Source organism: Phaethon aethereus (assembly GCF_964289735.1).
Source record: "Phaethon aethereus genome assembly, chromosome: 3".
NCBI classification, from domain to species: domain Eukaryota; kingdom Metazoa; phylum Chordata; class Aves; order Phaethontiformes; family Phaethontidae; genus Phaethon; species Phaethon aethereus.
Genome location: NC_138576.1, coordinates 3,730,584 through 3,791,531, shown reverse-complemented (window position 1 = coordinate 3,791,531; position 60,948 = coordinate 3,730,584). Strand labels below are relative to the sequence as shown.

Genomic DNA, 60,948 nt, shown 5'->3' with positions numbered 1-60,948 from the left:
GCATAGAGGAGCTGTGGCATCGAGTTTGTTAAGCACATGCTAGAGAAAGAGCAGTCAAGTATAGCAGTGATCCCTTTGGGAAAAGGGAATGAGTCAGTGAGCTCTCAGCATCTCTTCCAGCCCCATTTGCTAGGATTCCCTGGTTGCTGAGAGCCTTATGGGCAAGAAAAAGCATGAATCTTGTTTAATACTCGTGCATGAATGGAGTTATGCTTCTCTTGCAGGCAAGCAAGTCTGTGCACATGCTTGGTAAAGAAAACGGCTCCTGCCTAACCTCTGTTAGAGGCTGAAGCCTTTGCTTGTTGCAAAAGGTGAAATCCTAAAGGGTTAGATGTGTGAAATGGTCGTGAGCCAGCTGTTAGGGGGAAAGTGGGCACTTACAGTACAGTCAAAAATAAATGACAATCAGATTTCATCAATGACATCAAAACCAACAGAAAAGTATGCCAAATAATTAAATTAGCTATCTCGAAAGTGATGGCATAGCAGCAGTAGAAGCATCTTTCACTTGCTGTAGTCTTGAATAATCTCTAAGTCTGGTTTGTAGCTATCCATAAGGGAATTTTCTCCAGGATTTGATGACCAATGTGGGTGTCCTCTACTTGCTTCCAGAAGGTTCCTCCTTCCAAAATCTCCCTTTGACTTTGGACAGACCTTCTCCAGGCCCAGCCAACAACCTTTTGGAAACACAGTCCCATGATTTTGTAATGATAAATAGGAAAGGAGTTACTATTAAATACAGACATTCATTAGGTTTTCAGACCATCTAGGAAAATGAAAACGAAGCTCTAGATGTGTGAGCTGAGGATGTGTGGCAGGGGGGTCCCTTTTTTTTTCTCTGCCCTAGAGCATATCAAATCCACTAAAGCCACCACAGCGTATCTAGAGAAGTCTGTTCAACAAACTGTTCTGAAACTGGCTCCATTTGGTGGAAGATCACTGAATTTGGGTAATGAGAAGATGGTGGCATTTTCCTCTGGTCAGGAAGTAAATGACAGAAGTAAAAAAGTGTCTCTGCTCCACCATCGTCTGAGTCTTAAATGCCAGATGTTTTTAAATAAACAAAACTCAAGAACTGTGTCCATCTTTGTGTTTCTGGCTACTTCACAGAAGGTAGTGACAATCAAATAGAGAGGCTCATTTAAAGTGGAAAAAAAGGCTTCAAATCCATTAGTTACTTTGAGATTTGAGTCTTCTCTGTTCCTTTCATAAGAGCTCTCCTACACCTCAGATAAGTCCTCTTTACCTCTTTGCTGGATCATCTCACAAGGGGAGGGAACACAGGAGAGCAGGGGAGGTGGGAAACAACATTGACTTGATGATTACGTGGCATCTTCTTCATCACTCAAGCACATTAGCCTGAAGTCCATGAGTGGAAGAATTATGCAGTTATGATGTCCCCATGATTTTCAGCTAACACCAGGCTGTTCCAGGAGTCCTGTTTGGAGCTGGTTTGTGGAGACTGGCTGATAGCTGACTGGTAAGCCTGTGGTGAAAGCTTCAGGGCTGAAATCGCAGGGTGAATAGATGATCCATGTCCGGACATGGCAGGGACTGAGAATGCCTATGGAAAAAGGAAAATCCTGTGAACAAAGCTTCAAGCCATAGAGGACCATATGAATCCCTTTATGGGGGGCTGGTGCTATTGTAATAACGTCTGTGGATTTGCTGTAGAGCTCCAGATTGCAGCTCATGCGTCATACTTTGGACAGGCTCCTTCCTTCTTGTTCCAGACCCTGTTCTTTCATATTACTGCATATGGGGCATCTTGTTATCTTCTAAATGTCATAAAATATTGTTTTACCTCCCATTGCTTGAGATTTCATTAGCCTTGGGCTCTCCTAGCTTTCAAAAGGCCTCCTGTGGATTACAGAGCACATAACAGTGCTGCCAAGTGCTGCAGGTGCAGGACGAGTCCAGCACGACACTCAACCACATATTTTTTTCTCCAGGGAGAAAACTGGAGTTCCCTGTGTGAACCCAAATGGACTGCAAGTATCGTATACCTCTGCCTCTTAATCGTGCTGTGCTGTGGGGATCCTCAACCAGGGCACAGTTACTAAACCTGCAGACATTCACACAGATCAGCTTCCAGATCCGGGTGTTGCTCAGCAGGATACACACCTTGCATGGATGCAGTGCTGGTTCCAAGACATTTAGTTATGGATATGGTACAGAGCACACCACTTACCCTGCAGCACTCTGCCGTCATGCTGGCTTGCTTTACCTTTGCAGGGACTCAACTCAGTTAGATTTGGACTGTGGGAGTTTATTCTCCCCACACTGCATTTCTGATATTGCTCAACACACAGGCAGCCAGTGCAGAGAAAGTGGGATGATGTTACCAAGTTTTTCCTTGCCCAAGACAAATGAAATCAAATCACAAAAGGGGAACAGACATTTTCGTGCTATGTGACCTATGTAGCTGCCCAGCTAGAAGGAATTTCATGTTTTCAAGAAAGCTGTTACTTCTTACTGTCTATTCAGGACTGCCACACATCATTAAAAACCTATATTGTGCTGTAGACATGGTGACAAGTGTGAAATATGTTCATCTGATTCGTGTGATGAAGTGTAATCTTCTGTACTTTTACGGATTTCTCCTGCACCATAAAAAGGAGTATTTTACAGGAGAAAGTTAAACTACTTTGCTGGTATATCAGCTCAAACCAGTTTGACCACTGACCACATAGTATTGTGTAAAGAAAGTGCATTCATAAGGTTTGGAGTCATCCTGGGGGCACGCCGAGGAAGATTCGAGAAGACTCTAGCAGGAGAAGAGGGCATGCACTGAAGAAGACACGCCTGTTCATTAATATGTATTAGAAGACACGCCTGTTCATGAATATGTATTAGTGAACAGGATCACGCTGAGGAAGATTCGAGAAGATTCTAGAAGGAGAAGAGGGCATGCGCCAAAGAAGACACGCCTGTTCATGAATATGTATTAACGGACAGGATATAAACCAGGAACAGGAACTGTACCGCATGCGTCTTGGTGGAGCAGAGACTCCTGGCGCACCCAGCGCTGTTTGCTTGCCTCTATTCGCTTAATAAATTGTAAATTTGAATTGGAATCCTGTTTGGGACTAAATCATTTATAACACAAGAATGTGGCGTTTTGCCCTATCGCAGAGGATTGATCTCTTACTGTGAACTCCTAGACCCCTGGTTTGAAAAGAGGCAGCCTTTTTCCACAGAGATTTCGAGGATGTTGTTCTCACCATGTCTACCATCCTAGTTCCCATCTTCGTCCCACTGCCAGCATCTCCCCTCTGTACCTGAGAAATTGGGCTGGGGTGGCCGTAATGAGATGAGAGCCCAGGTTCTGTTTTTATGGGGCGCATTTCCTCAGTGGTCGTGGTGCTGCTGCTGCTGCTGGTGGAGCTGGTGGTCGGGGTAAGACTCTCACTGCTGGATGGACCTGTGAGAAAGCAGATGGTAAACAAGGCTCTCCCCAAAGACCTTTCAGTACAGAGCTGTACCCACCCACCCGAAGTTAGTGTGGGTAAAAATAAAAAAATAAATAGTGGGAAGGGTTTTGTTATTGCTGAAAGGCATTCAGACATCCCCCATTTTTGAAGATTCAGCTCATTTTGTGGCTGGGTGTCTGACTCACAGGACATGATGGTCAGAAACACAAGCGCACACACATATACACATACAATAAACTCTCTCATTCAACACTTACCTGCTGGCGTCTTCGTTTTGTTAAGGTTCTTTGGCTTGCGCTTCCTTGTCTGAATGCCCTCTTTTCTCATTGCTAAAGGCCTTGGAACCTACAACCCCAAATATAAAAGCACATTGGTTTCTGTATGTCCTTAGGGTCATCTAGAAGAACATGATTCCAGCACTATCTCATAGGCTTCATGAAAACCAGCTGCTTTAATTGAAAGAAACAACAAGATGGAGCCCAAAGTCAGCACTGCTGTGTGAAGACATATGTCAAAGCTATAAGGTGTGCTTCCAAACAATTGTTGATGCCCCATGCCTGTCAGTGTTTAAGGACATTTGGACAATGCCATTAATAATATGCTTTAATTTTTGGTGAGCCCTGAAGTGGTCAGATGGTTGGACTAGATGATCGTTGTAGGTTCCTTCCAATTAAAATATTCTAAGTCTATTCTGTTCTAGTCCAAATAGGAATAGGTAGGCTTTTCACACCATAGATATTGAGTGTTTTAAGGCCAGAAGGGATAAGCAGCTCATATGATTTACTTTTCTGTTTAACTCGGAGCAGAAGACATCCTTCTGGCTGATACCTGCTTTCTGGAAAGGTACCAAGCCTGTGCGGGGAGATCTCCCTTAGGAACTGATCCTACTGTGGTAGTCACCCTCATAGTCAGAAACACGTTGGGATTTCTAGGAAGAATTTGCTGGGTTAGGTAAGGTGTCCCCTCATCCACCTTGACTTCTAGCTTTGACCTGTCTCTCATGAATGCTCTTCCATCCACTCTGAAGCACTGGAAATCCTTGAGAGCATGGATGTGTATAAAAAAACCCTACAAGTAGCAACGAGAAGAGGAATTTGCTACTAAGCAGTTGCCAGGGTGTTGAAGGCCTCTGTCTCTGCCATGGGGGTGTCCCTGTTGCCACTGACTGGTGGGAGAAGGACTGGAGATTTGCATTTTGAAGTCCTGCTATGCCTTGGACTCCAACAGGATATATCAGACGTGACATGGATACATGAAACCCCCACTGACAGGAAGAGACTATCTGGACACCTGTGCAAGAAAAGTCATCAATTGCTCCCATGACAAGTCTACAACCAAGTCTTAGCTAGGATCTTGCAGCCCATATGAAAGGTCCAAGACTGCCTTTGTGCTTCTGACTCAAGTTTTTCACTAAAGTGCCTGAATTTAGGTGGAAAGAATCTGGGCCTACTTTTATTGGGTTTTAAGACTTGGATGCAAAGGGTAGAAAATTAGTATGTGATAAATGTCCTGCATCCATCACCCTTTGCCAGTATAAACATGGTGTAATGTTGTGAGGGACTAAGTCCCATAGGGACAGCAGGAAAAACAGCTCCAAGAGAGCACAGAGTTGTACAACGAAGCCAATCCCCAGCTTGGTGCTATCAATACCCTCCCCATAGAGAGTAAAGATCAATGAAGACATTACCCCATGGAGCTTCATGTAGAGTCCGCAGGCATTACAGACGGGCTCTCCCTCGGCATTTCTGCGCCAGAGTGTGGTTGTCGTTGTGTGGCAGTTGGCACAAGAGAGGCCGACGCGGCGGGAAGCAGACTGTGAGAAAATGCAGAGGAAGAAAACATATCAGCCCCCACAGGTACCACCAGCAGCATCTCAGATCCCAACAAGCTCACTCCAGCACGCCTCAGGTTTTCCACTCCTCTTGCCTCCCTTCTCATTTCTTTGCCTTTTTCCCTTCTCACCTTGGTGCAGTGGATAACACAACTTCTTTTTTCTTCCCCTCTTGCCTTTTAGCTTCTGCTCCACTGCCTTTCCACTGCCTCCTGCCTGCCAGCACTGCACAGACATCTCAGCTGTCCTGGGGCATCTCAGATGGTGCCAGAGACATCACCTGAATAGTGCCCCAGATCTCCAGCAGGTCTAGTAGCAGCTTAGAGACCCACTGCACCTGCACACATCTACACTAAGGTGTCTGGATCTCAGACTGTCCTGCCCTTTCAAGCTCCCAAGCCCTTCACCTTCCAAGCATCATGGCATATCCCAAGAAGACATTATCAATGCCATGAATGTTACATACTCCTTGCTGAGTTTGCGTGATGTTGTTCGTGTGGCTTGAGGGGGAGATAAGAAAAAGAGTGCTTCCAGCAGCATCGTCTTCCTAAAGATAAAGAAGGATAATTAATAGGAATCCCCACTAACAAAGCAGGGCAGGAAGCAGACCTTTTGAAATTCCCTGAGTGATCTAGTTTAGCCAGGCTCAGAAGGCCACAGAAGGAAGACAATGGGCTTGCAACCGTATAAAATACCAGTTGTGAGCATGGAAGAGGAGTGGGAGGTGAGGGAAGAAAAAGCCACATCCTCTACGCCTGCCTGACCCTTCCCAAGCATCCTTCAAAGCATGGGTCTTAAAAGGCTGAGGGTGGGCAAGGGTCAAATTCCCTCTTTGCTTGCTGATAAACTGGGGACTGAACAGACGTGCTAGAGCTGTGTGAAGACATCTGTTGTCATGGTGCCTCAAGAGGAGACTATAGGGAGGAAATTTGGTGCTCTGGGACATCTACCCAGTTCTGCAGACCTCAACAGCATAGCTGGCTGCTGTATATGAGGTGAAAGCCCAGGGAACAGGGACCTGGCTGCTAACAGGGATTTCCTCTGTGATCTTTGCCACAGCTTTCTTTCTGTGTCTTCTCCCTCATTATAAAACAGGATCAATTAATCTACAGCAGCAGGACGATAAAAATTGAAATTCAAGTACTTCTTAAGACTTCAAAAGCTGGAAGCCCCTTTGGTGCAGAGAAACCAAGCACTCCTTTCGTTGTAATCTCACCATGTATTAGCTTCAATCATTGGCTTTTTAAGTAGACTGAGAGCTTAAAAACAGGCTTGCAGCAAAGGCAAAGACCTCCCCTTTCAGGGCTCCCTGGCTTATCTCAGTCTCCAAAAAAAGGGGTTACACAGTGAGAGATTAAACCCGATCACTTATACTGAGTAGATTTATTCAGGCAGACCAATTGCCACTACTTTAACCACACCCTTACATTGCATTCCTAGACATATCCTCCCTTTCATCACGGAAATTCTCCTTCAGAAGAAAAAGCAGGAATTTGGTAATTTTTGCAAGTTTTCCAGATTGCCAAGTGGCAAGAACACACGTACGGATCTGCACAGCCCATGCATTTATATTTCTCATGAGTTTTTCCAAGCCTTCCCCCAAGCCTATGTAGAGTTAACAGCATGCATTGTTACTTGCTGTAAACAACCAAGCCTGGTAGCCAATGGGCCATTCCTTGACTACACAGATGTGCCCAAGGATAACATAGAATCACAGAAGGGTTTGGGTTGAAAGGGATCTTTAAAGGTCATCTAATCCAACCCCCTGCAGTGAGCAGGGACATCTTCAACCAGAGCAGGTTGCTCAGAGCCCCGTCCAACCTGACCTGGGGTGTTTCCAGGGATGGGGCATCCACCACCTCTCTGGGCAACCTGGGACAGGGGTTCACCACCCTCATTGTCAAAAATTTCTTCTATCGAGTCTAAACCTGCACTCTTTTAGTTTAAAACCGTCACCCCTTGTCCTGTCGCTACAGGCCCTGCTAAACAGTCTGTCCCCATCTTTCTCCTCGGCCCCTCCAAGCCCTGGCAGCTGCACTAAGGTCTCCCCGGAGCCTTCTCTGCTCCAGGCTGAGCCCCCCCAGCTCTCCCAGCCTGTCCTCCCAGCAGAGCTGTTCCAGCCCTCGGAGCATCGCTGGGGCCTCCTCTGGCCCCGCTCCAGCAGGTCCATGTCTCTCCTGTGCCAAGGGCTCCAGAGCTGGACGCAGCCCTGCAGGGGGGTCTCCCCAGAGCGGGGCAGAGGGTAACACGTAGACCAGTAAATGTAAGGGAGCCAGGCCCCGGGTGCCGGGGTGCAGAGGCTGCCTGGCTCAGTCAATGCCGTGTCATGGAAGGGATTTCACAAGAGGGCGCTGGGTGGCTGTGGCTGGTGACCAGCGCTCAAGCTGCCAGTGTCATTTTTGACACTTGCAGGGGACAGCTGGGTTTGAGCACAGACAGGTTTGGGCGATGCGGAGGGTGGGGCAGGTTGGGGATGGAGCCTCATGGAAGACAAGGAGTGGGGAAAGATGGCCCTGAGCGATGGCTTGCTGGCTCCTTTCTGCCTGAGGTCATGATGGACCCATGTCCCTGGGGCAGAGACCTTCCCAAAACCCCTCACTAAAACAGGTACGGACAGGCAAGTTATCAACGCCAAGATGTTCCTATCCCCCAGGTTCCCCATGCATTCTGCATCCTGACCCCACAGGCTTTGGGGTGTCCTGACCTGCCCCACAAGCTCTGCTTCGGCTTGCCCAAAGGAGCAGGATATCCAGGAAAGGTAGCCAGTTACCATGAAATGAGAGGGGTCACCCAGCAGTGACTGGACAATAAGGACCCTGAAGGTAAGAGAAGATGGGCTGGTGGTGTGGTGGAGCAGGAAGGGGTTTCCATTCATCCTAATATGCCCACAGGCATGCTAAAGCAAAAGCTGGCTTTGCTAAACCAACACCACAGTAGTGCCCCTGTGTCCTACAGTCCCTTCCACCACCTGGCTTGGGTGTCTGCACAACTGGTCTGGACCATACAAGGTCTTGGAGTGTAGCCAGCACAAGACGATCTGGCTTATTTTGGAAATCTGGACCAAAACCACCTAGGTTGGGCAGATGGGGACCCAAGGAGTTGAAACATGCCTGGCATCTCCACCTAGCCCGGGTCTTTTTGCCTCATCCTCACACACAGCCTTACCCCACATGCGTTGTGTGATCTTGACTTACCAGCCTCCTCTGAGGTTTGAACAAGGGCCGGTTGATGCCATTCATCTTGTGGTAGAGCCCACAGGCGTTGCAGAGGTAGTGCCCTGTGCCATCTCTCCTCCAGAGCGGGGTGGACATGGCCCCACAGTTGACACATTCTCGCCCCTCTGAATAATCATCAAAAAATTCTGCTGCCATGATGGGAGAGAAGGGAAAAGACATGGTTAATTAGCTGGCCGTACATTTAATTTCTGGTCTGGTTCTCAATATTTGAGTCCAGAAGCGACATTTCAAGAAATCACAAACATTCTGATTTTATAAGGTGCAAGAAACAGCTCTTCTTTCCTCAAGGAAGTCCCTGGGATTATTGGGAAGAGGAACCCCTCTCCCTGCCATACAGTATTGGCTGCAGGACTTCTGTGGCAGCAGGGATGTGCTGGGACACGGATACAAAGAGACAGAAATAGAAACCTTCCCTTCTGCTCTGACGTTATCCAATTTTCAGGATTGGACATAGCCAGGGCAAACAGATTGGGGCAGGCGAACAGCCGTGTTTACGATCAAGACAAGTTGCCTGCGACCACGGACAAACACAAGCCTGGACCCATGAAGTAGAACTGCCCAGAGATCGGACAGCTGCCCGAGCATCTCTCAGTGGGGCTCAGGCAAGTGTGGGCAGGGAAAGCTGTGCCTGTATGCCCCGCTACCGGGCAGGACTTCTCCTCACCCAGCCCATGCCAGCTCCCACCCCACCCCTCTGCAGAAAGCCAAGGGGGAGAGAGGTTCACGTGCCCTCGTGTTATTCTCTGCACGAAAAGCATCTCTTGAATGACAGGAATCCACGTGTACAACCCCAGCTCAGGCTGTCGGCTAACAGACACCACTGGGTGTTCACAGGTGTCAGACTCGGCTTTTCATGCAAATCTCCACCATGCTTGAGGTCGCTCTCCAGGGCTTGGTGCGTTCACCCACCATGTTCCTGGCTCACCCTCCACAGGGGCTCGGCTGCAACTGTGATGTGAGGGTGAGGACAAATGCCCTGGGCTGGGCCAGTCCAATCCCTCTGGCTATGGCAGGTCCTTATCTTCTGTAAGGCAGTGCAGAGGTCAACACAAAGCACCTCGACTGCATCATCAATTGGAAAGACACAGGTCAGCTCACCCTTGGATACAATGCCCTCGAAAAGCCAAGAACTTCTCCTAATAAAATGTAAGCATCAGCTATAGGCCTTGCTGAGATGTAAGTATAGCTGCATCCAGCTGGCACGGCCCTTGAAATTGTGTGTTCCTGATGGTGATCCTACCTGGAGAGTATCAGCTATTGAGTTCAGCTTGGAGACGTATTTCTTTTGTTACAAAACCATTCCTTTCTGCACATGGACGTGTTCTGTTGTGGGCACCAGAAAGGGAACACTAGATGATAAAATAATTAGTGAGAAGAAGAAAATGACAAATGGCAGCAAAGGGATCCGTTGCTTAGCATAGGCTGGGAATAAACCAGGCTGCTGAAAAAATTCCCAGCAGACTGCAGCGCACAGGAGGTGTTAGGAGGACAGCAAAAGCTTTGCAATCAGGACCTTCAGCCATTACAGACCAGTATAACATTAACTCTTAAAATGTTATTTTGCATCTTGCTATATTCTGTGCTTATCTGTCTGCTTGTTAACGAGTATCTCAGCTTTCCACTGGAAGGTAATAGCTCCCCAAGCAGCAAATCAACAAAATTTGGTTTCCTGTTGAGCTGTGTCTCAATCCCATGTGGATTCCCTGATATCTAATAAGGATTATGTTCAAACATCAGCCTTATTTTCTATTTTCTCCAGACTATTTTTAAAAAATCTGTAGGAAACTACATAACCATGAAACAGCCAAAGGATTAAAAAATTACTGAAGTCGCGCCAGTAAATAGAGACACAGAGAAAAAGATTCACGTAAGCCTAATTCCCCCTAGAAAACCAGGCTAAAAATGGCAAGAGATCACACTGTGTCCCCATGGCGAAGTGCTAGAAAACAGTAAATGAGTGTACTCAAGGAGCCCTGGAGCCAGAAACGAAGGAATCCAGTATCTTCTCAGCAGCTTAGGAAAATCTCATTACCTTTGAACAATTCTGGTGGTTTAGGAAAGATGAGAATCCCTCCAGGTGATCTTTGTACATGTAGATTCAGTGATACCGTAACCATAATGCCTCACTTTCCCCTTTAAATTCATGACTGAGTCACAGCCAAAATCTAGATCAAATAAACTTCCTTTGAAAAGAGAAGGGATTGGAACAGCTGGTCAGGAAAGAACTCATTTCCGTGAAAAATCTCAAGAAAGTAAAACATTTCACTATATTTTTCATCTTTGAAGTTGTTGAGTTTTTTGATTATCATTTTCCAAAGAAAAAGCTACATTATTTTCACAGTAATTTTTGTCCTGTAAGAAAATCCCTTCTTCACTGAAAATAATTCAGTACCAAGTTGTTGACATAATCCAGGGAGAGTTTAGCAGAGCAGAGGTAGTCCAAAGGTAACAGTTAAAATCCTTGGCTGATTTGAGTTGTGTCTGTGACTAATTACAAAATATCAACTTTCCTGGAGATTTTTCCACCAGAAAACCAAAATCTGAAAGTTTTTAATTAAAGAAAAAGGAGAAAATTCCTAACAGTCCCTCAGAAATGTTAAGAGTTGAACTATCTCTTGAATAAGAAGGTCCCTCAAAATGGGATAAGAAGGAATGTCAAGTATCGGTATACTTCTGGTTTTAGAAAAAAAACCCAGAGGTTGTGGAGTTGAAACCGGGTAAAGTGTAAGTCTCCCATTTTCTGGCAATAATCAAATTTGCTCCTGCATACTGAATGTTATTTCCTAAGACTTTGTGTGACACCCAGCTCCACTCTCCACATTATTTTCACTGTTGGTTTGTAATCAGATATCCAAAACATCAGTACAAAGCAGTCTTGAGACCTGCTCTCCTTTTTCATCCTTGTTTGTCTGAGCTATATTCTTTAGTACTTGCTCGGTGGTTTGGAGTTAGTTGGGGGTTTTTTTTTGAGTTTCCATAGGATTAGGACTGGAGCTTCTCTCTTGAGGGACTTTCACTTGTTCAAGTTTCCAAAAGTCCTCTTCTGCTTCTATAGTAATAGCATTTGTGTGATTTTCCCCTCTCAGCTGAGGCAAAGATGATCCTTGTGAATGTTCATAAACAGGAATTACTGGTGCTTGAGACGGGGAAGGAACAGACTTTGCTCCCAAGGCACATTGAGGCTCCACCGAATGGGTGTCTCTCCCTAATCACAGCCCTTGTGGGGCAATATCAGATGGGTGCGTCCCCTGCGTGCACCACCCAGTGCTGAGTCAGAAGATGACATCTACATTATTAAAAACATTCCTGGAGCCCCGTCAGAGCAGAGGGAGCTCCTTGACCTCAAGAGATCTCACCTGGAGGAGAAAAATCCTCTCCTGCTTCAAAGTATGCTTGATGATGGCAAAGGATGTGTCTTGGACACTACTGGATGCTCACTCAGAGGAGGCAACATAGGCTTAATGCATGCCCTTTAGTGAACAAAAGGCATTTTGGCACCAAGGGAGAAGTGGAAGGCAAGGGACTGGATTTCTTTCTAAAAGAGGTGCTATAATTTCACAGCATCACTAAACTCGGGGATGAAGTCACTGGGGGGAGCTTTCTAAGCCAACCTTCTGGCCACACAGCTGAGACAACCCAGCTGCTCTTGAAAACCTGAGTGTCTACAAAATAATGAAAAAGTATCACCTGAAGAGCTGCAGACTGTGTGGTTTGACATGGGTGGGTGTCCAAGCCCTAGGAAACGTTCCCAGGGCTCAGAGCCCACAGAAACCGTGATCCACTGGCAACATGAGCTATACTGGGCATGGGGCTCACTGGGCTTCAAGTGCACTGATCGTTTAATTTGCCACTGTTATTAATAATGGGGATTAAGGCACGGCAGACTGGAGGCTCCCCGGGAAAAAGCAGCAAAGCGTTTTCCTGGCTTCTGTCTCGGGGCTGGAGCTCTAAATCCTGGCATTATGAGATCCCCTGACACTTATTCCTTGTACTTAGCAACCGGGAAAGGAAACATTTATTCAAGCAGCAAATTGCCCGAGCAGCTCCCTGAGGGCCCTGAACAATGCGGGGGGAAGGAAAGGCTCCCCCAGTCGCATTCAGGGCAATAATTTCCTTTTTGTGGCACAGGAGCCGCTGCCTGATAATGGAGATTTATGGGTCCGTCTGGTGACCTCTGTAATAGCCTTTCTGCTGGAAAGATTTACTCCCTCTCCCAAAGCCAGGTATGGCCAGCACTGGGACAGGGTTGAGGAAAGGATAACGTTCGCGGTTTAGGCTGAGAAGAACACCAGCTCATGGCTGGAGTAGCCTCTCCGTTCAGCTGGAGAAGCTGAATGGCTTCATCTTCCTCTTTGAATGTACAGCTCCCCCATGTGCCTTTGCCTCACCCTTATCTTGGGTAATACCAGTCTCGGGATCATTCAGTCCTTTTTGTGGGTTGGGTCCTTGGTGTTGACTAATGCTAATGGCCTTCTACTTAATTCTTCATAAGACCCTACCTTTAGTCCATGAAGAAGTTTCTTTCATGAGAGCAGATGATGAAATCTCACTGAATGACCTGGCAAGTGGAGAGGATGGATTGGGTCCTGTCCCTATCCTGGTCATCAGCTTGCTGTGTAAAAGGAGATCTTTTTTCCCCCTCACACCTACTGTTTATGAGGACTGCAAGGTCACCAGGGCACAAAATGTCACTTGTGTGTTTCACAACAGTCTTCTAATCTTGGGTGAGGCCTTGAGCATGCTAATGTCAGAAATGCTTTCCACAATGGGACATTCAGTCCCCAGGGAGACAAGAGTAACTCCTAAGTGGGGTGCTGGGGTCTGGTAGGGAAAAAGCATTCTTGGATATGGCCCTTCATGGCTCTTAATCATTGGGAGTGGTCCTTCACATCCTCCGCCAGGTCCATAATGATCAACTGGTACGGACAATGCAGGGCTCAACAAGAAAGCAGATCTGAGCACCGCCAGCCAGCCCACACCTACAGGCACGTTTTCCAGCACGGCTAGGACATGACGGCATCTCTGGCCAAGAACATGGCCCACCCAAAGTCTGAGTACTTTTGCGTCCCTGACCAGGAGAATCAGATATCCTCTTGCAACGAAATCAGCTAGGGATCAGAGGGAGGTTGTCCAGGGCTTGAGACTGAAGAGTGACTTGAAGTGCCTTCTCTGCGTCTTTCCACCATCTCTGCAAACCCCAACTCTACTATCCTGACAGTGTGTCCATTCCTAGGTCTGGACCTTCTGGACTTGTTTGGGATTTTCTTTGACAACTCTAAACATCTTAACCTTGGAGAGATCATCTCAAACACTTAAACCTGATGGATCAGGACCCAAAAGAATAATAATAGTAAAAGCACCTCCAACAGAGAGATTTTGCGTCCTTCAGTTCAGAGACAGCAACCACTTTATAAGTTTCTGTTCCCAAACCAGCCTCTAGAAGGAGACAAAGAGCCCTCCCTACGCTGGTTTGGGTCAGAGCCTGCTGCATGAGAAACAACAAGGTTGTCTACCTTCTTCTGCCCTCCAGCCCTCTCTGGCCTTCAACCCCTCTGGGTGAAGAGGAATGGAAAGAGACTTCCATTAATATAGCACTGGAGTTTTGTTTACAGCTGGGGGGATATTTGATATCAACATTTCTCCCTACAGAAGTGTCTTCTCAATGCAATGAAGCAACTCAGCAAAGGACAAGCTGTCCTTCAAACACAGCCAGGCACTTACAGGCTCTAAACACACCCCAAGAGCAGTTTTCCCATCAGAGAAGCAGTTTCCTAAAACAGTTTGTTATGATAAGAGGTGAGAACCACAATCCTGTGTATACACAAATCCCACATAAACTCTCAGGGGCACTGCATCTGAGGCAAAGGACATTGGCCCCTTGGACACATGGACACCCTGGGATCCCACCCAACACACACTCATCTTCTGCTTCAAGGGATTAGCTATGACAGCATGGCAAGGGGAAACAGGATTTGCCATTCCCAGCTGCTCAGGGTGGTTTGTCCCAAGTCCCAAGATTGTTTCCATTAAACAGTGACAGTGTGGAAGTCCTTCCTACAGTTCAAGCCTTTAGGTGTCCTTTTAATAATTGTTTTCCTGCAGCTAGTGAAGCTGAAAGTCACACCTTCTATTCCTTTTCACAGAATCACAGAATCACTAGGTTGGAAAGGACCTTTAAGATCATCAAGTCCAACCATTAATCCAGAACCACCATGTCCCCTAAACCATGTCCTGAAGCGCCACATCCACACGTTTTTTGAACACTTCCAGGGATGGCGACTCCACCACCTCCCTGGGCAGCCTGTTCCAATGCCTGACCACCCTCTCAATGAAGAAATTTTTCCTAATATCCAATCTAATATCTCAACCTTGATGCCCAAGGGCTGTGGGGAATATAACCCTTTTGAATGGGTTGAGGTGCTCCCATGAATTGCATGACTCCAGAAGCTGAAGTTTCAAGGGGGAAAACCCACAAAAAGGTTCCTGGTCAGATCAACAGCAGTAAAAAGTGCTGATTGTTCCAGCACCGTGGCAGAGCAGGGCTGAACTGGAAGGGAAGATAATGGGAAAAAGCAAGGAGAGGCAAAAGTAGAAGGGGCAGGGATCAATTGTAAATAAAAGAGCCCAAATTTATGCCTGGGAGAGATCTGCAGCGAACAGAAAGCTGTCAATGAGCCTTTCCTTTCTTTATGGGAGGGACATCATCAGCTTGACACACAGACTGGGATCAGAAACCCTATTTGTATTATCTTATCCTTTAGCTACTGGGGTAGCTGGGGATGCTTCTGTAGAAACAGGTTCTGCTCATTGGCTTTTCTTTCCCCTCCCTCTTCTCTGCCTGTTTCATCTCTGATAGAATGTGGAGTAAATTCATCCAGGGCCCCACTGTTTAGAGACTCATGGGACACGGGGAGAGCATGACAGTGCCTGTCTGAGTAGTGTCCATCACTGGGTTGGTTGCTGGTGGGAATGTGGCTTCTACTCTTCTCTGATCTGGATTAACAGAGAACATCACCTGTGTGATTGCTGATCGGCAGGAAATGGAGAAGGGGCTAAATTCCTCGCTGTTAACCAGAAACACAGTTTCAAGCAAAATGCATCATTGTGAAGCTTCACAGAAATGTCTTGATGTTGTCCCCGAATGTTTTGGGGTTTATCCGATGTGTCTACAGTGGAGAGAATGGTTGGTTACTCAGTTGGCTGCCTAAACCAAACAGCTTTTTCTCCTGCAAACCTAAAGACTCTACTTACTGCTTAGGAAACATTGAACCTATGATCTGGCTGAGCCACATGCTGCTTTTGAAAAGGCAAAGAAACCTGTTTTTTCCTTGCTTCTTGAAACACCAGAGTGAGACTGTTCCTGTGCAATGCTTTCCAGGCCAAATGTTTCATGTCAAGGCAAAGGGAACATTGTGTCCCTCCCCTGCAAAGCTCCCTCCTCTGCCTGCGACAAGCCAAGGTCTATGGCACACACCATTGCCAACAGCCAAGAATACTCCTTTCCTTCATGGATATGTTTTCCCTGGTTTGAAGGCCAGTGGAGGTAGAAGCAGCCAAGGGACCATGTGCAAGAGGGACACGATGGGAAGGCTGGTCAAATCCTGCGCCTGGATGAGTTTAGTCTTGGCTCTGCAATAGGCTTCCCTCGAGCAAGGCTTTTCACCTCCTTGCAACACTGTTCTTCCCCCATGAGAAGGAGCAAAGGCTCTTCCCTGCCTTACTGGAGGGGAGCAACAAGACAACATTCAAAGGCCACAGCCATAGATGTGAAGACAAGCAGTGGATGGAAGAAGGGTGGGTGGAAACGGGCTGGATTGAGCAACCTGATCTAGTGGAAGGTGTCCCTACCCATGGCAAGGAGGTTGGAACTAAATGATCTTTAAGGTCCTTTCCATCCCAAACCATTCTATGATTCTGTGGATTGTTCTAAAGCAGATAGATACAGACAAACTGCCTGTTTTGGGAAGGGGCGGGAGATGGTGCTGAGGGACTGGCCAACCTGGCTGCTTGAAAAAGCGCTGACAGCTTTCCATCACACCAGAACCACCAGACCCCAAACCATCAAGCCCAATGGTTGTACCAGAGCTGAGTGGAGGGACTGTTGACCCACACACTGAAGTACCATGTCCCACACCCAAAAGGCACACAGTTGGCCATACAGGAGACAGGCATGCTAACATCCCCAGGGATGTAGGGTGCTTTTGGTCAGAGCACTTGCTGGCCAGCCCTGTGATAGCAATCCAGTGTCCTACAGCAACTTCTGCTGATTGTCAAGTTGTGTGTGCCTGAAATCCAAGGTCTGCTTTCTTTTTCTGGGATGCACACCTGATCCCGCCCAGCAAGATGACCTCCCCTTTCTTACTCCTACTTACAATACTTAAATATCTGAGGCTTTTCTGATAAACAGGAGATTCCTCTGCTTATCGACTGTCCAAATATTTTTTAACAAATCTCAAATTAGCGTGGAGAGCCCAGGGAATGGCCAGGATGGGTCCATCCACATGGATGGCCCATGGGATTTGCTTGGCAGGAGGCACCTGGAAATGGTCTTTCTCTCTTTTGACAAAGGAAAAACAGCCACGGCATTTTCCTCCTTGAAATACGGCCCATCTCCAAATGGACCTGTCCTAGCAGAGGCTCTCCTTTGATGACTGCAAGGGAAGGGTCACAGAATCACAGAATGGTTTGGGTTGCAAGGGACCTTTAAAGATCATCTACTCCACGATGGAGAAAAAAATGTAGAGGATCAGGAAAGCTTGGGTTTTGCAATGCCATGATCCCGCCTGGGCAGCTGTTCCCGAGTTGGGCACAGGCAATGGATCACCTCTGAGGTGCCCATCCATGTCTGACGTACCCACAGGGGACCACAAGCAGGTGTGCTGTGGAGGCATGCCAAGCTGCTGCTCCATGGCCGAGCCATGGGAACTGTCTTATGGCTACTGGGTAACTGGTGAACCCTGACCGGCTGACAGAGTCTGGCCATGTTCAGACACTCTCAGACCCCAATCTACAACAGTCACATCCAAACTGCTTCCCAGGACCTGCACAGGGAGATGCTTGGATCCAGGCTGAGATGGTCTGTGCTCGAACCATGCCCAGGGCTGTGCTAAAGACTGAAGAACGTGGTCTGTTGGGTTCCCATGGCTGGCATGTGTCACTAGTTCATCATCAAGCATGACACAGCTTTCACGTGCTCTTGGCCCAGTTGGGCTCCTACAGAGCAGCTGATGAGCTGAAACTCCTTAAACCACGGGTATCCAATGGTTTGTGGTTGTACAACCTAGTGCAACATCTGTCTGTCCGATGGCGACCATCTGTCTCTCTGTAGAGGTGACTACCAGCACCCAGGGGACCAAAGCCAGGGCCAGCTCTGGGCCCAGGGAAACTGGTGCTGTTTGGGATCATTACAAAGACACCAGGGAGAAGCTAGGCAGATGTATGCAGACAACAGAGCCAAACTCTTCTCCATAGTGGGAGAAGACGCAAGGGGACGCAGCACAAACCACAGGCTGGGCATTAGGAAAAACGGGTTCATTAGGAGGTGGATAGGGTACCCAGAGAGGTGAGGGAATTTCCATCCCTGGGCATTGCCAAGCCTCATCCAGACAAAGCTGCAGCTGACCTCATCTGCCGCTAGTGGTTGTCCTGCTTCAAGCAGGAGACTGGACTACAGATCTTCCAACCTGCATTTCTGCAGTCCTGCAACTCCAGAAAGTCAAAGGTTTTTGATGTGAAGATCAGAAGGAAAGACATTTATCCAAGTCAAATGGGCAAAGTCCTGCTTGTAGGAATACAATTAATTGTATTATTGTTATCATATGTGTATGTGTGTGTATTATACGTGTGTATGTATATATGTACATATATATAAATGTATGTATTTGTATATATACACATATACCATGCTCTTAAGAATGCCATTTTAGCTAATCAACTCTCTTTGCTTTTGCTATTAGAATTATTATTCTGCGGTTCTACTGCACGTAGCTATATAGAATCATGTGTGTATATATATATTTATATATATGTACACAAATATAACAGACACAAGCACACACATGTATATAAAAACCCGCATATGTTTTATATATATAAACCGTATATATACCATGTACACGGGTAGACGTGGCACTGAGGGGATATGGTTTAGTGGTCAACTTGGCAGTCTTAGGTTTACGGTTGGACTCGATGGTCTTAAAGGCGTTTTCCAGCCTAAACAATTCTATGATTCTATGTGTAGGAATATATGAAATACATAGGGTATATTCTGCTCCACACGTCTAAGCCCTCTCTGAGCGCGACAGCACTAACCCGTGTTGACGATCATGTGCATACCCAACCCTCCGCCCCAGTTCACTGGTTTGGACACAGGCTCTGACTCCAGTGCGGAGGTGTGATACTGATAACTACCGCTCAGAGGAGTTACACCAAAATAAGTGAGGCCGGATCCTGGCCTCCCTATGGGACGCCAGCCAGGGACAAACAAAAAGGTGTTTACTACAGTTCATCATGTTATAGGGGACAGTCAGTTTGTCTAACCCCTGGCCCTTCTCTTTTCCTCTTTTATTAGTTATTCTGAACGTTAAGTCAACTCAGCCCCCGAGTGGGGAGGGAGGACGGAGCGATTCTCCTGGTCACCGATAAAGCATCTACAAAGGTCAGTTCGCACAGAAACTGCAGCCCACAAATAAAACGGCAGGTACCGAACTTATCAGGGCAACATATAACTTGCAGTTTTTCTAACTCAATTGATTGGACTTTTTATCTAAAATAACAGGCATTATAAGATAGGCGAAAGTCGAGATAAGGAAGAAAATTGAGTAGGTTTTGAATCAAGATCAGCTTGGGGACAGGTTCAAACTCCCACACCTGCCCCGGAGGAATCAATGAAAGTTTCTTGGCGTCGTCCACTCGTTTTGAAACGCTGCTGAAGTTGAGTGAACTTTGAGACCGCGGCGTTTATTCTGTGATTATAATTAACCTGCTCACCCGTTGTTATTGATTTTGTGTGAAGGGAGGTGACAGAGTCTGACTGGGATGTTGGTTTAGGAATAGAAATGGTTGGGGAGGGGAGGCAGCGGGGCAGGCAGCAGGGCAGGCAGCGGGGCAGGCAGCGGGGCAGGCAGGCAGCCCTGCTGGAGTGAGACCCTTCCTCGGCCGGGGGCAAAGGGAGGAGGGTACAAGGGGGGTTTCACCCTCCTGCTTGTGGTCCTGCTTGTGCGGGGATCTGGGAAAACCCTCGAGGCGAGGTCTCCACATGCAGAGGGCCAGGGTAAATCACAGCATCAGCGACCTGCCCCGTTGGAGCCGAGAAGAACCAAATGTGGGAAGCCTCTGGAGAAAAGCCTCTGCCGTACCCAGGATCCAGGGCATCCTCCCAGCCCGGAGGCGTGTGAGGAGGAGACCTCCCCCCAAGCCAGCTGCCCCTCTCGTGCTCCACATCACCAAGGCATGTCCCAACTCAGCGTCCTTCCCAGCAGCCAGTCCCCGGAGCAGCCAGCCCCTGGGGCCAGCACTCCCTTCTCAAAATAATCTCAGACATCTGGGGCCAAACATGTCATTTTGAGGAGTCCTGATGTCTGGGGCTCAGCACCTCACTGATTTTGTACAGCTCCAGCGCTGCAAGCCCTGAATGCTAAATAATGGGAGTTCCCTGGCTTGCAAACTCAAGAGCCTGGCTTGGAAACTCATAGGAGGAGTTTAAATAATAAAAATTAGATTATTTTTATGTCTCTTCCAGTGTTTTAGCACATAGGAATCGGGGTTTCCCAGCTTTTCTCTTGTTCTGAAAAGTTGTTCTTTCCTGCAAAACCAGAGCCTGACATACGATAACATGACTCCGGAAGCTGGAGCTTGAAGGAAAACTGAGGTGCACGGAGGCACGATGGCTGGCAACAGCCGGAGGCAGGCAGCTGAGAAGCAGACAAGAGGGAGATGTCTCCCAAACTGTTCGGAGATGTTTGCAGAGCCAAAGGAGACAGCCCACTCCCCCGGCCCTCGAGGCCAGAGGACAGCCTGGAGCTTGCTTAAGTATTATCAGACACAGAGAGCAGCAAACAAGCAGGAGCCGGGGGGAAAAAGGCAAGAATTGGCAAGATCTCGCTCCCAGGGAGTGGCATGGTCTCCTTCTCCCCTCCTGCTCCATCTCTGCCCCCAACCTCTTCTTCTGGGCTCATGTTTTAAACTTTTAGGAGATCCTGATGGCAACAGGCACCCAAACCTACCCCGGCACCCCGTAACTACACCGCGCTACAGCTGGAAGCGTCAACCGGAAGAAAACGGCTGAGCGTTGGGAAGAAGAACAAGAGCAGGCAGCGGCGTCCCACCGCGGGACCTCTCCTGAAATGCTCCCCCAGCAGACACCAATCTAATTCCCAGGGATTAGGAGGAAACATTTCCAGGCAGTCGTTTTGTTATCCCGGATTCAGAAGCATCCAGTACCAGTCCCTGCTGGAGGCAGGAGACCAGCCCCACTGCATCGCTCGTCCGGCTGCCCCCGCCCCACCTCTGCTGCCGGTGGAAAATTTGCTTTTCCTTGACTTTCCGTGAATTATTTTTTCCCTGTTTCACAAATAAAACCAGTTTCCAAGTCCCTTCCCAAGGCTGCTGCGAGCTGTTCGAGCCCAGCTGGCTCCGGTAAGGGGCTCACCAGCTATACGGGTCACTAAAAATAATTTAAAAAAACCCCAAAACCCACAAATCCCTTCATGCTGCAACATATAAACCAAGTGGCCACTTTCCAGAAAGGAAGAAGAAAGGTCCCACTGGCTTTTGAGGAGCTTTCCGCTGCTATGAGCTTCACCTCCCCAAGAAAACCTGTAGATCTCCAAATAATTTGCAGCGGGCTGTGTTGCTTCCCTATGGCTTATTTGCAGGGGCCTGATCCTGCGCCAGCTCCAGGCGAACCTCCCTTTGCTTTAAAATAGGGATCGTTTCAGCTCTAAGCCAGCAAGGTGGATTTTTTTGTCCCTAGAGAGACAGAAAACAGCAGAAAGATGTGGGAAAGCTCCAGCTTTGCCCCCCACCCAGGATGCATCCTACATTTAGGTGTCCACCTAATTAAGAAAAAAACACCTCTGTGCCAGCAAATAGCTGAGAAAAAAATAATCACCAGGCACTTCTTGGAAAAAAAAAAAAATATTTTTGCTTCCAGCTGATACTGCCCCAAACTTGGCTTTAAAATCCAGACCTTGCCAAAACCCCAAAGCTGAAAAGTTTCAGCGCTGATAGCGGGGTCAGCTATCAAAAATCTCTGCCCAGACCTTCTTTACTTGCAGGCCCAGCGCCCGCCCGCCTGCGCTTTTTTGGGGATGAGAAAACCCAGCTCCAGCTTAATCGTATTGAAAAAGAAATCAGCACCGCGCGCCCCGGGTGTTTAAAAGGGTGCAATAGCACGGGGAACGCTGCGAACCCAAGCACACCCTGCAGCAAGTGACCTTCTGAAAAACTGCTAGGGAAAAAAAGCCAAAACAACGAAAAACCACGATTCTGCCGTATGAGACCTTACGACGGCATCGCTCGGCGCGGCAGAAACATGGGGGGTCGCAAAAGAGCCTTCGATACCACTTGTATGTACCAGCCGCCGCGACGGCAGGGGTGACCGAATTATTTTCAAGCGCTGTCACCCATGTATAAAGACCTCGCTGCTCAGGCATGGCAGATAATTGGGTTTAATTTGTCATTACAGATGTATTTACAGCTTGGACTGGTCACCGTGACTGATGACGTGGGGAAGACCTGTAAAGGCCAGAGAGTTTTTAATATTTTGCCGTAATGCCGGATGTTATCATAGCCAGCTGCAAGGCTTGTGCCCCACAAAGGGGACCCACAAGGGTTTTTTTGTCCCCTCCTAAAATTAAAAAAACCTCAATCCAACCTCATAATGAAATTTACTTTTATAATTTGGGTTAATTTCGGAGGTAAGAGCACGTTCTCACATATTTCCTAGGTTATTTAAGCAGCATTTCACACTCGCCCACCAAAGGCGTATTTGCACCTTCCTGCCAGACAGCAGCGCGAATTCGGGATCCACCGACAAGGTGAATATTTGGCATTTCCAATCTCCTTTTCCACAATCCTCCAGGCATAATTACACACATCTCGCCCCGCCAAAGCGAGCCATACCCTTAACAAGCCGACCTTGCCATGACGACTGAGGGGTTTTGGCAGCATAATTGCATTATTCGGGGATCACACGTCCCTGTAACACGCGGCCGTCCTGGCAAAAAATCTGCATTTCTGCCCTCCCAGCGTGAGCAAAACCGGCCGCTTTTTAGCCCACGATCTGAGCTCTCGAGACAGATCCCCGCCTGGTTTCACAGGCAGCGGTGAGCCCCAAATGGGGAGGCAGACGCTTCGTTAAGTCTTTTTATAATAGGGTTGCAAAAGCCTGGAAGGACCCGAGATGTTCAGCTGCATCCCCCCCTTCTCCCGTCCTCTGCCCTGTGCCCCCCGGGAGCATCGCCCAGCTGGGGGGACATCTCCGAATAGCCCATTTCTGCACCTCCTTTTCAGGAAGGAGTTGTAGGGAGGGCAGGACACACCAGGCAGGCGTGGGGGGCAGGGAATTTGGGAACAAAACCTCCAGAAAGGAGGTTTTTTATACTTGCATCCCTTTTTCCTACCCGTGCGAAGCTCTGCAGGCCTCGAGGAGCAAAAATTTCAGCCCAGAGCCCTGTGCCCATGAGAAACAAGATCTCTGCGGGTTTCAGGACTGTGCTATATAGGCGGGTTTTAATTGCATTTTCGTTAAAATTGCATTTTTCCATCATTATTTTATCAGCCCCTGCAGATATCCCCCTGAGCTTCAGGCACAAAAACTTGCTCATCTCGCTGCGCTGCTGCTTTTTCACCCCATTTGGGATTTTATTTGCTGGTTGGTACGTTGTTGGTGGTTTTTTTTTTTTCCAAGTCATCCTTAATTTTACAGCTCTCGGGAGCAAGATGGTTTGCCCATTCAAAATACCCGGCTGCGTTTGGGGTAACCAGCTTTGGGGACCCCCGCTCTGCCTGCCGAGCCAGGGATTCTCCATCACCAGACGAGCACGGAGGCAGCAGGATCGGGTCCAATTTCCTTTGGGAAACACCCGATAAACCCTCATCTGTTTCCAAAGATTTCGCCTCTTTCCCCTCAAACTGTTGGAAATAAATATGGAAAGAGCAAAATAACAGGCAGTCTCTTAAAAAAACAAAATTTGCTGTTATTGTTACAGGGATACAGACACGCACATGAGTGTGTGTGTTCGGAGGAGAAAAATAATTAATCCTGGCTTAATAAAGTCTTAGATTCAGGGCCACTATTCACTGCATTAAGTTTTACTCTTTTACAAAAATTCTCAAGCATTTATAACATATTACATACTATACTGTGGCTGCTCTATGCACCATATGCATTTGTATTGGGTAATAAAGAGCAGTTTTCAGCGAAGGAACTGTAGTATTAATAAGGGTGATATAGTGCCTGTGATGGTGATATTTTTATTATTATTGTTACTTTATTTATAATGGAAAATATACTGTCTGGGGACTTGGGGGGGGGGGGTAAAAACCAGTTGCGTGCTTGAGCTCGATCTTGCCTCCCCTAATTCTGTGGGTTTCATCCCAAATCCCAGACTGACCGGTGACAATTAAATTAGGCAGGAGAGCAGAAGGTGCCTTGAAACCTGCGTGGGGGCGGGGGGTGGTGGTGGAACAAAGCCCTGGGCCAACCTTCCCCGCCGGCAGAGCCGAGGTGAGAAATGCAGCCGCTTGGAAAACGGGGAATGTGGGGTCCCGTGCAAAACGCAGACATGTCCTATGGCCCCATCCCTCCATCCCAAGGTCCCATCCCTCCATCCTACGGTCCCATCTCTCCATCCTGAGGTCCCATCCTGAGGTCCCATCCCTCCGTCCCGAGGTCCCATCCCTCGGAGGGCAGGGACAGCAGCGATTCTGGGCTTTCCCCAGCCCCATGGGGAGCGGCCACCTTGTCCTTACGTGCGTGGGGAAGGTCAGGGGCTGCTTGTAGGGCAGAGGGCTGTAAGAAATGCCAATGAGTCACTGGAAATGCCGGCCAGGGGATGCTATAGGGCAAATCTCTTCGCATCCCCACGGGAAAGTTTAAGATCTGGTTCACAATCTCTCCCCCACCAGCAGCAGAGAAGGCATTTTCCAACCACACGTCTGCTCCAGGCTTTGATCTTCCCAGATGCTGCTGCTGCTGCGTTCGAACGGTGCCTGTTCGGGGAACCCTGACTTCGACTCGGTCAAAACAAAATGCAAATCACCCATCAGAAATGCCCACGGCCCCTCGCCCAGCTTTACTCCCAACCACTTCAACCTCCCCCACGCCACGGCAAAAGAAAAAGCCCGCTGCTTTTCTGCGAAAAGCAAAGCTGCGTGGGGCGGGGAGGGCAGACCAGGATCGGGCCCTCCGCCCCCGGCCCGGGCAGCGCCGCGGGGGCAGCGAGCGGCTGGATGCGCCCGGCTCCCCTGCCCCCTCGGTCCGCTCCCCTCTGCCTGCGGAAGGGGCAAGCTGCAAAACTTGGGACAGACTTTAAGAAGTTTTTGGCCCTGGCAGGGGTGTCTCCTGGAAGGGGACTTTGCAGCGGGTCCTTTTCATGCCTCGTTAAGTCGGGAATTCACAGTAATCCCATCCCAGGCAATACCTGGAGCAAGTTCACGGCCTCGGCCGCGGGCTCCGATCCTGCCCGTCAGGGTAATGAAATCATCAAACTTATCCTGGAAAGCCAAAATTTGGCATTTTCAACTCGCACTGGGGAAAGATTTTTAAATATGCCCATGCAATTTATGCACCCATCCTTCCCAGGACTCTACACCACAGAGCTGCATTGGCACGTTTTGACCCAGGCCAAAATTATTCTTCTTAGAAAAAAGCAGTAAGGTCTTCATTTCTTTTAGTAGAAATAAAGTTCTTCCTGCTTTTTCCATTTTCTATCACCTTTGTATACCGTTCCACTAAACTTCTTTCCCCAGTGCATTGCTTTACAGTGGGGAAAAAATGCTGAGCCCGATTGCGTAGGCTGCATATCCGTGTCTGCATATCCAGCTACACCTGCATAGACTTGATCTTCATCATTAAAAAAGGATAATAACTAATATTCAAACGATCCTAGGGGTGCTCTGCAATTAGCAGTGTCCAAAGGCGGCGGTTCTCCAGGAAGCAAGATCTCTGGAGGAGAACGAGAACGCTGCAAAAATCACCTGATTTAATACAGCTTTGCGTGAAGGATTGCGTTTCCACCTTGAGATGCCTCGTTGTGCAGAGAATAAAAATATCTTTAGTCCTAAGGAAATGCAAAGGAAGGAGCCTGGGCTGCACCGTGCCAGGGACTGCGCGGATGCTGAGCCAGGCTCAGATGAGTTACTAAAGTGGGTCTTGCAATGGGTGGAAGCCACAACAGTGTTTCCCTCCCACTAAATCTTTCGGTGCGTTCAGTTTTTCAGCCCATCCGGGCTTTTCACTCTTGTTCATCAAAAAAAATCCAACCTTCTCCCTGCTCAGAAACGACTTTAGGTGCTTCACACAACTCCCTCGCTACCGGCAGCCTGTGCAAAGCATCCCTCAGGCGTCGAGAAGGGACCCGGCGGGGAGCAGCCCGGCAGCGGCCGCGTCCCGACTCAGGGCGAAGAGGAAAAGGGGCAGGTCTGGACCTTAAATTACTTGCCAGGGGAGCTGCCTTCCAAAAAAAAAATCCATTTTAATCCTGAATTTAACACTTGCCAGCTTTCAGGCAGTTTCTTTTTTGTTTTTCTTTTTTTCTTTAAAAAAAAAAAACACAAAAAACAAAACCGAGCGTTTCTTATTTAAACCCAAATGCTGTTTCCATATTCAAGGCAGAGGCGTAATCAGACCCACGCTAACAAATCCGCCGGCTTCTGCCGCGCTGCCCTCGGCGATGCCACGCCGTGAATCCAGCACCCGAATCAGGACCCGGCAACGGAGGGGGGTCCCGGCTCCTTCCTCCTCCGTTAGCGACCGCTAACATCTTCTGGACTCGCTCAACCCATCCCGTCTTCCCGGTGCTATTTAAGAGCCCAGATAAAAAAACACTTTTTGCCACTAAAAGGCAGGCTGCGAGACCCGCGACACAACCCGCTGCTTAACGCGGGGCTTGAAACGCCAAAATCACTAACGCCCGGTCTCTGGCACCTTAAAAGCTACCGGGTGTTTTTGCAACTGCAGTTCTTCACTTGCATTATTTTGGGTTTAAGTTATTTTTGTTACTAAACCCACTGCAAAAAGGTGATTTTTTTTTTTTTCCCCCAAGGAAGAGATGGCACAGTAGTCAAATACAAAAGCGCGTATGTCCTTGTTGGTAATACTCGATCATTATTTCATTATTCGATTCAACCTGCTTTTTTTCCTATACTTTCTACCTTCTCAGGGCTTCTCAAAAACATTGTCTGGTTGACCAAAACTTTATCCTTAAAGATAATCTGTCCCCCATTTTAAGCAATTTCCTAACCCCCAAAGAAAAGTGAAAGGCTTTGGCAAGGCCAAGCCTCCACTGACGCCCGACTTCCCTTACTTAAATGTCTTAAAAGAACGCTGAAGATAAAGCAAATCTTGCTAGACGCGTTGGAAAAATTACCCTCCAAAATTCAGGTTAAAGAAAACGCAATCTTTAAAACATATCTGCAGGCAAATTTGAGTAATTTTCTTTGTTAACCCCGACAGAAATACCTCTGTGGAGAGCAGGCGGGGAGGAAAAAAGGGTTTATGAAACCACCATGCAAAGATGTGCCCCACATTTCTCTCTCCCTTTCTCCCTCTTCCACTGTACAAAATAAAAAAGTGATATTTTAGGCCATTAGAACTGACTTCTGGTTGTAGGACCCAGAGGCGCTTGATGAAATCAAAGGCTCCGAAATCGGGATCGGCACAAGAGGTCGGGGCTGAGATTTCTCGGGGCAGTGAGACCCTGAAACACAGGGGTGGGTCGTCCAGATGTGCCTGTGAGCCCCCCAAACAGCATGAGAAGAAATGTGGATGCATTTCTTTTTCTCCTTCTCCATCGTCTCTCCCCCCTCGGCACCCAATTTCCCCTTGCTTTCCCTTTTTCTAGCCTAACCGACCTGTCCAAAAACTAAAAATAAAAAAAGACATAACATAAAACAGCCCAAAGGGAAGATCTGGGGTTCATGGGCCAAACTCTGATTTTCCCATTTTCCAAACATATTTGCCTCATTTTACACCTAAAAGCAAGCCCAAGAAGGGGCTGCCTGCACGCCCACGGAGGGGGCTGCACACCACGGGCATCCCCACCGCAGCCCCCTGAATCCCCTCGGAGCCATTTGTGGAGCCAGCAGCCCCTTGCGCGGCAGCTCGGCACGTCGCTTCCTGTCACTCTGGGCCTACCCTAAATTACTTTTTTTTTTTTTTTTTTGGGAAACTGAGGTCCTTGAGGGTATTCTGAAATGGTGGTTTTGCCCAGAAAGTGCATGTGCAGGGGGGTGGGCAACCACAGCGCCGCGGGGACCCCCGTGTCGGCAGCGACGTCCCGACTTTCTCCCTCCCGCCCTTCGCGCCGCCTCGCCCTACCCAAAGAGGGGTGCGTGCACAAAAATTTGGGGATGGGGCGGCGGTGGGGTGAAACCCTCCTTCGCCCATCCCAACCCTGGCTGCGCTCACCTATGTTGGCGTGCCGGGCGGCTGCGGGCGTCCCTCGGCTCTGCAGGTTGTGCAGCATGGGGCTGTCGAAGGGTGAAGAAGTCCAAGTGGTGGCCATTTCGGGGCTCATATAAGCCGGGTAAGGGCTGGAATAGGAGCTGCCGAAACCCCTGCTGTACTGCTCCCTCCCGTTAGCAGAAAGGTTCAAGGAGCTGCTATAAGCCACCGCGGCCTCCCGGGAAGAGGTGGCAGGGATGGGAGTGCTGGTGGAGAAGGAGAACCGAGGTGACACCGGAGGGTGAGAAGATCCGGGGTTGTAAGCGGCGCTTTCGGCTCCGGGTTGAGTCCAGATGGGGTGGCTGGAGACGGGGCTGCCTTGCTGGGAGGAACCGCTGCTCTGGAGGTACGGCAGGCTGGGGAGCATGGAGGTGACCCTCGTGGTGGGCACGTAGACGGGGGACGTTGCGGTCGCGCTGTGCATGAAGCCACCTGCCCCCTCGTACGCCGGAGGGCCGGGGTTAGCTGCCATGGCTAAACTCTGGTACATCTCGCGATGGGCCCCCCCAAACCCCAGCCGGGTCCCCGACCACAATCCAAAGCGATGGGGAGCGGGTGAAAAAGCCCAGGCTCCACTTTTCCCTGTGGTGAGCGCTGGCCGGGGCGGTCTCGCGTGGGTGCAGCCTTCCAGCCAAAACCAAAACACCACCAGCGATGCAATTTTCCTCCACCCCCACCCCCCCAAACCCCACCACCCAACTTCCCCACCTTCAGCAGGTCCGGCCGCTGCTTCAACACCCCAAGCAAGGAGTCCAGCTCCCTCCGGGAGGGGAGATTTAGCTCCCGCCTGGATTTAGCTTCTCCCACCGGGCTCCATCCATCACCTCCCGCCCCCCCCCTCCTCCCACCACCACCCTCCACGATGGGGCTGGGCTGCTTAAAACCCTCGGGCAGTCTCCTCCCCACTTTTCTTCCCCCCCCTCCAACCCCTCCCGCCCCGTCCAACAACACCTCCGGGGTGGGCAGGGGGAGATGCGGCCGGATCCCCACCTCGGTGGTGCGGGGAGGGGAGATAAAGGAGGTTAGAGCAGTTTGGGGGGGGTGGGATTACACAGTCTGGAAGGTGAGAGACGACGATGCTCTCTCCCCTAGGGCCTGGAGAGAAAAACCTTTGTCCCGCAGGTACGATCGGTGCTTTAAGTTGTTAATGGCCCCCGAGGCCGGTGTTTGATGTGGGACTGGCGGGGGGGTGGGGGCGAGCGGCGGCTGGAGCCGCGGGGTGGGGTGGGGGGGAGCATTAAATTAGGCAGACGGTGGGGAAAGGAGGAGGAGGAAGGCTGGCTCGACCCTCCTACCCCGCGCCCGCCCCACGCGTGTCCGCATTCCGCTAAGGCCGGCCATGCGTGGGGGAGTGAATTACCCCCCCATCAATGCTGCCCAGACCCACTTGGCAAGTGTCAGCCTGTGGGGAGCAGACCCCTAGCAGCACCCACACAAACACCCGGGTGTCTTTAACCCCCGCCACCCCCCTGCTTTTCCCGCGTGGGGAACTGGGAGAAGCTGGAAGCGCAGCGGGCTGACGCACTGGGATGCCGTGGGTCCGTGTGGGGAGGCAGATCCCAGACCCACGGGTGTGATGTTTTCCCCATGTTGGTTTGGTTTCCGAATTGGGCTCCTTTGGGTGGGGGCTTTGGGGTGGAGGGGCAGGTTTTTGGGCATGGGGCAGGCTGTGGGGTGCCATCGGGGCCTTGCATGTGACTTGCAATGGTGAGATTCCCCCAAAAAACCCACTTGTGGAAGGGGGGCCGGAGGAAACACCCTTCCCAAGGAGGGTCGGGGAGAGGGGTGAAAGGATCCGGAGGCCGTTTGTTGGTGATGGAGGGATCCTGGAAAACCACTTCACGCCCGGAGAGGGGCTGGGTGTGGGGGGGAATTGCGGCCGGAGAAATAACTCTTGGGACTGATTTAGATTTAACCAGCAGATTCCCCAGGCTGAACCCCTCCGCTAGGCTGAATTTAGCAGCAGGAGAGATAACCAGGAGATAAGGGCTGGATACCGGAGGACAGCGGGAGATGGGCCGAGGGAAGGGGGAGAAGCCGGAGGCAGCGCTGGGAGGGGGTAAAGATGGAAGTGGGTCGGGAAGAAGGGGGTTTGAGGGAGCTCTGCTTTCCCTCCCCCAAAAACCAGGGGATGGAGAAGCAGTTGGTTGGCATGTGTGGGGCCGGCCTGGGATGGAACGTTTCCACAGGGCTCTCCCAAAGAGGAGCAGGACCCACAGGCGGGGAGAAAGGATTGAATTCCCCTCCTGCCTCACAAATAGTAATGATGATAATAAATAAAAAAATCACTCCCCCCCCCCCCCCAAAAAAGTAAAATCGAGTCCGCTTTCAGACTTGAAGTCAGAGGAGACAATAGGAAGAAGCTTTCAGGGGAGGCCTGTAGGAAGGGGCTCACTGGGGTCCCGGCGTGACAGCGAGGAAGAGGAGCGAGGGGACAGAGAAGCGCTACCCACCTTCGGTGCTGGGGGGGGGGGGCAAGGGGTGGAGGGGGGGCGAGGCCGTGGGGCAGGACACCCCCTCGCTGCAGGGAAGGCAGCGGGCTATGAGATGCCTGGCTGCTGCCTGCTGCTGCTTCGCTGGGGGGTTAGGGGCAGCCGGGCTCTGTGTGTGTCCCCCCCCTTGGCGCCCCAGTGTGGCCAGACTCCCCAGTCCCACTCGCTGACTGGTTTGCCCACGTCACGTGGAAGTGGGCGGCGATGGGAGGCAAGAGGTTCTGGTGGTGGGGGTAAAGGGGGGGTGGCTGGTATCTGTTGCACCATCAGCCGGGCGCCAGGTTTCCTTGCCGTGCCAAAAAAAAAAAAAAAAGGAATAAAATAATAAAATCACCCCCCCCACACCCCACAGGGCTGGCCCCACGCTGCGGGCAAAGTCCAGCCCCGCTCCGCACCTCTCCACGCACCCGGAGGAACACCCGAGCCCAGCTCCCAGGAAAAATACGGGGTATTTGCTGGGGGGGGACACACGCGACAGATATGCAGCTTCCCAATCCCTTCGGGGGCAGCCCCCGTCCGTGGGGATATTGCAGAGGGGGTGTTTCTCCAAGCTCCTGTCCCAGATCTGGCACGGTCCAAGTGGAGTGAAGAGGTCGCAGCCACCCTCCCCTCCAGTTTGGAGGGGTACCCCCCCCCCAAAAACTGGACACCCAATCCCTTCCCCCCCTCCCCCCCCCGCCTCTCTGTACGCTGCAGAGGCCACCGGGTCTGAAGCCCAGGGCTGGCTGCACCCCTCTGCTGTGCGGGGTCCCATGGGGGACCAAGCCCATGGGGGGGTGGGTGTCAGCCCCTCAGCCCCCCCTCTTCCGGGGGATCATTTTGCCCTGGGGTGACGCCAGAGAGACACCGAGGGTGGGGGGTCCCACGGCCTTGGAATGACACTCACACCCTTAATATCCCCTACACCCTGGCTCCGGGGTTCCCCTTGGAAATTTGGGGGGTTCTACCCGGCCGGGGGGGGTGTGTGTGAAAGGCTGGCAACGGCTTTTGGGGCTCAGAAAGAAAAAAAAAAACCTCCGAGGAAATAAAAAATCTTCGTATGAAAGAGATGGAGGAATAAAAAAAGAAAGGGGGAGGAAGCCATTTATTGGGGGAGGCGTGGTGGGCGCAAGGAGCGTTCAGGGGGTGCCCCGGAGCCGGGAGCGGGCCCCGGGGGACGCGGGGTGCCCCCATCCTCCGTCCGCATCGCCCCCCCGTTAACCCGTAACTGCGGGGTCGGGGCGGGGAAACCCCAAAAAGAGGGGTCTGGCCCGGCGGGGGTGCGTGTGTGCACCGATAGAGGCTGAAAACGCGGCTAAATCCGGGCAAATATACAAATAGAGGCACGAGGGTGGTTGTGGGCACGTATAGAAATAAAATTACAGGCGCATAAATACGGCACGGAGCAATTTCGGCAAGGGCCAGACGGTGTGCAGTGTAGTTATTTGTGCTTTAAGCACACGGGGGGGGAATAATGGGATAGTAAGTGTGTAGTTATATACATACCGATGCAATCATTGCATATAGATGGGGTTTAATGCCTATTAGACGCTCGTAGGAACGTGTGTTATGTATGAACATGTATATGCTCCCGTACCTACCTAAATATAAAGTGCCATTTATACCACGCTGTGTGCGTGTGTATATATAAAAACATGTTTATGAACATCGGGCTATCGGCGTGCAGAGAAAGAAGAGAGAATTAAATATATCGATGTCTTTTTTTTTTTGTTTTTTTCTTCTTTTTCCCCCCAAAGTAGCTGCGTGTCCAGATGTGCGGGGTTTCGGACACGCATCTCCCTCTCCACGCCTTGCAAAACCCCTGGCGATTTTCTCTACCAAAGCCGAAGCTTCGTTGAATTCCTATTGAATATCAACGCTTTCCTTAAAAAAAAAGCAAACAACAAAACAAGCGAATGATCCAATTATAACCCATTAAAACCGCCCGAGCAGCTCTACCAGGAGCAGAAACGATTTCAAAGACCTGACGTGGCTTTGCCTCTTCCAGGGAAAATACACAAAGAAAGAAAGAAAGAAAGAAGGAAAGAAAGAAAAAAAAAGAAAAGAAATAAAATAAGCCCGCGGACGGTTTTGCGTGTTCGTGGCCGGATCCAGCCTCTTTCATCGGGGAAATACCGGTCCTTAGGTGGCGAGAGTCGCGTCGCGGGGCGGGGGGGATGATCACTCCGAAAAACAACGCCGTGGGGAGCCTGGTGGAAGGTAACAGCCGGGAGGGTGAGATGGATTTCGGACGTTTTTTTCATCCCGAAAAAAGCAGAAGATGGGACACAGCAAAAAACAGCGCCAAGGAGAGAAAAAAAAATAAATCCCTGCTCTGCACTCGGAGGATTTTTTTTTCTTTTTCCTCTGCGATTACCGAGTGCCCTCTCTCGCAAAGCAAAGCCGCTAACGAAATCCGGCTGAAAATAACCCTGCGGAACAAACCTCAGCCTTTTTCCAGCCCCTTCTTCCCCCTCCGGGAAGAAATAAATCGATACGATGCCGGTTTTGTGGTTTTTTGGGTCCCCCCCCCCCTTAAAGTTAATTCCGCGGCGGTTTTAGAGTTAAAGCTCCGGGTGTTGCTAGATGTACCCGCGAGTGGCAGTGAATTAAAAAAAAAAAAAACCAAACAACAAAACAGCAACAACAACAACAAAAAACACACTAGGAATTGGAGCTGAAGGGAGAGAGAGCGGGAAAAATTTCATTAATTTTTTTTCCGCAGGACTGTGCTGAAAATTGGATTTTAAAAAATCACGAAAAAAATGGTTAAAAAATGAAAAAAAAACCAAAAACAAGCAACCTGAAACCAACGGGCAAGTGTGGTTTTAGCGGAGCAAAAGGGATAATGCAGCCGGAGGCTGCTTTACCGAGCGGGATTTTTAAGTTTTGTGGCTTTAAAAAAAAATATTTTATTTTATTCCGTGCCTAGGCTGCCAGCCGGCGAGGGGTCCGGGGGGGGCGGGGGGGTGTCTGGGCGCTCCGGGCTGCGGGAGGGGTCGGACCATCCCGGGGCAGGGGAGGGGCGACCCACGGGCATCCAAAATGCCCTCGGCTGGGTGGCATCTGCGGGCGGTATGTATCCATAGGTATGTATCTATAGATGTATATCTATAGACTCGCTTGCACCCCTGCCCACGGACACATGTTGAGATGTCCCGGCCCGAGGAAAACCCACGGGAGACTGCGGGCAGCCGACCCCACAGCTGCGGGGGGAGAACCAGGGGGACAACCCCCCCCACCCGCGAGCGAGGGAGAGTGCGGGCAGGAAGGTGTCAGAGCGGAGGGGGCCCTGCTTTGGCTACCACCCCCCCGCCGACTTATCAAAGTCTCTTGTCGCACCTTCAGAGACACTTTCCTAAACAAACGTCACGTCTGGGTACGGGGCAGGGATCCTAAAATGCCCCCCCCATGCATACACCCCCCCGCTAAGGCCGCTTGGGAGAAGGGTGGCCAAAGAGCACCATGGTTCAGCGATGCTCCAAGGGCATTTCTAAATCCTTTCTGACCACCCCCTCCACTCCCAAATAATAATAATAGCAATAATAATAAATTATAGTTATAGTTATAGTTATTGTTATTGTTATTGTTATTATTTTTTCTTCCCCCCCGCTCCCCCCCTCAGTGAAAATAAATCCAAACAACTTCCTCAAGGATGAAGCCATGGGTGCAGAGACCCATGGAGCAGCACTTTGTGCTCCGGTGCAGCAGGAGGGGAGAGAGGCTGAGTGCTGAGGCTCAGTGCCGGGGTGATTTGGGAAGATCAGGATCAGAAACCCACCCGGAACTGGGATCTTTAGAGAAACGGGGACCGCAGGGTACGGACACGTGTGCCCTTGCATGACGCCGCGCGCGTCTGTGTCACTGCGTGTGCGTGGAGGATCCCTGCTGCGGGGGACAGAGGTGTCCCAGGGTAGACACTGAAAATACAGTGTGAATCGATGTGCTACATTCCTGCCCAGCTTCACTGCCAAAATCAAGCGAATTGAGCCTAAAATACCAGCGTTCTGCATTTCCCAGTTGGGGACCCTCTCAACTGGTGGGGAGCCGTGAAAGCCCAGCACAGAGGGGGCTTCCCCCAGGGGAGAGGGGCTGCGCCCCACCAGCCACGGGGTGATAAATGGCTGCGTGGGAATATGTGGGCGCATGTCATTGGTGGGTGGGGGGATCCCCCAGGGCTGCTGGCGCAGGGATGAATGGGTGAGCGTCACCAGCAAGGACGGGGGGAGCCCGCCGGGGATGAATGGGGGTGCGTCACCCCCAGGGTTCCCGTCGCCCACTTACACCGCCATCCACACATGTGGTTTTATCGTCATTATGTCAAAGCACCGCGATGTTTTGATGCAAGGGTGATAAAGCCACCCGCGTGGAGCACACCTGCAGCACGCTGTCACCATGCTGCTGCAAAATCACCTCCCTGGCTGCTGGGGAACGGACGGCGGCTGAGGCCCAGTCGCAGCCCCTCACGTCCGGCGGTAACGGCAGTGGGGATGGAAAGCCTCTTCCCATGTTGGAGAGGCTGGAAGAGCCTCCTGCATCAGGCAGAAGGCTGAGCTGCCTGGAAATGCATGGGCTGGGACCCTGACAGTGCAGAACCTCAGTCAGTATCACTACCCATCTATCCATCTACCCATCTATCCATCTTATCCATCTATCCATCTACCTACCTATCCATCTACCCATCTATCCATCTACCCATCTACCCATCTATCCATCTTATCCATCTATCCATCTACCCATCTATCCATCTATCCATCTAGCTATATACCCACGTATCAGCCATGTACCCATCTACCCATATATCCATATGTCCATATATCTATGTAACTTACTAGTCATTCCTGTGTCTATTTGCCTGTTTGCGCCTATCTACTTGCCAAAATACCTATGTATTTATCTATACATATCTACCCATGTGCCTACGTCTCATTTATGTGTCTATCTGCCTATACTGAGCTGCTATATGTCCTTACCTGTCACTGTACCTTCACGTGCGGCTGCATCGGTGTATCCCTCCCTGTGGGTGTCTATTATGGTCTGTCCGTTCAGCCCCGACCCATGGGGCTCTTAGTACCACCTCAACTATGGGGCTGCCTGTGCCCCCAGGCCCATGGGGCTCCCCACACCCCCTGACAAGTGGTGCTGCCTGTACCCCCACCCCCCAGATCCATGGCTGCCTGGACCCTTAGGTCTGCCTGTCTCCCAGACCCACAGGGCAGTTTGTACCCACTGGCAAGTGATGCTGCCGCTACCCCAGACCTATGGGGCTGCCCGCCCTCCAATGCCGGTGGGAATGCCTGTGTCCCTTGGGCTCCTGAGGCTGCCTGTGTCCGGACCTGTGGGGCTGCCTAGACCCCCTGACCCACAGGGCTGCCTACACCCCAAATCAGTGGGTCTGCCTGCAACGCAACACGCGAGCCTGTCTGCAGGCTGACTTACAGGGCTGCCTGTACCCCAGACCCATAGCGCTGCCTGTACCTCAGACCCACAGCCCTGCCTGCCCCCGGACCCACAGCCCTGCCTGCCCTCCGCCCCATGTATCCCAAAACCATTGGTCTCCCTACAGCCCGGACCGATGGGGCTGCTGCACCTCGGACCCTCGGGTCTGCCTGCAACCCCGACCCGGGGGCTGCCTGCTTGCATCCCCGACCCTCGGCCGCGCTGAGCCGTGCCGCGCCGAGCCGTGCCGCGCCGTCAGCGGTGCCGTCGGGGCGGCGAGGCCGCGGCTGTCAGGCCCTATTGATGAGGTGTGGGCTGACGGCGGGGAGCGGAGGCCGCCAGCTCCGCTCCAGACTCCCCGGCGCTGGGGTCAGCGCCCCGGCCAGCCCCGCCGCCGCCGCCGGCAAGGGAAGGGCTGGACCCGGAGGGGATGCCCCTGCTCCCACTCCAGCATCACGCACCGGACATGGGGCTGTGGGAACTGCTAGCGGTGGGGTTGGATACGATGAGAAAGGGTCAATTCTGACCCAAATCCTCCACCCCCGGGGTGCAGACGCGGTGTCAGCTTGGAGGCTTCATCACTGATTTCCTTCAGGGCTGAAAAAAACCATTTCTCTCTCTGCACGGACACATCAGGGGCTTGCACGGGTTTGAATTAATCCACCTATTCCTGGGGGGGGGGGGGGGGGGAGAGAAATGAAAGTGAAACCACGAAACCAGACAATAGTTTTTCATACTGATGCTCCAAGCACTGAACCTCCAAGCACCAAATCCACGTGAAATGCTCTCACATGAGCAAAGGACAAGCAGGGTTTCACACGCAGGCAAGTGCTGGCAGGACTGAGCGGTGATGCAGGAGGTTGGTTTGACCTTGGACTAGTATAGTCTAAACACACAAAATAGTGGCAATTTTAAAAATGGAAAACTTGGAAAAAAAGGCATAAAAATGTCTAGTCTTTTTCAACAAGGAAAAAAACCCTCTGGCGCAGGGTGAGCGATCTGAGGTTGACGGTGTCCCCCAGCAAGGGACAGTGAAGGCAGCTGGGAGCTTTCGGGGAATCTTCCTCTCTTCACCTGGATCTGTCACAGACAAATTCCCTGAGCTCAGGCCACGGGGCTGGGACCCAGCAGATGCTCACGTAACCCCCCCCAAATCCCCCAGCCTCAGTTTTGCAAAGGAAAGGAGGACCCAAACCTCTGCGGGAACTGGGGACCTAAAAGCCTCAGACATCCTGAGAGGTGTTCAGACACCTGCGCGTGGGGAGGGCTCGGCTCCTTCAGCGCTGGGGATGTTTAGGATCAGAGGCTGGATAAGCAGAGCCGGTGCTAATAAATATTTAGTCATTATTCTCCAAGCGCTGCCAAGGATCCTTTGAATTATGTTTAATTTCCATGCAATCTACACAAGAATTTCTGGAGTTGGGGTGACATCATGGGCATTGCATGGACCCAGTGGTGGGTCCATCCAACTTTCCTGAAATATCCCACCAAAAAACCGCTCAGAGCACCCCTTGTGCTGCTGTTCTCCAGCCAAGCCAGCGTTGCAACCTTCCCCAGCTTCCCTCACGGCTGCAGGAATTCGGACTATGCCGCCGAGATTCCTATGGCTGCACAAATAAAGCTTCCAGCTTCGCTTTACCATCGGGAAGAGCCTGCTCGCTCTCCCGCTTCTCCTCTTTCGGGTTTGTACTGTAAAGAAAAATATCGCTGGTGTTAATATTGCTGACGCATTGGCATTACTCGAGAGCTCTGATTTAAGATCCCTTAAATCTGCTGAAACCCAGCCTGGCTTTGGCTTTCAAGCTCAGCCTTGCAGCTTCACACTGGCCTAGGAGTGCTGTCCAGGATGGAAAATCTTGGGGGAAGGTGGCATTTTGGCATCTGTGGGGAAAAGCAAGGAAATACACAACACACTGTGGTCGTAACAGGTACCGTAACATCAAAGTCCATTTTATCATGAAACGATATTGTTATTGTTAGGCAAAACTGCAGGGCAGCACACCGTGGAAAGAACACTCAGGAACACTGGCAAATGTATATCTAATTAGCCCTCACCCTTAGGTTATTAATACAGTGTTGATATTATTAATAAGCAGTAATATTCGTTAGGCAATGTGCTTGGAGGTGGAGGCACCTCTGATTTTTCATGAATCTCCGCTAGCACTGTACGAGTCAGGAGGAACGCCGCGAGTCCCGGGACTGGCAGTGTAGGAGCGGGAGAGGCGGACTCCTGGGCATCGCTTGAGTTTTGGAGCTTTTTAATGGAAATGGAGGGGAAAAAAAAAAAAAACAAACGGTTAGAGGCAGGAGGAGCCTGGACTTGAATGGCTGTGTAGTTCTAGCTATCGTCTGTCAATCAATCCATCAATCCATCCATCAATTTATCTACTGTTCCAGGTGGAAAAAATATAGATATAGGTTTAGATAAAGTCTGATGCAGCTGTTTGAGTCTGGAGTGTACCTAGCTGAACCGACAGCGCTGTGAATCGGTGTACGTAGCTCTCGGCTCGCAGGAGGCAGCGGCTCGGGCTCGGCCCCGTGTTGTCCTACCCTGGCCAGGTACCCGGGACGGGACGGATGCCGAAAGGAGGGCAGTGGGAGGTCCTCATCTGTTGTCACTAAGGAAAGTGAACCTCTGCTTGAGCTGGACAGTGTGAAGTGAATCTTGCACCTGCTCTTGGGGTCTTGCCCCATAGCCAGACTGAGATTTCTTTGGTTTAACGTTCTTGCTAGTAACATAAAAACAGTCATAAAGGTGGAGGAGGAGCGCAGGGAGGGGGCGTAACTTTTATTAGACCAGTTGACATCTCTGAGGGGAAAAAAAGCATGCTTTTGGCTGGGACTTTCCCCGTTTTTTAGGGTAAGCAGGGTTCCCTGACTTTCAGAGGTCCTGGGCAGAGGCAAAGACCTTCCTTTGCCTTCCCATGTAGGTGGCCACCATCTTCATGGTTGACTCTAAGGGCAATACCGCGCTGGTGAAGAGTTGTACTAACAGCGTTTCAAGCAAGGAGGACAAAGCAGTCTTCGATTTAGTCCATAACAGCAAAGACATGGCAAAAGCACACGGCTTCACATGGGCTGGAAAAACATGTGTCACTGCAGTGTCATCCTTGCTGGTACCCAAGAGGCTGAACAAAGGATGGCTCCTGTGCTCTACAGCGGTACCTCCAAGGAGAGCTGATCTTGGGCTTGCTCGTGTCCATCAGCTGTAGCTCCCTGGGAGTCACTCCGTTGCCATATGAGACCAAAATCAGGCTGGATCATATATTTTTTCTTTGTTCTTTTCTTTTTCTTTCCCCTTTTACAAACGATCCCTGGGGACTTTCATAAAGGTTACCGAGTTAAGCCTCACAGCACCACTGCAGGGTAGGTAGATCTTATTATCTGGGAAGACAAGGGAAAGGGGGATTGAAAGGCTTGTGGGGGATAGCAGATCCAGCGCAGGACCCGTCTCTCACCGAGCACTTAACACGGGATTACATATTTTTGGCAGAACAGCTGTGAAATCTCACTGCAATGCCAGTGGAACATCGGAGGCGTCGGGGCATGTTCCAGTTGTTAACATCCAAAGATACGCAACCTGCCGCGGAGAAATGGCTGCACGCACCCACGGAGGGCTCCTCTGCAAAATACGTACTTTTCATTTGCTGTCGTCTTCTGAGATGCAGAAAGGACAATGTTTAGCACCTTTCCATGCAGACTGCGGTAGAGCTGTATGCCTAATGTTCTCTCCAGAAAAACACGCACGTCAGAAGTAGAAATGATTATGAAAAGCACTTTTTTGGTTCAGTGGAACATTCTCCCAAAATCAAGAAAAATGTCATTTGTGTTTTGTCTGGAAGAGGCAGAAATACAAACTCAGCAAACTGGAAGGTTTAGTCTTTTTGTTTCTGGTTGAACAAAGTTGTGTAATAGTTTTGTTCAATTTTTTTTTTTTTTAATTTAATTGAATTTCACTTTTGTGGTTTTGGTTTGGTTTTGGTTGGTTTGCTCATTTTAAGAAGATTTGAAAACATTTCTGGATGCTTTGCTCTTTAAACAATAAAATCGTTTAACTCAATAAAAAGAAAAGCTAGGCTTGAACTGCCGTAAGTGAGAAGTTTATACATTTCTACTTGTTTTCAGCTACGTTTAGGGTTGAGGTTTTGTTCTTGAAAGCGCAATACAACAGGAGCATGAATTCAGGTGGGCTTTACTAATTTTAGCTGAAAACATCTTGAAATATTTTCCTTAGCTTGCAGTAAAAATGTATTCCTTCTTTCAACAGTCTTCTTTTCTAGGCTTCATATAGAGAATAAAGAAGATTTTAGGAATTCTGTCTTCTTATTGCATGCCTGCACGATTAAAAAGCCTTGGCTGTTAACAGCACGCAGTAGGAAAAACACAGAACGGGCAAAAGATGTTACATTTTTTGTTGTTGCAGGCAAAAAACCAAACACGCAAACAACAACATAAAAAAAACCCCAAACCAACAGGCCCTTTGTTATTTAACTATTTATTTCCTGGCTTTTCATCTTCCATGGAAAATGTTATTAAAAATAGGAGAGCCTCAGCTCTCCGCCACCAACACCAGGGTGAGAGGTCTCCAGTGTTTTTTCCCTCACGTTTGCATAGGACGCACATTTCTGTCACCACCGCTTGCAGATGTTTCTTGTACTCACATGTTCTCTGAGCAAAGCTCAGCGTCGTAGCTGGGTCTCATCAGCCCTGGCCTCCGGGTTTTAGGCAAGACACACTTAGGAACAGGGATTTTGCTCTTTGTTCTGCACATCTTCCTATCCCATTTGGAGTAAATCACTTTTTTTTTTTGTTTTTTTTCGAGGGCACCCTAAAATCTTTCGTTTTCCAGTCATAAGTTGCGTGAAGAGCATCTCTGAGCTTTAACTGCTCCTGTCTTGTTTCCTGCCTTTTGTCTGTCCTTGGGATTTCAGCCCCAAATCAGCGGTGATGTGAGTTCATGCCGAGCTGTTCGCAGCTGATGGAGCCCAGCGCTGTGGCTGCGGGGGAGACGCCTGGAGAACTGCTCCCACCATATCTACTTGCTTCAGACATTCGAGGCTGTGAGCAGAATCCAGGGGTTATTTGTCATCATGAAAATCTCTCTGATCCGTTCCTTTCCCCTGCTGTCCCGATGCCTCCTCTGAACTGCAAAATGATGCCCCACTTTCATCCTCGGCTGAACAGGATCAAATCAACACGTACCACATCTACGTCAGGCAGGGACCATGGCTGAGGTGCAGCTGGTGAAAGCAAGGCCAGAGTCAGGCCCCTTCTCTTCCAGGGTTGGTCTCTGTGTTCAGTTTTGGGCCCCTCACTACAAGAAGGATGCTGAGGTGCTGGAGTGTGTCCAGAGAAGGGCAACGGAGCTGGGGAGGGGTCTGGAGCACATGTCTTATGAGGAGCAGCTGAGGGAACTGGGGTTGTTTAGTCTGGAGAAGAGGAGGCTGAGGGGAGACCTTATCGCTCTCTACAGCTACCTGAAAGGGGGTTGTGGCAACGAGGGTGTTGGTCTCTTCTCCCAAGTAACTGGTGATAGGACAAGAGGAAATGGCCTCAAGTTGTGCCAGGGGAGGTTTAGATTGGATATTAGGAAAAATTTCTTCACTGAGAGGGTGGTCAGGCATTGGAACAGGCTGCCCAGGGAGGTGGTAGAGTCGCCATCTCTGGAAGTGTTCAAAAAACGTGTGGATGTGGCGCTTCAGGACATGGTTTAGGGGACATGGTGGTGCTGGATTATTGGTTGGACTTGATGATCTTGAAGGTCCTTTCCAACCTAGTGATTCTGTGATTCTGTGATTCTGTGATTCTTCCCTTTCTCCAGGGGCCCATAGACTGAAGCTGATGGAGTCCCATCGAACGTGGAGATCAGGAGGTGCTGGCAGCTGGCAGCTGTGCGTCCACTTTGCTCTGCTTGTCACTGGGAGGATGATCTCTCTGCTAAGGGTCTCCTGCCCGACTCCGAGGCAGGACGTCTCCCAGTAGGTTTGGCCACACTGGAGCAAGGGTGCTGGACATCAGCCATAGGGTCAACAACACAGACATGTTCCAAACTCTTTGTGGGACCATTCCCACGAGGTGATTTGGCTGTTGCCACTCTGAGTTGGGAGATGGAGTTTAATAGGATGGATGTGGCCACCTGGCCAAAACCCAAGCCTGGCTCTGTTATAATTTACAGCTGAGGATGCTGTGGCCGATTCCCTTATCTCTGCTGCAAGCTACCTGGGAGCCTCTGGGAAAATCATGTAGGTTTAATGTCCCAGTCACTGCAGAGAGGCGGGTGCTTCTCAGGTGGAGGAATTGTCCCTCTCCGTCCATTACTGACAATAACTTAGACACCACTGGGAAGCGCCTGAAGCCAGGTGGGTCCAGCTGGGTCTCCAGGCCAGGTCCTCCTTCTGTGAAATGGGCTTTGTTTCCTTCCCTTGTATAAAGTCAGCCACCAATGTTAAACACACAGTCGAGGGTGAGGACATCTTCTGTTCGTGGTGGATCTTTTTTTTTTTTCAGAATTCTTGGCCAATTTCACCTTTCTCATGTTTGAGGGGAAAAAAAAAAAAGGAGGTAAAAATAGCTTTTCCCCATTTTTATCCATTTTTCCTGGTTTCTCTTTCCCTCTCTCATTATTTTCTCTCTGCTGCTGGTTCAATGGTGGAGCCCAAATACCCTTACATTGCCATTTTTGGAGGGGAAAAAAAAAAAGAGAAGTATTTAGGGGGAGAACTCTGCCCTTCATATTTGGCCTCTTTTGCAGCCTAGATCATCAATAAGCTTTTACTTTCACTTTTTTTCTTTCTTCTCCTCCACCTTGTTCTCATCTGATCAGGTGAATCCTGATCTCATCAAGATATCTGCACAAGCTTATCTCCACTCCATTGACTGGATGAGGGTTGCTCGGTAAATAAAGCTAAGCAGATGGTCACGTATTCAAAAGATATCAGGACTTTAGATGGAAAGGCGTCTCTGGCCAAGGCTCCTGCGTTCGGCTGTCAGCACAATCACACCCTGACTTGGCCGGTCCTTTCAAGCACTGTTGGAGGAGGACATCCTTAAGGCTTGGGAAACCATAGCCGAGTTCTCAGTTGTCCTGAGACTTCGGGGGGGCCACCGCACCTCTCTTGGGACCTCAGTTGTCTATCTGCTAAAATGAGGGTGATAAAGCCCCGTGGGATGCAAACGGTGAATCTTTGACTGCGGCGCGCTCTTCACGTAGCCAGGCTCTGAGCTGGCACGAGCCAAGGGGACATTCATCCCAACATCCAGCCCGCAGACGAGGGAGGGAGGGATTTGACTGTACAAACAGAGATTAAGCCATTGATCAAAACAATCCTAAACGGGGATTATAGATAGGTCTATCAGCAGCTAGAGCTTGGTGCCCTCCCTGCAAAACATGGAGGGCTGACGGCTCGGCGGTCCTGCTGCGGCAATAAGACGATAACGTTGACCAGAGGAGTTATCAGGGTTGGGGACAATGCGAGGACATGAGCAAACACTGGGCAGCGGCATCGCGAGGAAGGCTTTGGGAGCCGGCGGGGTGATGTTATCTCACGAGGCAGACCCGGGCAGCTGCTTTCTCCACCCAGGGGTTTTGGGAGGGGATCGGCGACTGCAGCAACCTTAGGTCACGACAGACTGAGGGTACAATGTGATGGTGTTTGGGCAACAGCGATGGAAAATCAGTGTACAAAGCGGACGTCTTAGACTCTTGTCACCAAGTGCGCTGAAATCATCAGTTCTCGGCCCAACTTTGTGCAAGTTTGGGCTGGGGAAGGCTGTTGGGAAACAGGCTCAGTGTTATCTCTGTGTCTGTAGCTTCCTTTTTAAAAACAATACTATGCGAGTGTGCTGGGTGCACGTTGGTCCAGATAGCATTGACCTTTCCTGGTTAGCGCAAGCCAGGTTTGGCAGAGGGGCAGAGGCCTGTAGGTGAGCGTAGGAACAGGTACCAGGTGTCAGGATTCATAGAAACCGGCTAGAAGTGATGCTGAGCCACGAGCTGTCTGCATGTCTAAGCTACGGGCAGGCTGCAAGCCTGGCTAAAGGTGAAGTAGATGTTCTGGTCTGTGGAAAATCACAGTATTTTATCCTCCCCCCCCAAAACAAAATGTTTCTAGCTTTCCCATGAAGAGAAACCTGCTCTCACAAAGTGGTGTTTTGAGACAACAAATTTGCACCCATTTCCACTGAGTCTATAATTAAAATGAGATCCCAGAGCTGAGAGCTGTCAGCCAGCCCCTGCGAAGTTCACACATTTTAATGTTCCCATCAAAGCAAAACAAACGCCCAAAAACTTGGCAGTAATTGGATCACAAAGTGCAAACTCCTGTGATTAGATCAGGAGCACTCTGCCAGGATTATACTAAATCAAAAGAAATAATCAGACAGCTAGGAAAGGGATCAGCTCTTCGTTTAAACTTCATTAATTTCCTGTCCACTTGGCAGAGCCCATGAATTGCGCACTTAAAGATGCAGAGGTTGCTGCTAGCGAGCACGGGCTATTGCTGCAGCAAGAACGAACCTTCATAATCCGCACAACGGGAACAAGCAAAGTCCAGGTTCCGATTGTCCCCGATATGCCTTGACTAAAGAAAATATGTAGCTGCCTGCTGTGTTTTCTACTCAGGTTGTAAGGTTGTTGCTCTGCTTTACAGGTCTCCTGGGTCAGCTGAGGTTTCTCCACTGCTGCTCCAAGAAGTGGCATGCACCAAGGGTGAGAAGAAGGAGGTAAAGGCATTGACGATGGCTGGTTGGATGAGCTAGAAGAAACGCAAAGATGTGGCCCTATTATTTTTTATGGGAGAATCTAAGGTTGCCGAGGAAAGTTTTGGAGGTCTCCAGGTTATGCTCTGCTAGATGAAGGGCTTTCAGCTCTCAGGAAGATATTTGTCTAGAGGTAAAGCCATGTGTTTCCTGCTTAAAAAGAATTTTACTAGCAAATACTGGGCATGCACAGGATTAGCCCTGCTTAGCCATCACTGAGGTAAGGCTGATGATCATTTGTTTACATCTTCACCCAAACCAAGTAAGCCATGACGTTCTACTGGCAATGTTACTTCTCGGGGAGCTGGACAGCAATAACAGGAGCCAGTCTCTCTGTGCTACGTATCTGTGAAGGCCATACTGCCCAAAACTCTGCGAGGCATGGCTTTGAGCTGAATTTACAGCTAACTTGTCTTACTCAAGTGAGTACCCCATAGATTTGCATGGGACGAGTTGAGTAAATGAAGGTTGATGGGGCCAAGCCCTTGTTTTGGGAGGTATCACCAGGCGGTACTCATCTTCTGGCAGTGTGCAGGCAAGTGCTCAGCCTTGAGAAGACATATACTATGGCAAGGTTTCTTGTACCAGGTTTTGTGTGTCTTAGAGGCAGTTTCCTGGAGCTTGGGTGGCAAACCACACTTGGGTGGCATTGGCCAAGGTGCAGGCCATCTGATTCACCACAACTTTAAAGAAGTCCCAGCCCTGATTAGTGCTTTGTGGCAGGTAGGTGCAGGGATGCTGACCTGGTCCCAGGCACCTTAAAGATGTCCTTACCACAGCCCGAATTTATGAGGACACCTGAAGGACTGGGCATCTAAACCTGTTGGAACAGGAGAGACCAGAAATGTTCTGGGTTGCAACTGCTCTGCGTGATGTAACTTCCCCAGAAGGATATTGTGGTTTTAGCCAGAATTTTTCATGACAGCAGCTGAATGCACGTTCTACTATGAGGAAGGGTTTTTGGGTTTTTTTAGCAGAAAATCCCCTAAAATCCCGTCAATTTTGGTTTGAAAGCAAAAAGTAAGGGAGTTGCTGTCAGCAGAAGGTTCATTCATCTTAAAAGACAGACATTCCAGCCAAATTAAATAATAAAAGAGGTGATAAAACCCACCTGCTTTTTAACTCCAGGTTTCTGTTTCTTTTTAAATCAGATCAGTGTATTAAAGATATTCAGACTGAGATTTTTGTGGAATTATTTGGCCAGATCTGTATCTGTTTCAAATGGGAAGAGGCATGTCATTCTAATCACCACCATTTTATGATGCTGTACATCCCTTTTCACTAGCCAATCTCAGAGGAAGCAGATTCCACTCCTGTTTTACAGGAGGGGAAATCAAAGCAGGAGACTTTCCTAAAGTTCCCCCGGAGGTGAGGGAGAGGGCTGGGAGGACAAGCAGGACTGTGCTTCTTTGGGCATGAGATCATGCTTCAAACGAAGACCTCTTGGCTCCCTCAGAGATGGATCTGCCAGTGTCCACTTCCTGAGATTTATTTGCCTCTTGGTCTACAGGTGAACACTGGGTGTGCAAGAAGATGGTGAAAAAGAGGAGGAAGGAGCAGTAACAAACACCTGGGCGTTCAGCACCATCTCAGCCCCCCCCAGCGTCCTCAGTGGATGTCCAACCACAGCCACAGTTTCACCTGTGGCAATACCTATAATTCTCTATAGGTAGAACTTCACAGTGGCATAACTGCAGCTCATGCAGTCTGCCATAAACCTAAACGTATGCTGGCCTGTCCGTTTCTGGAAAACCTTGGAAATAACAGCTTCTCCTGAGACCCAGTGTTGAACATCCATACTGCCTTTGAAATGGAGGCTGCTGCAATTCCCAGCTGACTGTGGAGCAGGGACCTTCTTGGAAGGACGTCTGGCTCCTGCAAGGAAAGACCTTGTCTGCTTGGGTTTTTTGGGGGGTTTTTTTCTGTTTGCTTGGTGTTGATGCTGCAAGGAGGTGGGCTGCAAGTAGCCTGAATTAAGGCTGTATCTAAAGAACCTGTATGTGAGCAAAAAGGACAGTAGTTAATTTGGTTTCAAGGGCTCTAAACACCTCTGTGTCTACTAGTGTATTCTTAATTCAGGGAACAGACACATAAGACAATGACGATGCAAACATAATAAACCTGGCTGGAGTGAGAAGTGCAGCTCTTGGCACAGCTGGCTTAGTTGTGAAGTCTGGGACGCACAGACATGAAGTGCAGAAGAGGCTGATGATACCCTGAGAAAAGGGAGGACTTGGAGAGAACCTGAAGAAAGGTATGTGAATAACTCTAGGACAAGACACTGATGAAAAATCCAAGGATAAAAGAGGTTTCTTAGTTAAGGGCTACCCTAATTAAGCACAAGTGTTGTTCTCACCATGACATGAAGAGGATCAGTTGGAAGTAGGAGCCTCAGTTGTGTTTGGTGCTGGACAAACATAATCTGCTCCCCCAAAACTGGCAACCTCTATAACAAAGAGACTTTGTTGAAAGGGGAGAAAGAGATGAAAATCAAGGTATCCATACAGGCTGTGGGATGAAGAGATGGAGAGCAGCCCCATGGAGAAGCACTTGGGGGTCCCGGTGGGTGAAAAGCTGGACAGGAGCCGGCCATGTGCGCTCGCAGCCCAGAAGCCACCCATGTCCTGGGCTGCCCCCAAAGCCGTGTGGCCAGCGGGGCGAGGGAGGGGATTCTGCCCCTCTGCCCCGCTCTGGGGAGACCCCCCTGCAGTGCTGCGTCCAGCTCTGGAGCCCTCGGCACAGGAGAGACATGGACCTGCTGGAGCGGGGCCAGAGGAGGCCCCAGCGATGCTCCGAGGGTTGGAACAGCTCTGCTGGGAGGACAGGCTGGGAGAGCTGGGGGGGCTCAGCCTGGAGCAGAGAAGGCTCCGGGGAGACCTTAGTGCAGCTGCCAGGGCTTGGAGGGGCTGAGGAGAAAGATGGGGACAGACTGTTTAGCAGGGCCTGTAGCGACAGGACAAGGGGTGACGGTTTTAAACTAAAAGAGAGGAGATTCTGACTAGAACTAAGGAGAAATTTTTGACAATGAGGGTGGTGAAGCCCTGTCCCAGGTTGCCCAGAGAGGTGGTGGATGCCCCATCCCTGGCAACACCCCAGGTCAGGCTGGACGGGGCTCTGAGCAACCTGCTGTAGCTGAAGATGTCCCTGCTCACTGCAGGGGTGGGACTAGATGGCCTTTAATGGTCCCTTCCAGCCCAAAGATTCTATGGTTCTATGATTTTTATTCCTTCCCTTTCCGTGAGACTCTTGGAGGCTTGCACATATAAATGGACCCGGACCCTTTAATGGAAAGAATAGTCCCTGCTCCGCAGAGGTCACAGTGCAACCACTTCACTGCGGTCTGTAGGAGATTTTGGGACATGGCTCTAAAAAAAAAAATCAGGATATCCAGCAATGTAACATATTTTGTGGCTTTTCCGTTGCTGTTCGGTTGAGAATGACAGGCTGTTTTTAAGAAATCTTCCTGGCATTTGATGCAAGCCCGGGGGAATGGTGGGAAGGAGAGCTGTAAAATGGCATGCCCTGGCTGTCTCTCAGCTCCCAGCCTTTGCCTTGGAGTCAGATAACAGGAGCAGCAGATAAGAGGAAAAGCGGTTCTTTAATTCAGGCAGAATTTCACTTAGTGCGAAGGAAAACGTCTAGTGAGAGAATTAGACTAAGCCAGGAAATAGCCTCTTAAACCTCAGCTCTCCTGTGCAAAAGTATATTTAGCTTTTTATATATATACCTATCTATATATCTGTCTGTCTTTATACCACTATAAAACCCTGTCTTCTAACAGTGTGGTAGCCAAGAAATTCTTTTAAACTCATAAAAACAAGCCAATACAACAAGGTGCCTTTTCAAACATGTAGGCTGGAGCATTTTTTCATGTCTCGCCAAATAGCAAATATTCTCAGCCTTTGAGGACACATGAGGCCAACAGAGCCATGATTTCTGCTTGCCAGGAGGTGCCCACAGAGAGGGGCCTTGACCAAGCATGGCCAAGACGGTTGGTCATTGACCACTGCGCCCTGGCGCCCAACACTTGGATGAGGGGAGGCTCCGCCAAGTCTTTGCATTGAGCAGAAGCTTTTGGGGAGGCTGAGGAGGGGTCAGGCTTTGAGTCTCAACACTTTTTGAAGACCTGGATCCTGCCTCTGGGAAGAAGGTTGTATCTACCCTGCTGCTCCTCTTCTTTATCCAGCCCTGGGTGTTTGCAATGTTCCTCCCACCTGGGCAGTGATGCAGGGTCAGCACACGGGATATCCCTGTGGTTTGGGGAGATCTGCCATGAGCAGCCCTTTCATGGCAAAGCATCGCTGCACCTTCACTGCAGTCAGGTGGGTTCGCACTGAGAGGATAATTTGGCCTAATAAAAGACCTAATAAAATTCTTGTATCGTGCCAGGTAGGAGCTGGTGAATCACCCAGATTCACTTTCTGGTTTGGGAGGGTGGTACCTCCAAACATCCCTTCACAGCCCTTGTGTGGGATCTTCCCAGTCTGTATCTCACTGACGGGTGGTCTCCTGGCCCCTTTACCAGCAGCTCCTGAGAGATCCCTGCAGTTTTGTGCCACTGCCCACATCTCTGCAGCTCCAGCGGGGTTGCTGGGGCCCTGCCTTAGACCGGAAAAATCATAAATGTGGTAGGCTGATATTAAAACTTGGGATGGAAGCAGAAGAGATCATCTTGCTGCTAATTGCCAACTTCCACGCTGCTTCTTCACTTCAGGTTCCTGAGCTCAGTTCTCCTAAAGACATCAGGCAGAGAGAGAGCAAACACTGGGCAGCCTCTGGGGTATTCCTTAGCCGAAATGAGCATTTTTGGTTAGCGATTTGCATTTAATTTCTTCAATCCTCTGGCCCTCAGAGACTGCAGGTGGGAGATTCAGGCTGTTCAGTCTTTCCTTCTTTCTTTTCTTGCTTCTAGCTATTCTTGTTATGGAAGATCAGGTGCTCTTATTTTTCTTAGAAGTAAAGCAGTTGTCTCCTGGGACACTGGCATCTAATTACAGGTGGTATGGCCCAAGGCAGGAGCTACAGTCTCTATTCTGAGAAGTCCTGCTTCATGGCAGTCATCAAATCCTTTACCGGGCTCCTTTTCTGGTGTGGTTTTAGGTTGCAAACTTATCGGGCTTTGAGATGTCTTAGGACCTCTATCATCTAGTGCAAAGGAGTCTTGGTATGCTGAGGGTCAGAGATTGCTGCTATCATATTTTTTATACTATATTTTTTTATAATCAGTAATTTTTTTTTTTATACAAGAAGTATGGAATGCTGCTCGCTAAGATAAATTATTATATCAGCAAAATAAGGATATGGTAGTACCTCTTTGCTAGACCACGCAGTCTCCACCGGTCTGTGGCCAAGGATTACTCTGAACCTGAAGTGGGGACTTCGGGTTTAACTGGGGATTTTTCTTCTGTAATTTTTTCCCACCACTGTTTGACTGCGCACTGACTTTTAGCATCCGCAACGTCCTATGGCCACCTCCACTAGACTGAGGGGAAAAGATGCTTCCAGGCAGCTTGTTGCAACACCCAGGGGCCAATGTAAAACCAAGAGACATTCTCTCCGCACCTAGCAAGGAAAGGTAAAGTCGAGCTTGCCTGTGAACTGACGCTGAGATAGCAGTTCAGTATCTAAACAGGTAACACCCAATTACAACAGGACTGTGTTGACTTACACTTTCCCTTATCAGAAGAATCAGGTATTCATGTAAATCACAAAAGGGTTTGATGGATGCCAGTTCACAGTGAGCCCCACACCAAGGAACAAGAGCCTAGTTAAACAAAATGTATGTTGTTCTTATCTTTAAGCTGTGACTATTGCTATGAAATAAAAAGAAACTAGAAAAGACAGTACCTTATCATGGGGGTTATAATTCTTTAATGTTCTCCAGGGGCTGTGACTGTGCTGGAATCAGACCCTTGGGACCACTTTCCGAACCCCACAGAAGTAATTTTCTTGCAGACAGATGATCTTTCCTTATCGTGTGTTGTCTTGGCAATAAAAAGGTCTCTTTCTTGAGATGCATGTTTAGACTGAGCCTGGTGAAAAAAAAGAAAAAGAAGAGAAGGGGCAGCTAAATTGGTCTTAATTCTGACGCTTGCCTAAAAGTAAACAATGAGGTCCAGTGACAATCTTCATTAGACTCTCCTGGACCTGGAAGTGTGGCATGGAAAGCATATGTGGTAAAAGTAGCCTTCAGACAGCTGTGCCGGAGACTAGCTCAGAGCCCGGTCTGAACGGCGCGGCTAATCAGACTCTCTTATCACATTTACTGGGAGATGGGTGATGCCAATAAAACCAAGTCAGGCTGAGTGCACTTAGTGGAGTCAAAAAGCTAATGTTAATAGATGCCTACAGCTCAGGGCTCGGGAACGCCAGCTGGCCCCCTCTGCTCTCCTGCCTTGGTCCTGGTGGGACCTTGGAATTGGGTTGTTCATGGATTTCCTGTGGGACACTGCAGGTCCTGAGCACCATCAGGAACGATGAGCAGGACACACACGATTTTATTGGTATTTAGCCATATAATGGGGTGCATAGGTGCTCTATTTGAGATCAAGACCTTTTTAACATGACAGTGGTCCACCCCTGGGTTCTCCAAGGGCAACAATAAAATCAAGCTGGGGCTTTGCACTAGGGGTATGCTGAGCCCTGATTTTGCCAGACATGGAAAAATGAAATGTATAATTTGTGACAGTGATGGACTGTGTTTATACCTCCTTCCTCCAAACTGAAAATAGTGGCTGTTAGGAGGTATTTGTGGAACAAGATGAGGCCAAGTTAGCTTGTAGTGACTTTCCCCTGACACTCCCCCTCCTCTAGAAAGTTGCAGGTGATGGATATCCAGAAAGAGAATTTATATGAATGTGTTTAAATCCTTATCTTCAATATTTTTTCCCTAAGAAATGCCTGTGTATCTAAAGCTTTGTCGTCTTCTTCTACATCCCAGTAGTTTAGTTTAACAGGGAAGCTACACCTCACTGCAAATGCTTGCCTTCTGTAGGACACAGTCCCACTTTGGAGATCTTACAGCTAAAATGAATGTGTTTGTCTTTTTATAAGATGCTAATTTAATCTGGCTAGCTAGATTGATCAATACATAGTTTAATCGATCCTTAAAAACCCGCACCAAAACCACAGGACCCAGACGTGAACGGTAGGTAGAGCTTTCCAGCCGCGTGCTCTCCCTGAAGACTCAGACTCCAGCGAATGCCTCCCACATCTCTGCAGCCATCAGTTCCCCTGCCTGCTCTGCGGGGAGCCTCCAACACCAGGTCCTTTGTCTGGCAACTTTGAAGGTCCTTCCTTGTGCCTGTGTGAGTCTGAGCACGCAAAACACCTCAGGGTGCATCCCTCCATGATTCGTACCCAGCAGAGGCACGAGGTGGGAGAGACTTTCCTGGTCCAGCTGGTGCTTGGTTTGATGGAGGGGCCATGGTGTTAGCAGAGATCTCCATTTCCCCAAGCAGAGTTGAGTGCCTGACATGGATCTAGGTTAAGGGCTGTGATTCTGAGAGGCAATCACTTTGCACGTTCACTAGCTGCCTTCTCCTTGTCTTGCTGATGCTCCCCGAGGCTGCCATCATTTCTGGACCCCTGAACCTCAGTGGAGCTCTTTTATTACGGGCCGCACAACAAGCAAATGATGGATACTTTAAAGTGTTTCTTGGAGCCAAATAGCAGGGCTGTCCCTCAGCTACACCAGAGAAGGAGGTGAGGTGGCATCTACGGAGGCTGTGCAGAATTATTTCCCATCACTGAGGCCCTCATTTGTTGGTATGCATGCTACCGTTTGAACCTCCCTCCCGTTTCACTCCATCACTAAATCCGAAGTCCCATGTGCAGAGACTTGGTGACATCAAGACATCAACCTGCAAAAAGGGGACCAGGAAAGCAGCTGGTGGAGAACATAAGTGGGCTGTGAGTGTCCGACCATCATCATGGGAGGGGACTCGGCTGCAGGTGTGCAAATACAGCTCATCCCTGGCATCTGTTGGGAACACAGCTGAGCAGGGAGCTGCTGCCTTTATCTCTTGACCTCTTGCTCCCTTGCCCTGGAGATCCGAAAGATGTGGGTCCACGTGCATCCCAGCCAGCCCGGATGGGTCCCACACCACCGGGAATGAGATTCCTCGAGGGATCCCTTGGATCTCTACCCGGGAGCACTGTGGTGGGATGCTGCTTGCCAAAGAAACGCATTTGCACCCAGCCCCACAGAAGTGCGGTCCTCTGGATGCACCTGCGCCCACCGCAGGGTCTTGTGCCAGCACATCTGCGTCATCTGGGCTCACATCCGCCCGGCAGGACCCGCACCGGGCGGCTTTGGAAGCTACCGCTCGCAGGGGCTAAGCCGCCTTTACTGCAGGTCACACACCCTCTCAAACAACAGCGGATTTAGATGCCATAAAACCCATGGTCTAACACACCCTGGGAGTCTCCCACCGCCCCAGACGTGTCGCAAAAGCATCCTTCGTCGCCCGGCACCCTTTGCCAGCGGCGCTGCCGCTCCGCAGCCGAGGAGCCCGCGGCAGCCCGCGGCCCCGCCACGCTCCCGCCCCGCCGCTCGCACGCGTCGCTTCTGTGGCCGCCGTGCTTTGTTTTTCTGGTGACGGAGGCAAAAACAGCTCGCGTGAAAGTTATTTATTTTGTATTAATAGCTCCGAGTCAAAGCCTCGGCAGACACTTGGAATAAACAGGATCACTCAAAACACAGTTTGAAATGGGAGCTTTGCTCTGACCCTGGGGTTTCTAACCAAAGCCAGAAAAACTGTGTATATAGAACCCCTTAATTTTCCCCCCCTCCCCATTAATCCACAGTACGACAGGCCCTGCTTGTAGCCAGAGGACTTTAACCGGGGTTATTAAGCCAACATTTCATTTAGGCGGTCTCACATGCCCTTGTATAGGTGGTCGAGATGCAAAATAATCCTCCCTATCTGACTAATAACCCCCTTTGCACTTCCAATCCAATTCGTATTCAACACACCCCGCTGCTTCTCAGCCATTCCTCTCCTTTCATCGTTTCCCCTCTCAAAAAGGTATTTTTTAAGTGAGGGCAGCTGTTGGGTGAAAAACTGTATTTTGGAAGAAATTTTCTGGACTTGTTTTCTTCAGAAAGAAAGAAATAAGAAAACACTTTTGGTTTTTGTTTTTCCTTCCTCTTTCTTTTGTTTTCTTTTACTCCTCGTCCTGCACAGCCGGTTTTCCAGCCAAATAAAAGGTAGAAAAGGGAAGTAAAACAATAAGCGAGTTTATATTTTTCTCTGTCTGCAGCATGGGTTTCCTCTCTTCCCCTTTTTTCCACCAAATAACAGAAATATTCCAGGCCGAGAATTAGAGCACCTCAGCTCATTTAAATTATTGTGCAATATTAAGCACATTTGTTAATGGCTGCAGCTCTTTAAGTGCGGTTGCCCCATGCTACTGCTGGATTAATTAAGGCCCAGAAGGGGAAGACGACCCCCGGCGGGGGTTAATGCAGACCTTGAGAAAACCGTGTTCAAGTCCACAAGCTCCTTCAGTGACTCTGAACTGTCCGTATAGCTCCTTTTTGTCCCGTTTCGTTATGAGGCGGGGGTGGCAGCCCAGACCCCGTGGCTTTGGCAAAGGGCAACGCACGGGATCCCTTGCAGGGTCTTGCACCGCGACGGTGCAGCCCACGGTCCGTCTGCGGGCAAAGCAGAGGCAACCAGGCAGGGATGCTCCCGGAGCAGCTCCGATAAAGGCGTTCCAACGTTTCCCCTTTGCAAAAGTTCCTTATCCCACCTTCACACCGCGGTTAAAAGGCTTCCAAGGGGCGAGCGCTGGCTTTGCCCATGGCCACCCCTCCACCCCACGGCATCCCTGATGAAGGTGGCTCCTGCGGGATGCACGGCCAGGCTGCCGAGCCTTCACACTGGCTTCGGCTCTCGGAAAGCCTCAGCTAGCGGCTTTCCCTATCCCAGCCGGCTGTTATAATCACACATTGTTCCCGGTCGCTGCCTCGTCGTTTAACAGCACTTGGAAAATGTCAAATGTGGGAGTCCGGCAGCCTTAGGTTAGAGCAAAGACTCCCAAACATATTTGGAGGGCTGCCAGCACTTTGCAAACCCTCTGCACACTCAGATAAGGGGCGACCTTGCAGCCTGCCGGCTAGGCCAGGAGTTTATAAATCCTCCATTTGCTTGGGTTGAGCTTTCTCAATATTGTGACCATCCCGTCCCCTTCCAACGTTGCCCGGTGCTGCGGGGCGGGGGCTGCTGGCGGTGGTTGACCTTCTTCGCTGAGACGTCCGACGTTCAAGGTGGAAGAGCCCGTTAGAGATGTGACGTCCGGAGCTGGTGGGGACAGGACCCCCTCGGTGTACGGGGAGGCAGAGGGTGCCTGGGGCTGGATCTGTCACGGCCGAATGAGCAAACCCAGCGCCCGGCTTTGTTTGAGCTGGAGGTTACGGGCATTGGCCCAAAAACCCGTTTGGGTTTGCAGCGAGCGATGGTCCTAAAAGCACGGATGGGGAAGGATGGCAAACACCGCTTGGTGAGGAGGGGGAGGAAGGGTTGAGTTTGGGGCTTCATTTTGAACTGTAAGGAAATCTAAACATTTTGAAATTCTTCCCCAAATGACAAATAATGTCAAATACTGAGATAGCACTGGGCTGGATTTGAGCCGCGAGGCACCTTCTTATATTCCTAACTTCTGATAAAAAGGATGGAACAGAGTCAGGAAAACTTTCCTCTCCTTCCCCTCATTATTTTTCTTTTTTTTTGTTAAAATACACAACCTCAGTGAAATCAGCAATGCCTCCTGAAACGTTCCACTTTGGATGGGGGAGCCTTTTGCAGCAGGAAATGTTTCCCTCCGGGTTTTCCTGGCTGGCTCTGGCCAACTGCACGTCCCCGACCCGCTGCTCTCGGGCTGGGGCTTCAGCCTGGGCACAGCAGCTGAGCTCAGGGGTCGGCAAAGACCCCCTGCCAAAAGTCAGCTATCGGGGGGCTGGTACCTCCGTGCACACAGCACAGAGAAACCAGCCTGAATCCCCATTAATTAGCATGGTTAATCACCTCCGAGGCAGCACGGTAGCTATATTAACAAAGGAACGTGGGTTGTTAGGACAGCTTTGTTAATTTGCATTTTCCCCTCTTTCCTCCTTTGCTTTAGACTCATGGCTTTCTGGTAAAACCTTTGCCGGCCAGTTAGCCAATATTTATACACTTTTGGTCCATGAATAATTTACAAACCCTTTCCCCCTATACGCTTTCCCCTATAGCCTTACGGCACGGTTTTATGTGCCTGAATTATTTCTTGCCGGTCCATACATCATCTAGTTCATTCAAGGCTCTTTTGGGACCTGTTTGCATTTTGTTGGCAGATCATGTTTTCTTACTCACAAACATATTTGTTTTTTCTCCAGGTCAAATAAGTCACGGGAAAATGTCAGCGCATGAATTACCTGTGAACTATTTACACCCCGCATCCCACCGGGGACCCTCCGAGCTTCCCGATGCGTGGCCGGTCACCTGAAACACCACAAAAGGGTTGAGGATAAATGCCTGGAAAAATGTCCAGGTGGATTCTTGTTTGCTTTCACCTTTCTAAGAAAATCAAGAGCTGTTTTTCTGCTTAAATTCCTGGCTCCCAAATCTAAGCAAGCTCACTGCTTTTATGGGCAAAAATACTTGCAACCATCTTTCGGGGCTGCTCGGCAAGCTGGACTTCCCCTAGTTGTCTTTAGACCCTCTCAGTAGATGAGAGTTTTTTGTTTGGCTCCCAAATCTGGAGGAAAATCCTGTTGTCATTATTATGTTTTTTTCCTTCCTGTTCCTTTTTCCACTGCACTCTGCGGACGGCTCCGCATCTCAGCCCTTTCTGGGCAAAGTGCACGTCCCAAGCTGCGCACGGGGATAATAACCCGCAGCCTATCGCGACATGGAAACAACCTCTGCCTGCATTTCCTTCGGGAAAAGGCAAAAAAAAAGACCCGTATTACCCTAGTGCTGAATCCCCAGTGGCTCTCGTCCTGGGGGGTGGCAGATGATGCAGATTTAAGCACTCAAACGCCCCAGGTCTGGGGTTTTAATTCCCTTGGGTCAGGTTGGTAAAGCCAACACCAGTTTGGGTAAGCATGGAGGGTCTCCAAAAGGAAGAAGAGACCATCTCTGGCCAAGACCACACAGCAGACACCTACTCCTCCCCTAATACAAACCAGCCTGCCTTGGCCCCCCCTTTTTTTTTTTATTCTTTCTCTCCCCTTTTTTCTCGCCTCCCCTTCTCCGTCCAGCAGTGAAGCATTCAGCAGTTGATATCCTTCTGTCTCCAATTGTGCTTTAAGAGGTGTAATGTTTGATAAGCCCCATTTAACTTGGCTGTACTACATTGTTTAAATAATTCAAATACAGATTGACCCTTTAGAAGGATTTCTGCTCTATTGACCCTGCCGGTCATGAGTTACCAGGAAGTCAGGGAGGGGCTTCTAGAGCTGAAAGCCTGAAAAAAATCAATTCAAGCTCTTTAGTGCCCCAATCACACCCCATTATTCCCGGGTAATTGCAGACCTGCTTTGCTGTTAACTCTTTGGGAACAATATGGCCTTTGACGGGAAGAGGGAAAGCAAGAAGGGTTTTCTTCTCCGGCAGGGTCCTAATCTGCATGGATACTGTCATGTGCTTATTACTAGGATCTGGATGAATAATCATTTACAGGTAGAAGTGTCAAATTGCTTGGTGTTTTTTAATTTTCTCTTCCCTTTCTTAATACCTGATTTGCTGGAGGTTGTTTGGACTGCAGAATTCATAACACATTTTTTTCTGTTCCCCCCCCAGCCCCGCTTTGCTTTGGGTGCTGCACAGACACGTGGCAAGTCCTATGCAATAGGTTGTGGAAGAGCAAGAAGATGACATCAGCCAGTGGGGTGGCCATGTAGGAGTAAGTCAACGTAGCCAAATGGTTAGTCTTGAACATGTGATGTCCACACTGCACAGATTTCAGCAGGGGTTTACTCTGGGCCAGCCTTGCTCTGGTCCCGCCTTGCTCTGGTCCCATAAACAAAAATAAACATTAGCAGCTGTAGTACATCTTTTGGATTAGTTTGATTCAAAAGGAATCCAGGTTTTTAAGCATGGTTGGATCTGAGGGAGAATTTTTCAAGGCTCAAAACAGACACTGGAGTGTGGCGATGCTTCAGAAATGAACTGATTCAACCTCAACAGATGTGCTTGGTTCTTTGACAGCTAGAAGAACCCAAAATTTTGCACGCCTAAAAATGCCAGCCAGTAACAATGTCCTTTGTCTCCTTCACTGTCCTTAAGAGGTGAAAACTGCCCTGATGAGAAGGGAGTTGTTGTCTTGGCACCTTTGGCTTGCGAGAGCCTGAGAGATTTCATGACTTAAGCTAGAAACCCAAATGCAGGTAAAAATACCCCAAATCCCACCTCTGGGGTCATGCCTTCTGTCTTCATTCAAGCCCCTGCTTCAGCTCATGCTCCTCCTCTAGACATGAGTCAAACAGGACAGGACCCAGGGCTAAACACTTCTCAAGACATGACACACAAAAATCTGTCCTTCTTCCTTCCTGGTGCCAGAAGGCTGAAAGTCATCCACCCTGTCATCCAGTCCCATATGGTCTGTGACAAAAGCCACAGCCTCACTCTGTCACCCAACACAGATGCTGGTGGTGGCACTGGGGGAGGAGATGCCAATCTAGGTAGAAAACTTCAGATGACGGGGAACTGATGAGACTTCTTGAGGCTGCTCAATCCCCACCCCTTTTACAAATGGGTACCTTATCACATTTACCCAGGAACAGGGGACGGTGGACAGGTAGGGGCAGCATCAGCCTCCACTCTAGGTCACCACACCAGAAGCTGCTCAGAAGTCCGTCTGTAGGTTAGGTGGGCTTCTTGTCCCATCTGCTCCTCCTGGGAGGCCGTCCCAGAGCCTTATTCCTCTGCAGGAGTCATCTTCTAATGCCCAGCTGACATTTCCCAGGCTCAGGTACCTTGCAGCACTGGAGCATCCGTGGTGCCTTCCTGAAGGGTCTCTTTGGTGTCTGTCTATGTTTGATTGACTTCTTGATCCAGCCTGTGGATTTCAGGGTGTTGGCAAGGACGAAGTTGCATCTCAGGGTAACCGATGAAGCAATGTCCATCCTGGCCACCTTGCAACATTTAATTCAGCAGGTGATGTTTTCCTGGGGTGTCTGTCATCAGGGTCTTCCAGGGGATGATACAGAGCAGGAGCCTAACTTCGGTGTGCGGAATTGCCCTCGGCAGGTGCCACTGCCTCTTCCTTTGCCATGGGGGGCCTACAGAGACTCTCTGGCTAATTTAGCTGGCTAAATGACTGCTAACAAGTCAAGAGCCTGAAAACTTTCCTCAACCTCAAGGCAGGAACATCCTTTGCTGCACTCTGCTGAAACTAAAACACTCAACAGCAAGGCAAGAGGGTGGTTGGTCTTGCCAAGGAGGCACAAAGCTGGGGTAAATCCTGCCTGCTGTAGGCTGCAGCAGAACCATTTGCCTGTGATGTTTTGTGTCCTCAGGTGAAACCTGGGGAGAAAGAGTGTGTCTGATTAGCTCTGTGCTGTTCAGAGCAGAGATCATTTCGTTAGGTGCGTGTACAGCAGCAGAGGAAAGGTAGCCATGGGCAGCTCAGGGAAGGTGTACAACGACCTCCATGGTGTGAGTTCAAACAGCACCTGAAATCTGAAACAGAGTGAAAAGGAAGAAAAGTCTGTGATAATTTTTCAGGGCCAATGACTGGGACTTCCAAGGCATTTTGAGGCAGCTAGATGCTTAGCTCCCACTGAGAAAGGATGTCTTCAGATGCAGGTACCGAAATCTGTTCCCTAAGCATTTTGAAGGGGGTGGGGAATATGATTTTAGAAAAGCTCTGGGTGCAGAGCAGGGGAATGAGCTCTTAACCGAGGTTCACAGGAGACCTACCCCTATCTCCAGTTGCTCTAAAGAGACTCTTGGGACCCTGATTGTAGACAAAGCGGAGCTATGCTCACCGCCCCCACCCCGCTCCCTGACCTGCAAAGGGTTAAAGGGTGGGGGAGCGGTTTGATTAATAGATGTCGTGTGAACATGCACATTTGCCTGTGACTGCATTCCTGCGGCTTTGGCTGGGTGATAAGCTGCGACCAAAGTCCTCTGGCTCTGGGCAAGGAGAGCAAACAGGGCCCCAGCGGAGCAGTTATTAATTCCAGCCTTGCATCTCCCAGGTCTGTCTCTCAGCAACGCGGCTCCCGAGAGGCCTTTCACACACCAATCGATACAGCTCGCCTCTCCCCTTGCCCTCCCCAGCCTCATCAAACACTTTGGCATGCTCACCATGCTCCCTTTCTCCACCGGGACCTCCAGCTCCGGGACCCTTTCCCATCGGCACGCGGGAAGGAGAGGATGATATTCCCTCGGGGTGATGGGAATAATCTCCGCACCCAAACTGGTGTTGTAGCTGTCCCATCCCACCACGGGTCTTGGTGCGGTGGGGAAGGAACGCGTCGGACCAAACAAGGGAAATTCAGCAGCAATAGCCTATCTGCCCTTTTGCACCCATGAAAGGACAAACTCTGAGAGTCATTGCTTTTCTTCAAAATACATTTATAAATCCAACACACCTGACTTAGAATTTCTTTGGCTGTAAAATTTTCTTTTCCCTCAGGGAAGATTCAAATTCATTCGAGCCACAAGTTGTCTTTTTGACTCCAAACTTTGACATAAGGATGTTGATTGAAAATGAAACTCCTTTCCCTCCCTGAAAAGCAAAACAAACCGAAACAACCTGGACCTTTCAACTTGCTTGCCTTCAGATTGGACGTTGTCCCACTTACAAACCGGCTTTCATAGGGGTGTATTTTTAGTGGCCATGATTGCTGCGTGGAGGATTTCTGCTAGCCCCAATTTGCTGTATTAGGGCAAAAAGTGGCATTTGGTTTACCAGCGTGTCTCTCCTAACCCCAGACCTGCTCTCGGGAGGCTGGTGGTGGCAATGCTCAGACTGGGAGGTGTCTCCTTCGGGGAATCAATTTTTTGAGATGAGCCAAGACTTTCAAAAATGGTTCTGGGAAGATTTGACTCCAGCCACTTCGTAAGTTCATCTCAGGGAAAGAAGATGTGGTTGTCTGTGAAAACAAGATGTTTTT

At 49.7% G+C, this 60,948-nt stretch overlaps 1 protein-coding gene across 2 annotated transcripts; it reads right to left on the bottom strand.

The window, feature by feature from the left end:
* Positions 1-1,381: 1,381 nt before the first annotated feature.
* GATA4 (GATA binding protein 4) lies at positions 1,382-28,730 on the bottom strand (the record flags this gene model as incomplete). 2 transcript variants are annotated; one of them, XM_081997439.1, is made up of 6 exons in its annotated part: positions 28,135-28,730; positions 8,460-8,629; positions 5,122-5,247; positions 3,692-3,779; positions 3,282-3,424; positions 1,382-1,564 (listed from the first exon to the last, which is right to left on the bottom strand). In XM_081997439.1, the coding sequence occupies exons 1-6, from the start codon at positions 28,658-28,660 to the stop codon at positions 1,382-1,384; spliced, it is 1,236 nt and encodes a 411-aa protein (XP_081853565.1). In that variant the 5' UTR covers positions 28,661-28,730. The 2 variants fall into 2 exon arrangements, with proteins under 2 accessions (XP_081853565.1, XP_081853566.1); XM_081997440.1 differs by having other exon boundaries at positions 8,460-8,626.
* Between the last annotated feature and the right edge of the window lie 32,218 nt (positions 28,731-60,948).